Genomic DNA, 70,684 nt, shown 5'->3' with positions numbered 1-70,684 from the left:
TTACCAGAGCAGTACTGATTTTTAGAGTGATGAATTTGTTAGACAAAATAAATATGCAAATATGATGATGCTCACCCAGACTTCATCTTCTTATTGTTGTCGTCTCGTTTTAGACTTAAATCAGTGGCTTACTTTGATCATTTGACAGATATAATCAGCGGTCGCTGGTCTGTACTACAAATATTAAAATTTGGGCTGACAGTTAAAATTCATAACGAACGTGGCATGTGAACACAGTCATAAGTTTGTCACATGGTGCTCAATGTAACTGCCAATATTAATGATTTGTATACCGTATTTTCACGACCATAAGACGCACTGTGCTAAAAGGCGCAGTCTCAGTTATGTGTGCCATTACTGTATTTAACACACACATAAGGCGCACTGGATCATAGGGCGCATACAAGTACCGTATGCGTATTTAAAAATAAAGCGGGAGCAAACCTGAGTTCGGTACCTTACTCACATTTTTATTACCAGTAATCGTCATCATCAACAACACACAAGCATACAAGTGTGCGTATTTAAAAATAAAGCAGGAGCAAAACAAAGTTTGGTACTCACATTTTTATCATCAATCAAACCCATCGAAGTCCTCATCCTCTGTGTCTGAATTGAACAGCTGCGCTAAATCTTCATCAAACATGCCAGGTTCACTTTCTTCACTGTCAGAGTCACTTTCCGTGCCGTGCGGCTCCTCGGAAATGATGCCGGCTTTTGCGAAAGCTCGAACAACAGTGCCAGCAGACATGTTAGCCCAAGCATCTACAATCCATTGGCAAATTGTGGCGTAACTCGCCCGGCGCTGGTTTCCACTCTTGGTTAAACTGTGGTCTCCATCGGTCATCCATCGCTGGATGTGTTTGTCGCCGATGTGTTTGCTGCAGTAGGAGCGGAAGATGGCCAGCTTTTCCTTATAATCCGCTGGAAGTTGCTGCGCTACCGTAGTCCTGGTCCGGAGGGAAAAATGGCACCGTTTCATAAAAAGTGAAAGTGAAACTGCTTTTAGCCGAATGGTGACCGTCGAAACGCTTCTCCCGCTCGTTCTTTGCTCGATGATCGCCTTATGTCCGCGGAAACTCAGCTGCGTTTTCTTGACCTGCCGGAGCTTGTTTTCCAGCTTCCTCCACTTGCGAACCATCGATTCATTAATCTTAAATTCTCTCGCCGCTGCTCGATTTCCATGTTCCTCCGCGTAGCTGATGGCCTTCAGTTTAAACTGTGCTTCGTAAGCGTGTCTCTTTGCCATTTTCAGGGTTGTTAAAACAACGATGTCCTGCATAACGCACATACCTGTTCTTTTATACAGGTATGTGCAATAAAGTCAACGCACACACTTCACCCTTTAGCGTTCTCATGGTGTTCTCTACTACGTCCTCCTTACAACACACAGGGCGCACTGCGCTATAGGGCGCGCCGCACTTTTTGAAGAAAATCTAAGACTTTTAAGTGCGCCTTATGGTTGTGAAAATACGGTACCCTATAAGGATGTTGACATTTCCATTACCCTGGGGAATGTTAATGAATTCATCTAGGAGAAGATTGGGAACATACGTTTAAGTATGGTGATAGCAGCAGCCCAGGTTCAGCTTGAATGCTGAGATCAGGGCACCTGAAGTGTTTTAACCTTTATGATGACCTCTGTCAGGGCTGAGGGGGAGACGTGTGTGGAGTTCAAGGCCATGCTGATAGCGGTGGGGCTCCACGTCCTGCTGTTGATGTTCGAGGTGCTGGTGTGCGATCGGGTAGCGAGAGGAAACTACTTCTGGCTTCTCGTCTTCATGCCACTCTTCTTTGTGTCACCCGTTTCCGTAGCAGCGTGCGTCTGGGGGTTTAGACACGACCGCTCTCTTGAGGTAAGGCGTCTGATTTTTATGAGGAAACTCAGAAACTATGATCGTAAAATATCACAAAACTACACTTTTCCAGCTGTTTGTCAAGATTCAGTGTCAAAAGATACAACAGTGAGGGGTTTGTATTTTTGTTATCCTCAAATGTTTTATTCATCAATCTTTAGTCAGAGTCGTTTGAATTAAAGCCTGATCCGTGTCTGAAGTCTTCTGCATACTGTTCTTGCATTATCAGACTCAACTCAGGCAAAGTTGCACTTTTTTAAACATCGTGTATGAAAAAGCAAGAAATGGTCTTAAGGGTAGTGCTTTCTGTGAGTTGAAGGTGTTCGTGACGTGTGAAGGTCTTGGCCAGCTGTGAAGCGTTTGTATGTTCTCCCAATGCCGGCGTAACTCTTGGTCTCCAACAACACTGGTTGTTTTTGTTGCATCTTCTGCATGGCTTTAAATCCCACTGAGAGTGTTCATATGTAGGATGCGTGTAACAGAATAGGCAGTTTAATCAAAGTACAGTCCTGAACTTCTGTCCTGATTGTTTCTCCCTGTCTTCCTCTCCTCAGCTGGAGGTGTTGTGTTCAGTAAATATTCTGCAGTTCATCTTCATCGCTCTGAAGCTGGACAAGATCATCAACTGGCCTTGGCTGGTGAGGCACACAAAACATGCCACTTATTGTGCTTCCATTGTGACCACAATCTGTGCTGGTCCTGAAGCCCTCTTTGAACTTGCTTTAATGACACCCTGCCTGTGTTTGTGTGCTGCAGGTGGTGTGTGTCCCACTGTGGATCCTCATGTCCTTCCTGTGCCTTGTTGTCCTTTACTACATCATCTGGTCAGTCCTCTTTCTCCGCTCCATCGACATCATCGCCGAGCAGCGGCGAACTCACATCACCATGGCGATCAGCTGGATGACTATCGTCGTACCGCTTCTCACATTTGAGGTGAGGCGTGAAGTCTGCATCATCTCGTGTTGTTTAAAATGGCTAGCTGTTTGGTCTCCAATGTAAAGGCCAAGACTCAGCAGTCCATCTGCATCTTAAGGATAAAGGACACTCTTTCAAGGATGCCAACGTTCACATTTTGGACAGAGAGGACAGATGGTTTGAAAGAGGAGTGAAAGAAGCCATCTATGTGCACTGTGAGCGACCATCTTTGAACAGAGGCGGTGGTTTACGACACCAACTCTCTGCCATCTATAATCCAGTTTTGAGATCCCTTCCCAGACGCCTTAACGCCCACTCACATCCTGGGCCATCTGACCTCAGGAAGGTGGGGCCAGGTTTCACAATGAGCTCACCCGAAACCCTGGCTGATTGTGACCCACACCCGTTTTCACATCTAGGCTTATGTGATTAGGTAGAGGATCATTAGGGGGTCCTTTTGTCCCTCTCGGGGGGGAAACTCCCACTAGGTTTATATTTGATCCCAGAACTGAAAAAGCTTCTCTGATGAGAGGTGAAACGTCTTCAAGCAACTTAAAGAAGTCCAGACGCTTTTCTTTGTAAGCTCCTTAGACTGTTACAGTCTTTGGCTCATGCTCGTCTTCTTTCTTTTCATCTTTCTTGTTTTTAATAAATACAAACTAAAATATATTGTAAAGCGAGCTGGAGAGAATGGCGGATAAAAAGCCTTGCAAACTAAGGCACAGTTGAACAGTCTAAAGTGGGCTGTGAACCACGCTCAGCGCAGGCACTTAGACCATAAAGACAGACGCTCCTGTGGTGTCTGGTTGGTAGAGTCAAAAATCGCTGCACACATGCATGTTTTTTCCTCCCAGCAGCAGGATGTCTGATAACATTCACATGTCTTTACAGATCCTTCTGGTGCACAAGCTAGACGGTCACAACAGCCTGAGCTACGTGTGCGTGTTCGTCCCTCTGTGGCTCTCCCTGCTCACACTCATGGCCACCACCTTCGGCCAAAAGGGAGGAAACCACTGTGAGTATCTGCAGCTGGACTTGTGGTCCCTGCTGCTGCTGTTGTTTCAGAAATCCCACAACTTTCCCTTAATATAGCTTCATTAAAACTTTTATCTTTCGATGTTTGTCATTTCTCGGACTCCAGCAAATAATGTTCTATGAAGCTGCTGGTTCTGTAAATCATTTGGTCTGTAAAATGTGAGGAAAAATAAATGAAAAGATTATATTTTGACTTTTTGATTGACCTGAGAGTAAATGAGAGGGTAAATTTCCTTTTAATTATTTATGTGGTCATATTTTAATAATATTAAACTTTGTCTGCAAATCAAAAGCTTTTCATTGTTTCTCTCTTCTGCTCCGTCCTTATTTCCGATCAGGGTGGTTCGGCATCCGGAAGGACTTCTGCCACTTTCTGCTGGAGCTCCTTCCCTTCCTGCGAGAGTACGGCAACGTGTCCTATGACCTTCAACGTAGTGAGGACCCCGAGGCGGCCGAGGATCTGCCCGTCCCTGAACCGCCGCCAAAGATTGCCCCCATGTTCCACAAGAAGACCGGCGTGGTGATCACGCAGAGCCCCGGGAAATACTTCGTCCCGCCACCCAAACTCTGCATCGACATGCCGGACTAATGGCGGGTCAAAGCATGAGCAGTCGTGGGTGCCGAACTAAAAAAGCCAAAACCGCTTCAGAGACTGTTTCTTTTGTTTTGTTTTAAATCCACTCTCCACTGAAGGATTTTGGTCCCCCCCACCCTGAACTGTGCATCAGCATGCCCAGCACGGGCAATCCACCTGAACTAAAACGGCGATGGATCCAAGATCCCCGCTGTCCTCCTGACTTGCTGCCTTTAAAGGGTGAAATCATGGAACCCACGAAGGGACAGCTTTGTTTTTCACCTCTCGCTGGAGCCACAGTGTTGTTGCTGACTCCCAGTTGTATCTGTGGTGAGGAAACATCCAAGACTCTATTGGATCTAAACTTCAGGGTGACATGATGCTGACATCAGTGAGAACTGGATGCGTGTAGACTTTAAATGTTCGCTCTGAACTGCTGTAGATCTTTGCTTTATGTTCAGAGGATGTTAAAAACAAAATCAACACTTTTTGGGTTTGTGACGGGGACCATTGGAGAGGCTCCATACAGGGATCAATGTAACCCTGTCCTTTCAATTCTCTCTTCATCATTTAGGTGTTTAAAAAAAAAAAAAAAAAAAAGGGTGTGGGGCTCAGAGGAAAAGTTTCTATCTTTTTTGTTCAGGGCTGCCTTGGAGCAATACTTGTGTGTCAGTGCATTGAAGCAGCTGTTGGGCTGCTTTCTGATTGCACATTTGGAGAAAAGATTCACAGGGCTTATATGTAGGGCTGTGCAAAACTACACGATCCCCAATACTCTGCCCCAAACATGCAAGTTGTTTAAACGAATTAGTTTGGCTAAGAGGGAACTTCTTCTCAGCCACCCCAAACGGGAGGAAAGAGTAAAGTTTTGTTTTCCAAAGCGTTCGTGCACTCTGCAAGCATTGCTTTAAGACTACCCTTGAAGGAAAAAAAGCATCTTTTCTTTAAAAAGAAAAGGAAATAGCACTTTGTTACTATGTTCCAGGAGGAACCCAGTTTGACTCGTTGGATTTTTCTATTCCTGTTTAGTTTTTGTTTTTGTAAATAACACAACTTGTCAAGTTAGGGACCATAGCGCTGACGAGAGTGGGTGGGGGTAAAAAAGTAAACGTCAATCATGCACTCCTGATTTTTGATTGAGGATGGTAGAAAAGATTGCACAGCCAATCTTATGAATGTAATCTGTGTGACTGCAATTTTAAGGTGATGTAGCATCCTTAACATTAAACTGACGGCTTGGGTTTTTGATTGAAGAAGTAAGGAGTTGAGCAGAGTTTAGAAGCTAACACATATCTGCATTAAGTCTAACCGTGAAAATAAAAATCTTGACCTGTTCAGGAGATAAAGACAGCGAGCCCTCCCCTCTTCTTTTTTTTTTTTTTTTTAAACTCTCCCTTCTATGCTGCCATTAGTTTCTTCTCGTCATTGCTGGGGGATTGTCAGGTGTCACTAAACATACCGGGTTTTTGTTGTCTGTATATTTATTTCAGAATTAAACTGAGAAAGTAATCCAGCCCTGAATTATTCTTCACTGTGATCGTGCCACAAACAGTTCCCGTGCTGCGCTCTGGTCTAACAGTGCTTCAGTCGGCATGCAGCAGTCTGTCTCTGCCTCTTGGATCACTGGTTGACTTCTTTCTGTAAAGTGGGTGAATGTCAGAGATCGATTCTATGGGTCTGACACTGAAATATGATATTCAATGTTTTCTGGGATTAAACTCCATCGTCACGAGACAGAGCGATGTCACATCATGTTTTGTTTTTGGGCCGGAGGTCCATGGAAAAAAAAAAAAAGAGTAGTATCTTTAGGATCTTCACCAGCAGCCCATCACAAAATACATTTGTCCTTATTTCTTTAGTCGACTCTATTAAAAATGGTAAAGAGGACACAGTTTACCAGGAATAAAAGTATTCTTGCACCAACATGCTGACTCCCAAGCTGATTCCCTTAGTTGACGTAGCATGTGTCAGCATTGGTGTGTCCTTAAAAAAATTTGAGAAAACTTGGTAAGTGAAGGACCAAAGAAGCAACAGGCCTAAAAAAACTATAGAGTTGATGAGCGGTATCCGTAGTTACGTCCTTAAGAAATTCAATCATTTAATTTCATTTAAATAGCGCGAATTCAAAGCAACAAGGTAAAGACGATAAGGAAAAAAAGACCTCATCGCCCATATTAGACAGCTGTAGAAAAATTTGAGTTTTAATAGTTTAATTTCACCAGCAGCGAGTAAACTCATCGATAAAACCTGTGGCCGTGTAGCAATCTAATACTTACCATGCTCAGAAATGCAGTTTTCAAATCAAGGTTAAACTTTGGCTCTTCATGTTTGATGTGTTAAAAGCTCTTATCAGGTAATAGCAGCTCCTGAAGACCTCCTGGGTACAAGGCTCCACTCCCATAAGTGTGCACGAATGAGCAGTAACGCTGGACAAGCTGGAAAGGTGCAAGCTGGCTTACAGCTTTAAGACTTCAGCGTCTGGGCACTGGATTTGGATTCTGACTAGAAAAAGTTATTTAAAATAAACTTTATTTGTGCACTAATGGGCCGTGTGAACTTCTTCAAACAGGAATCTTTTATTAATATCAAAATATAGCAGTGTCTTGACTTTTATATACACTTTTACATAATCATACTCAAAATGATGCTGTTCAAGTAAAGGAGGACCTAAAAGTTAATGACTGTATAATTGTTGAGTATACTTTGGGACCACCTCCAGGGCCGCCTTCATGTCAGAGCTCCTTGTGTACAGTAGAGGTGATAAACTGTTCTGCTCAAAGCTGGACCCAGGTTCCTGAAAAACAAGCCAACAGGAGAAAGCATGAAGCATTCACACACACACACACACACACACTCAAGGTACTGTAGTGGTTTGTGGTGGTCAAAATATCAACACTGGAAGTTCATGACATTGATTAAACCTCTCTTGTAATTCTTCCATCGCTACCTTTCTCTCCACAGCCATGCTAATCCAGTTGCGTATTAATATTCTCTCCAGTGTGTCCACCATGAACAAGTCCAACTTATTGCCGGCAATCTGAACAAAGCTCTTATCACACTTGTACAAGGATCAGAAAGTCAGATATTCTATACTTGTACCGTGAGAGGTCAAATGTCTTCTCCACGTCTGCAAACCAGATGCAGACTGGCTCTGAATTTAAGCCACATTATTTTTCTTGAAGCTGAGGTTGAACTAGTTGATCCAGCACCCTGCCACAGACCTTCCATCAAAGCTGATCTTCCTCAACACACCCTCCGGTCCCCTTTCTTCAAAAAGGGGGAACGCCACTCCAGTCAAAGGGCACTTTGTATCACATCCACTATACCACAGCATGGGCAGGAAGCTTCTTTCCCTTCCTGACGTGTCTGTCAGAATCACTTCAAGACTGACAAAAAGTTTTATTCCATTGCCTTTCCAAACTCCTTCCACAGCCATATTTCTGCCTACGAGCCCCTTCCTCAGACCTGGCATCTCTGGTCACACTCAAATACTACAAACACCACTGGAAGAAGCCAGGAAAAAATGTGAAACTGTATTTACAAACCTTTTGAGCTTCCCGTATCGGATCGAGGAGAGGAGTTTCTCTTTCTCTGCTTCACTTGTGCACTGTTCATATGCTGTCAGAAGACTGAAAATGACAGAAAAGACAAAGATTTAATAAATAATCCTTCATATCTTACATTAGTATGGAGACACAGCGTGACTGCTCTGACATATTTAGTTATTTTGTTCTGGGGCCATGCTATTCAGTCAGCATCTAATGACCTACTGCCATACTGATTTTTTTTAAACATCAGGTGCAGATCTTTTAAATATTCCTGCAATCAGATCCACATATCCTGAGGGTGCCTTCAGTTAGTGTGTTTTTTTGGAACAAGCTGCCTGCTGATCAGAGAGCAATTAAATCTGTGCCGATTACAGATGTGCACAATACACTCCAGACAAAGAAGAAGAAAAACAAGCCACACACTAAACGATATGATATGAAAATGCATTAATGCAAAAGACGTATTATTAAAATGTGGCAACTACCTCAACAAAAATTTAAACTTGAAATGATAACAAAACAATAGATCATCCATCCGTCCACCCGTTCTGAGCCCTTCCCAAATGACTGAACTCCTCACCCCATCTCTAAGAGAAAGCCCAGCCACCCTTTGGAGAAAGCTCATTTCTGCCGCTTGTATCCATGATTTCGTTCTTTTACGTTCAAAATAACTAATAACAAACAAATTAACAGAATTCTCCACAACAGCTCCACCTGGTGGCAGACGACCACACTGGCCATCATTTAAAATGTTAACGGATTAAAGCTGCTTGTTGATTTGATTGTACACTTCTTTATGACGCACAGGAGGAAATAGCCCTAATCTAACAGGCAGCAACAATAGATAAGGAACTGTAACTATTGGAGATCATAATCCCTCCTTGTCTTTATTTTCGTCTCTCTCTTGGCTGTTAACTTAAGATAAGCAAATCAGGAACCCCGGTGAGCTGTGGAGTATGCAGTATGCTGTACTACCAGCTACCTGTGTGGCGTGCTGTAGTGTTCCAGTATAGCAGCTGCTTTGTCTCCAGACAATCCGCTGATCTGCATCAGCTGTCTGGCAAACACTTCTCTCACCGTCTGACACTACAGGGGAAGAAAGAGTGAAGCCAGGATTAGAGACGATCACCAAGACAACCAGTTTAATTCAGGCTTTTGAAGCAGATTCACACCTTGTTTTTGACTGCACCGTGGTTGAACTCTGCAAAAGACATAAGGGAGCAGGAGGGGAGCCCTCTCTCCTCTTCGTCACTGCCTCCATCGCCCTCCAGCTCTCTGGAGCGACAGATCAGCGTTCGGTTCTGAAAAAGGTTTAAACAGGAAAAAAGCAAAAGTTACAGTTAAGAAAGATTTAAGGCTGATTTTATGTTATGTTAACAGTAAAATGATCCTTATGGCTCAATTAACAAGTGTTGTCATGCAGTAGAGACGTGTGCACAGGTGGAAACTGGTGCTGCCTAATCTCAATGTGACAGCATATATTCAGATGTAAATCTTACCAACATCGACACAGTGGGAAACGAGGATGAAACAGTTGCAAGGTTTCATGCACCTTTTGACTGTGGTTGACTGCACCACAGAGGTGGTCCCCTTGCCATCCACAACTGGTCAGGATCCACCGCACCACTGCAGATGACCCACAAGCTAACAGGATGTGCGAGCAGTTTCACAGGTCGCTTAAGGCTGTGCTCCATGCTTCTCTAACAGATGGCAACTGGGTTGGACCACCTCCAGTGGGCTTTTGCTGGGGCTGCGCTCTGCAGTTAAGGAGGATCTTGGTGCCCCCACCCCAGTGCTTTGATTCAAGTGGACTTGCTTCGTGCTCCTGGTCTGGTGCACCTTTGCCCAAAAGACTTCAGAAACTTTAAAAAGTTTGTTTTCGTCAGGCATGATGCCCATAGGACACCATGCGTCTGAGACTCGACATAGGGAGACTATATGTGTTGATACACTTAAACCCGCACACATTATTGCGGACAATCAAGTAGTGACAGCCCAGGTCCCCCGCCGCAGCCGCCCACCTTCCACAGGGTTAAGGGTTTTCCCCCTAAGAGCGCCGCTCAACCGACAGAGCTCGAGTTTTCTTCAGCCTTTCCTGACCGCCCACACCAGCCTCATTCTCAGGACAGAGCTTCCTCTACCAGTTCTCTGCCTCCCAGGTTCAGCCGTTTGCTTAAGCCCAGGGTCCTGGACTAATAGGAGACCCCACTGGGTGTTGGGAGGGGGAAGCACCACTAGGTGGCTCCACTCACACCCAGTGTGTTAGAGTTTTCACGCCTTGAGTGTTCAGCTGTGTGAAGCCCAGATTAAAATATTGGGCTCTCTCATGTCGCCCTTACATAACTCCACAATGTAAAATTGGAACATGTATCTTTTTGTGTTTACCTGGTACAGTTTAGTCAGGAATCGTGTCATGATGGTGAGGTACGCCGCCGACTCCCTCACATCCTGCACTCTCTTCACAAAGAAACCGTCAACCACCTAACACACACACACACACACACACACACACACACACACACACACACACACACACACACACACACACACACACTATGTAAATACCATACACATTAAACATGGTTAATTTTTAGTTAAAAGTCGAGGTTAGAAAATAACTATGTTGTGTGTTTTGTGTGTTTATTTGTTATGGCGCTGGTCATTAATAGCTCAGAGCCAGACGAGCAATGCTGTGATTACATCTAATCATGATACGAATGGTAAAAGAAAATTAATGAAACTCAAATATCGGCAAGGAAACAAAAATTAGACAAAATATAAATCTACTGTCACTGGTCGCCTCACTAGCTACACCTGCTCGACTGGTCTGACGCGTCTCAATTTCTGCTGCAACTTTCTGATGGAAAGATAAAAATTTAAAGTAAACAACAGGAAAGCATGGATCTTTCTCGCCAAAGTTTCGGGCTGATGATGTAAGGGTGTGGGGATATTTTCTTGGCACAATTTCGGCTCCTTAGTATGGTAGAGATGCTACACAGGTGCCACAGCGTACCATCTTCTGATGGCTGCGTCCAGCAGGACACCACAACATTTGTTTCAGTTTGAGAGTGACCCATGTGGCCCCACGTGTGCACTCTACCTGTGTGTTGACTATGGCCTGCTGCAGTGTAGTTTCAGGTAAGCTCAGGTGAGAAGCAGCTGATCCACACTCCTCCACTAAATAGATGGGCTTATGAAGACCGCACCTCTTCAGTCGGAACTGACGGAGGGAAGAAAACAGACGAATGAACAAAAGCAGGAGGTGCTGCAGGCCGACGCGAGACGAGGAACAAGCACCGGGTTCTGATGATGTCACTACTTTATGTTTTCCAGTTCATACTCATATAAATTGAACTCAGTTTGGGTTCATCTTGCTTGTAAAAAGCACAAATCATCACCTGTAATTTTGAAGGCGGCGTGCCACCTCACCGATTAATAACTGTATTGGATAAAACCGGGCTGCACACCGACCTTCTGTTCCCTGAAGCGTCCGTCGATGATGCTGCCGCACAGGTCGTCCATCCTCTTCCTCTCCACTATGTAGTCAAGGACCAGCTCCCTGCCTACAGGCGCTCGCAACTGACCTGAGACAGAACAATCCTCCCTGTAAGTTAAACAGGCGTGGCGCGGGATCCCTCCCATCAAACATCAACACTCCCACTCTCTCCTCCTGTATGTGTTACCTGCAACAGGTGCCACCTTTTCCCGAGCCACCCACAGGAAGTCCCCGACGTTTAGTTTCCTGATGTCAAAGTTGACTCCATTTCTCTGAAGCTCTTTCACCAGCTCCTGCTTACGATGGTGACTCCCACTACATAACAAATAAATACATACACAATTCAATTTTATTTATTGAGGTGCTTCACATGGTAAGATAAAGATCCTACAATAATACGGTGAAAACCCAACAATCAGACGATCCCCTATGAGAAACCACATGGCGACAGTGGGAAGAAGAACTCCCTTTTAACAGGAAGAAACCTCGAGGACTGAATGGAGCACAACATGGTTGTAAGAGCAGTTATCGCATGAGAACACAGTAACAACAGTTAGGTCAGTAAATGTGAATGACTGTGATAAATACTGCTGATATTAATACACATTTTTATACGTACACGGCTTTTAATATATTTAAATTCATCAGTAACATCAGTAGCGTGTTTCTTACATGTTAGAAGGCAGATCTCTTACCCAGTGGTCTCGATGAAGTCAACACAGAGCATAATTTCATACGTTCCGGGTAGGAGACATTCTGCGTTCGGCTTTCTGCTTGTCGTCATCGTCGTCTGTGAATCCTGTGGTTTCCCCGATGAACGCACGTCGTCCACGTCGCAGCTAACCTCAGTGACGGTGGGTTGTCTCTCTGCAGGGCTGTGAAAAGAAGAGGAATGCTTTATTCAAAGAGGGAAATAAAACAGGAAAAAAATAAGGAGATGAGGATTCAATCTTTTAGTTTCCACTCACTGTATTCTGTTCTCCTCCTTCTCTTCTTCATCTTCATCACTACCAGTGAGGTCTACGACGGGATCATCTTCCTCAGTCGCCTCTAACTCACTCCTAACCGCCTCTCTGTCCCCGTCTGTGTTCGTCTGCTCTGCGGATGCCAGTCGCTCGGCCAAAGTCAGACCTCCTTCTGTCAGAGAATACCTGAAAGAAGCACAAAGGCAAAGAAAAAATACTGCATGGTGGATTACATCTTTGTGGTCGTTGGCAGAGTTTAAATAAAGTAGAGCTGAAACAGCAACAACTGTTAAGTTTTAGCAGCAAGTGTGACAACAAAAAGCAGCTAAGAAGCATCTTTGTCAAATACAGCAGAAGAGAGAGACTAGAAATTATTTGATTTGTTAACAGTCTGATTACTAAGTTGATCCTAATTTCAGTCAAAATTACACCGATTCTTTTTCTTCTTACCAAAGCAGATCATCTGCTTCCACCTCACCCTATCATCCTCCTCCAAAACCCTCTGCAGGTCCTCCTACACTACATCCATGAAGCACCTCTGTGGCCACCTTTCCTCCTGCCTGCCAGCTCCACATTCAGCATCTACTATCCATCTCAGCCCCACCTCTTTGTCTTCAAGCCTGAGACTTCAGCCTGTCCCTCTGATGCATTCATTCTAATCCTGTCCAAATAAGTCAAAAGCTTAATTTCTAAAAAACACATTTTACTACCTAAATTAGCTGCACTTAAAACACTCAATACGAAAATAAGCCGACTTCTACAAGACTAAAAGAAAAGACGTGAGGTTACAGTAAAAGCACTGACATGCTTCAAGCAGCCGTACCTTGCAGGATTGTGAGTCTTTATCACCAGGTTCTTCTGGATCAGAGTGCTGACTGAGCTCCAGGCGGTGTACTTACTGCCTAAATCAGGCTGCAGACAGAGAAAATGAAGGATGGACACTTCACAAGAAGACGGCGTGCATGCAGACGGATGAAGAACACATGAGATCGAAGTGAAAGCACTCACCACAGTGAACGATTTGTCACAGAGATGCTGAGCTTCTGCCTGCAGCTCCATCTTAAACATGTAACCTTTACTACCAGGGACCTAGACAGAAAGCACACGGCGGTAATGAAACACCGGTTTAACACTGACTGATGCTGCAGTAGTTGGAAGAAAGACGAAAAATCTACCTGAGTTTCTTTGTAAAGAGTCAGCAGCACAGCATAGCCCCCGGATCTCTTCTGGGGGACATACTCCCTCTTCTTCTTCCTCCCTCCATCTCCTCCTCCATCCTTTCCTTGATCACCTGCAGCATTTTTCTATGAGGAAAAAATAGTTACACACTGTAATGACAATGGAAACATCCCCTCATACTGCAAATATCTGGCTGAGGTTTTTTTGTTGTCGTTTCTGATGCTTCTACTTTTACTGTAATCACAAAACGCATTTATTGGTGTGAAGGAAAATATTTATTTCCATGAATCTCCTCTTTGTTTCCAACTTTACCTTTTTGGATGGAGCCAGGATGATGTTATTGTCTGATCGGCCAGGAGGGGGCGCTCCTTTGGGGAGAGCGTGTATAGAAGCGTCAGCACCTGGAGCAGAGGAACAGGTGAAGACACGGGAGCTGGGTAAACTGGTTGGTTTGTGATACGTGATTTTCACAGAGTAAATATCATTTAGAGGTCACTCGACAAGGCTCACATGTCTCTGCAATGGTCTGACCAAAGAACACGTTACCTGTTCCACTGATTATTTTTTTATTTATCTTTTTTGTTAACAACTCCCTAGTTTTACTAATCTCAGAATCTCTTTACAGAGTCCCACCATGATACCTTCTTTGTTTAGTGAGATGCTGTATAGTGAGAAATAAAAGAGGATTGCTTCAGTTTGCCATGTATTCTTTCAGCTCAATATATGTTGATGTTTGTTTGTTTTACAGGGTAAAACATACCTGACATTAATGATAATGTTACAAAACTGCTTTCAGTGATCAGGGGTTAAGCGTCCATTAAAAGCTCACTTCCTCTACTTTAAACAGACTAAATATTTGTTCCTTTAATGTTTTATGATTTGATGCAAAACTACAGACATTGAACACAACATAAGTTTATTGAGAGGTCAACAATTACATGAATACAAACTTCCAGATTTGCAAAGCAAACTTTGCAATGATGCATTTTTTGTATGATTTTCTACAGTTTTGCTCTTAATTCTACTTTTTAATCACAAGCTCATTTTGTTTGATTGCCTGATCATTGAGGACATACAAAAGCCAGTATGATCAGGCTCCATTATATCTGAAAAGAGCACTTCTCTCTCAGACTGCCGGCTTACTTGTGGTTCCTAGGATAGGATTTAAAAGTAGAATGGGAGGCAGAGCCTTCAGCTTTCAGACCCCTCTTCTAATTAGACAGACACCCTATCTAATTATTAGTTTAGGTTTAAAACCTTCCTGTTTGATAAAGCAAATAGTTAGGGCTCGATCAGGTGACCCTGAATCGTCCTTTAATAGTGCTTCTAAAAACTTCTAAAGAAAGGCTACTCTGGGACTTCCCATGATGCACTGAGCCTTTTTTCTCCACTCCTCTCTTTTCACTTCTGATGTTTTTAAATGCCACAACTGCATTTCTGAAACTTTTGTCTCGTCTCCCTCATAGTTAGTCCTTGGTCTCTTTGTGTTGCTAATGTCAGATGGCTGCCCTTTCCTGACCCTGGTTCTGTCGGAGGTTTCTTCCTGTTAAAAGGGAGCTCTTCTTGACCACAGCTGCCAAGTGCTTGCTCATAGGGTATTGCCTGATTGTTCCTCCCTATCACTTTTAAGGTGCATTGAAGCGGCGGCTGTTGTTAATTGATGCTGTATAAAGAACTGAATTGAAACAGTGAAGAAAAGTAACACACAAGTACACATACAGTGAAATCTAGTCTAGTTCTGTGTTGTAAACATATTAGCGTGTGTTTTGGATCATCTTATCCACCCATGCGTTTGCTTCTTACCGTTCTCTCTATAATACCGTTGCAGCTTTTCATCCAGTATCTTACAGATGCCGTCTCCGAAGTTTTGGAGGATCTTTGCCTCTTTGGCGTTCTTGAGCGGCAGTGGATATTTATTCAGTGAGTTGATGGCCTTAAAAAAGACAGCAGCACACAAAAATAAATAGAAATTAGCCATTTCTGCTTCCCTGGTGATTTATATCCCTTTTAATTCCACATTGTCCATCAAAAACGGAAAGCTTGTAGACACATGGAAGGATTTTATTTGTTATATTTGTCCACAGTGGTGGTTTGTGCACCTCACAGCAAGAAGGTTTATGGTTTGAACTTGCCAGCCAGTTAGAGCCTCTTTATATGTCGTCTGTGCCTGCATGCTTCTCTCTGGGTACTCCAGCATCCTCCCACAGTCCATGCATGCATTTCAGATTAACTGGTGTTTCTAAATTGACCTTGGGTGTGCCTGTGTCTGTGTGTTAGCCCTGTGGTGGACTGTCGGCCCAGGATGTACCCAGTGATAGCTGAGGTAAGCTTCCACCCAGAAGCCAACTAGGATCCCTCTTGCTTTAAGGCGAGAGTGCTAACCCCTGCTAACCGCTACATCCTCTGTACCTTGTGGTAGGTGTATTGGATCTTTAGTCCTTTCTCCTTCGCCTCGTCCCGGAGCTCGGTGAGCCACTTGAGGAACAGCGGGTTCGGGCACGAGGGCAGGGCGCGTTTCCGACCCAACCGGACCGGCTCGGTGGCGGGCATCCCTCGGGATCTGTCGGGAAAAGCAGGAATCGATTTAGCCTGTGTAAGATAAAGTCAACCCCAAATAAAGTTTTTCAAACAAGCTACGGGAGCTCTGCGGGTTCAAAGACGTGTGTACAGACAGTTAGATCAGACAGAAATGTAAAGAGAAGTTGTGTGGATGTCCTATAATGCTGATTACCTTTCACTTGTTGACTAGGAACGGCTACTGGCGCCTTGTATTCAAAGACACAGCCCACTTCCTTGTTGACATATGTCACGTGACACAAAAGGGACGGAAGCCCCAAAGGTTCCTAATGTGACGAGTGGCCTCTAGCGGCAAAGGAGGCAATAATAGTATAATAGTGATATAATAAACCTGTAATCTGAAAAAACTTATTTTAAAATCCATCCTTATATTTAATAACTAAAGGCAACACAGAGACATTTTTTACCTTTATAAAAATATGATACTAATTTAAAAAGAAAAAGAAAAAAGAATTGCTGGTCTCCAGCTGTCTGAAATGGTTTGTGGACTCCTTTGTTTCAGAATTATCCAGATGTATTCAGTGGATGCATGTTTCCACAGAGCCTTCCAGCATACATCACACGCCAAATAATTTGATGTTGTCTTACTGAAATATGTAAAGCTCTCCTTTGAAAAAGATGTGTAGACGTTAGCACATATACTCAAAAATGTGCAGCACTTCAGACGGGTGCACTTATGTACTGTCGTACCATCAGAGATGCTTTTGAATTGTTCACTGATAACAGGTCACATGATCTGTCTCTTCTTTAGCTGGGATGATGTCATGATTCCCAGAAAAGATTTTCAGATTTTGATTAATTAGACCACAGCAGTTTTCAGAGAATGCTGCAGTGTTTCAGCATCTTGGTTTTTGTTGTCCTTTGAAGAGGTAGATGTATGAAGATGTCTATGAGACTTTTCAACCAGAGTGTTCAACAATTCTGGAGAATGAGAGAATACCTACAGAGTGCATGAGAAGTGTAATGGTACCTATTTTTATAGCACAGGGTGATGTGCCGAGCTGTATTAACTACAGAAGGATAAAGTTGATGAGTCATACCATGAAACTGGGGGAAAGAGTTGTTAAGCAAGGCTAAGAAGCGAGTGACGATCAGTGAGCAACAGTATGGCTTCATGCTGAGAAAGAGCACCACCGATGTGATACCTGCTTTGAAAGTATTGATGGATACGTATAGAAAAGGTTGGAAGGAGCTTCACTGTGTCTTTGTAGATTTACAGAAAACATATGATGGGGTATCAAGAGACGAACTGTGGCACTGCATGAGGAAATCAGGAGTGGCAGAGAAGTATGTGAGGGTGGTGCAGGACATGCATGAGGACAGCAAGACAGATGGGTTCAAGGTGGGGGTGGGATTACTACTTTCTTGCAGTGGGGATGGAGTGGCTGACAGGTGAGGTAGGAGTGTCATCTGATGATGTTTGCAGAGTACATTGTGACATGCAGTGAGAGTCGGGAGCAGGTGGAAGAGAGGCTGGAGAGGTGGAGGTATAAACTGGATAGAAGGGGAGTGAAAGTCAGTAGAAGCAAGACTTAATACATTCGTTTGAATGAGAGGGAGACAGGTGTAACAGTGAAGCTGGTGGAAAGGTTAAGACGCAAGCAGCAGGTTAAAGTTTGGTGTTACAGAGGAGGATGTTATGGATTGGGCGAAATGGAGGCAGATCATCGACTGTAGTGGCCTTTAAAGCCAAAAGAATACTTAAAAGGGACATTTAACTTAGATCAATGGATTCAGCACTGAACTGTTTTCACTGACAATAGTTTTTAGAAGTCTTTCTGAGGCTTTGTAGTGATTTCCGCTGCTGAATAATATCTGTTTGTAATTGTTTTTAATGTAGTTCCACCTGTTGGCTCAAAGGACATAACCATTTATGACTGGTTTTCAGCCTCGCACAGATTTCAACTTTGCTAAACTAAACTAACCTCTAAGCTCACACTCATGTTTGAAGAGTGCCTGGCGAACATTGAGAGGCTCTTCTTACATCCCAAATAACTTCTGACACCAATACAAACAGAAGTGGTAGAAACAAATTTCCTAAAACCACAATGTCAACCATGTGGAGTTACTACAAGTCAGTAGCATTAATCTTCAGGTCAACACAAATATCTTTACACTTTAATGTACCTAAACAATTCAACAGTCTTAGAAAGCACATAAAAAGATAGATACAGGAAAATGTCAATAGTGCTGCTATGTGGAACATTATTCATTAACAATGTGTGAAAAGGGAAGGTGTGAACAACTGTATGACTCTCAAACTTCTGTTTCAGTTAACTTTCAAGACCGTTATCTTGTCGTCACCTGAGTCTTTTTACACATATCCTGAGGCTGAAAGCAGTCTCCTGGAATCCTCCAACAAGACCGGACAGAGATCAGGAATCCGACCTCACCCTCCCAACCACAGCCTCTACCTCTCTCTAGCACACACACAGCCAAACACTTGGGAAAGGTAGCATAATTAGCGACTAGCAGCAACAAAACAAGGCGGTGGTGTGAAATGAAATGCTGTTGCTGAAGCATTTGCGGTGTATTGGAACGGGTTGGTCTGGGTGGACTGAAAGGCAGAATAATAAAGCTATTTGAGGATTTATACAGGAAGCTCAAGAAAATCCACCAATGAGACTTAATATTGGCTTTACTGCTTCATATTTGAGTGGATATAATGATACTGAACACACAGCCCTATGTAGAAATATGGACTTAAAGATTTAACAGTCAATTGTACCAAGAACTCAGCAGCAGTAATAGCAACTAAAGCTGTGGTCAGAAATGTACATCCAATCATCATGGGCCCAAACTTTGTGGTGATTTTGGGCTTTTAATGATTTTTTTTAACTGTTCTTTTTCCAGGGTGGAATGATTTTACAGCATAAAGCATATTAAATGACTTTGAAAAACAAGAACTGGGTGCACAAGTTGCAATCTGCTTTGAATTTTCTCTAATCGACACAGATCAAAACACCCCCACTTATATCTGGTTAAATGTCCCTTAGCAAGTTATGCGTCAACCAGAAGCTTTTGATAGCCATCATCAACCCACATAGCAAAATTGGTATGGTCCGGATCTGGTTTGCCAGATTTGGCCCACACATGGGCCAGCACAAGGCCAGTTGCAGACACACTGGTAGTCCTGTGCTGGCCCGTGTGTGGATTACCTCTGGCAAACCTGATCTGGGCCACCAAAGGGCCGTCATTCTTTGCAGTATGTGTGTCAGCCTAATGTGTACCTTAATCAAGCCATGTAATAACAACATGTGCCAGAACATAATAGTGCAAAAGCAACATAACAAAACTCTGTTCAGACAGTGAATGGACTGAATCTTACACAGCGCTTTTCTACTCTCCCAGATTACTCAAAGTGCTCTATACAACATGCCACCTTCACCCAATCACACCACGCTTTCTCTAAGCTGAGTGCTTCCTAACTATATTCACACTCTTGATATGCAGACTGGAAGAGCCAGGAATCGAACCACTAACCTTCCAATCAGTAGGTGACCTGCTCTACCTCCTGAGCTACAGCCACCCACTGGTAAACCTGAGCAAACTCTCACTAGGTTTTGGATTAAGTGTACACTCACAAACCTGTCAAACCTGCATTTGAAACGTTGGCTACCATAGCAGTATAGTATTGCAACATGGCATTTGGGTCTTCTAACTAAAATAGGAAAATAGGAACATAAATAGTGCCATCATTGCCAGACCTGGCCCACATCTGGCTGACATACACCCTGCCATGACACCGGTCAGTCAGAAGTGCTAGCTTGATGCCAGATCTGGGCAAGACCTGTTTTCTATGAGCCTGGGCCACATACACCAAACCACAATTGGGCTAGGTGTGGCTGCCATCACATAGACAGTGCCATCTATGCCAGGCCTGACCCTTATCTGGATGACATACGTCTTATCATGCCAGAAGTCAGTCAGCAGTGCCGGCTTGATACCAGATCCGGGCCAGACCTGCTTGCTATGTGGGAAGCTTCTGTCATAATACTAACTTGATATTTGATCACTTTTCTTGGCAGAATTGATAAGTTTCCTGGGACAGACCCAGCTTTTGAAGTGAAGTCCACATATTTTCAGTAGGGTTGAGGTCGGGCTTAATATTAGCTTAAATTTATCCATTCCAAAACCAGTTTTGATCTGTGTTTGGGATCATTGTCCTGTTGGAATACCCAACTGTGTCCACGGTTCACCCATGTATGTACCAGTACAACTAGCAGCAAAACAGCCCCAGATCATGATGCTACCACCATGCTTCACAGCTGGTACAGTGTTCTTAGGTTTACAGCCTCACCTTTATACCTATAAACATACCTGTTATTCAGCGAGGGCAAAGAGCTCCATATTTGTCTCGTCTGAACATAAAACTTTGTTCTTCTTCCAGATCTCGGAAAAATGAACTGATGATTTCTAAATCTGCATTTGTTCAGAAACGACTACAAGAGATTTTCCCAATGTGTGTAAATCTACAATTCTTCTTCTTAGATCCTCATTTGGTTCTTTAGACGTTCCCATTGTTATGAGCATTGGTCAGTCAGCTGACAAAGCTGACAAAGAGAAACTACCAGTAGTAGTCAAACATGATTATTGGAGAGGAGTTAACACACCTTGGCCTTGTCAAACTTAAAGACAATGTAGAACATTCGGCACTATATCTATTAAATATTTAAATGATTGTATTTATACTCTGGACCTTGTGTGGATTGGAGAAAATCCAAAATGCGTTCAAGCTTCTCCCCACGATTCATGTTCCTTTAGAGTAATTAGATTACATGTACAATCCTTCCGCCCTGGAAAAAGAGCAGTTCAAAGGAATCATTAAAACTGCTAAATTACCATGATGTTCAATCCTGACGGATGTAAACCATGAAGAACAGTTTTATTTTATTTAGACCGAGCAGGATTTTTTTTTTTTTTTTTTTAGACCGAGCAGGATTTTTAAATGGGCACTAATGTGCTCATTTCCAGCTTCATATTTTCATTTGAGAAAAGTAGCTATGACTGATTTAGTGTCCCCTCATGTCTTCATACAGTTTTGCATATGCTGATAAGGATTTATGTAGGCTATAGTGGTAACATATTTTTGTGAGGTATGCTCCTGTTTTTAACAACGTGATTTAATTTCTTATTTTGTCCTCGTGTTCTGTATGTAAAGCAACATACCTTTTGCCCCTGGCAGGTTTCCCCTCAGGGCCAATAAAGATGCTTTACTTTCTTACTTTATTTACTTTTACTTCATCACGGCTGCTTTTCAATATATTTTACATATATTTCCTGTACTAAACATTTTCAAGGGCACTGCTTTCAAACTCACAGACACCTCAAGGACCTCATTACTATGTAACTGTACTTTTGTCTCAGGAGTCCCTTCCTTTGGCAGTACCAGCAGGCAGCTACTTATAAGTCACTTAGTTAACCTCAAATCCTCGTTTAGCTTGCATCTGCAGTGTGGCTTACTGTAAAGGACAAACTGTGACCAAACAAATCCTCGTAATATATTAGTCCCTTTAATGGATAAATGTTTGTTTGTTTGTTTTTTTTAAAAGCACATTTTCATAGTTTCTTGCTGTACATATAAACCCACTGGTAATATTCACATGAAAACAAATATGTAAAAATATTCTATCTATGATAGCGATTCTCATGCAGATCAAAATGCCACATGTAAATGCACAGATGAGCCAAAACATTAGGACCGGTCTTCTCGTAAATCAGGTTGCTGGAATTTGGTGAAACCCCTGACACCTGCAGTCTTTGAAACGACCGGCAGGTTGCAAAACAAGCCTGAATGCACGGAAGTCTATGAAAACACAAAAAAACATTTCTCATTTTTCTGAGATCTTAGTAAACACTTTCAATTATTCTTCAACATAGCATTTTATGAACACAGTAAAAAAAAAAAAAAAAAAAAGGGGGCCATGTCCATCTTTGCTATACAGTCTATGGGAAAGGCCTGATACACGACCACCTAAACGGCACCGTGTTTTTGTGAGTACTCCTGATCAGCAGAGGAGAGTACCAGCGGTGTGTGTTGCAACAAGTTTGATCTGCAGCAACTCCAAAACACGGTTTCCTATATTTAAAAGTTCTGATGTTGCGCTACTCGAGCACTTTACTCAAGACAAAGTAGAGTACCCCAACAGCTTTTTGTAAAAGTCAAACTTAATCTTCTTTAATGCATTATTCCACTGAGTTATTTACAGTAGATGCCCAAATCCAAACACACACACACACACACACACACACACACACACACACACACACACACACACACACACACACACACACACACAAACGTAGATATGCACACCTATACAGTGCAATCAGTAGCTTTCTTTCTCCCATGGCTATGCATCTTGGCTCAAACAGTCACCTCTGCACTCAACACAGTCCTTCATCGATGCCCCCTGAGTTAATTTCTGAGTATCTTCTGTATCTTCTCCCTTTACTGCTCGGCCGATCCAGTGGTATCATCGCTTTCAGCTCCCTGCGGAGAACCGGGAATGGATCCTCCGACCGACCCGCCGTCTCTTTCTCCCACTCTTCTCGCGGCCTTGCTCTTCAGCAGGGCGCTGTCAGGGTGAAGTGAGTGGAGATGGATGAGCAGCGCATCCTGAGTTGCCGCCGTGTGGCCGCACTCCTCGCACACGTACAGCTTGTTGCGTCGCTCCTTGTAGGCGTACTTCAGGGTGACGCTGTGGATCTTCTTCATGTGGGACTCCAGAGAGCAGCGCTGGGTGAAGGCCTTGTCGCAGAAGTTGCACTTGTATGGACGGACGCCTGTGTGGAAAATGAAAGGAACATCATCCGTTACCTCTGTGTACGTGTGGAGGTCTGAATATGCCAAAAATAATATAATATATACTTGCACTTTTAAAAATTATTCACTTATTAGGTCATTTTAAAAATTTTAATTGTGTACGTTTTGTACACTTGTTTTATGGTCTAAACACACAAAGTGAGTGGCTACCTGTATGTGTGCGCACATGTCTTTTGAGGTCGAAGGTGTCGTTGAAGCCTTTGCCGCAGAAGCTACACAGGTGTCTCTTTGTCTCGTTGTGACACTTGATGTGTCTGTTCAACATCCGCTGGTACTGGAAAGTCTTCTGGCAAACCTGTAAATGAAGCAACAACACGACAATCAGGTCAGGGCACTTCCACACTTCGCCGACCTTCAGCCACCTTTCGTTTTTCTTGTGGACAAACATTAGCCAAGTTTACAGTCAGTGTTTATCTTTGTGTGAGGCATTCTGTGCAAACTGCACCTATGTAACACGTCTCTAACCACGTCTTATCTTATATATGTAATTAATATATAATAACACAATTTATAGGGTTTTTTAATGCAGTGGGTGTTTGAGATAAAATTAGGTTGCATTTGGCAGCTATGATGGCAGTGTTTCTACACATCATTTAGTTTTACAAAAGTAATAAAGCTGAAATGTGTATTTCAGGTTCTACGATCATAACGCACAAAAAAAAAAAAAAAAAAAAAAAAAAAAAAAGGGAAACGAACCTGGCACACGAACGCTCCCATCGACCCACTTTCACTTTGACCCGTGGATCTGGTCACCATTGGGACCGGCTCTGGGGGGGGTGGGGTCGGTGCAGGAGGAAGTGCAGCTAATGGTTGCGGAGTGGGAATGAGAGGAAGAGCCAGAGCAAGGGGAGCTGGATCTGGGGGTAACTCGCCTGTAGTTACCTGAGATGGGAAAGAAAGACATGATTCACAATGCCATCCATAAATAATAATAAATCAGTCTAAGACCTTGTACAGTAACACAAAATTCTACCTTGTAAACTCAATCAAAAATATTTTGACACGTTGTGCTGTGCTCTGTCCCTCTCAGTTCTTACCTTTATTTTGGCTCGGAAGTACGTGGAGCTGGCCTGCGGCCTCCTCTTGATCTCTGATCTCCCCTCTGGTAAACCCGCCGGGCTCTGGGGTCTGCCGAGCACCGTGCTGGAGGGCAGTTCTGGGTGAGTTTGTGTGTCAATGGTAGAGTGTTTGGTGAGGCAGAGGGGCGTGGTCATCTGAGTTGTCTCAGCGGGGCTGGCCTCCACCTCCATCGTCAGGATGGACAGAGGAAAGACGGAGACTGCAGAGAGGAGAGAAAGAGAAAGAGGAAGTGTCATGTGTCATGTCTGAATTTCCTTCTTTGACACCTCCAAAATTTCCTGAGGGAAAAATCCGGTGATTCAGCTTCCAAATGATCCCCTGTGTATGGATGTTACATTACTACAGCGGCCTTTTAGCAGCACTGACCTGAAATTAGCAATAAAGCCGAGGAGAAACTTCAGATTCTTCTTGGCTTCATAATTCTCCTCAGATTATCTTTTGTCTCTTTTATTGTGTCATTTCATTATTGATATGTTACTTACATTAACATTAATTGTAGCCTATTAAAGACATACAGACAGCAGTTAAATTTAATTCCACTTGCCTTTGATTGTATATTTTATTCTTTTATACAGAAAGTCTCTTAAATGTTAATAATTCGAAATAAAACCTCACATAGAAGCTCACATTGTGTGCTTCTACTAAACTTTTACTAAGTTACAAAGAAAAACAGGCAAATGCATTTTTGCATGGACAATAACCCAAAAAGTCTTAATCTGAAATTTTTATTTTTTTCTACCACTGTTGCAAAACACAACTTATAAGCTTAACTAAAGGTTAAAAAAGACAAGAAATGTCTTTAAAAGGGGTCAGAGGGTGAGAGAGTCACGTATGAGGACAAATTCAATCCAATGTACAGAATTTCACAACAAGCGGTCGGCTTGCACTGCTTTATATTTCCACAGCTAAATAGGAGTGTGTACTTGTGTTTGTGTGTGTGGGTGTGCACAGGTTTTTTTCCTATTGTTTAGTACAACTTCTGCACCCTCACCACACACACACACACACACACACACACACACACACACACACACACACACACACACAGATTACCATTACTTGTTTGACCAGACAGTCTTGCAGCACCAGCTTTTTACCTTCCTCAAACAATCCACCTCCGCAGGGGTGTGTGTGAGTGTGTGTGTGCATACACTGAACCAACTGCATGTATGATTTGTGCAAAACACAACAAAACGTCACTGAAAGAACCAGAGACAAGCCATTCAACTGACAGTAAAACACAGAGAGGCGTGCAGGTGTGCAGGGGTGTGTGTTACTCAAAGGCAGGCGTGGCTGAGCTCAGCCGAGACAACGAATCAGTTGAATGTGCCGTCGGGCCTCAATCAGATAAAACCCAAATGTAAATGCAAATGAAGTGAGCTATATGAAGAGAAGACATAAAGCCAGTCTGTGAAGCAGCCGGATTAACGGAACGCTGAGAGAAACAGTGACAGCTCTATGCAACATCAACGCCACAACTGGTGAAGACATATCACTCTTCGAGCCTCTGTGGGTCTCCGGGTTGGGTTTACAGTGACGGCTCAAACAGGCCAACGGCTCAAAATAAACCCGGTGAAAGACTTGAGCATTATTTGGTTAAACAAACGCATTCAGTGCTGTAGTACTAACCTCCCTGCTCTCCCTACGATTCTGATTAAAATAGATCAAGCTAAGGCACACACTGAGATCATTCCACACAAGAAGAGACTCCTCCAATCATGTATTCAAAACCAGCTCTGCAGGTTATTTGTACAAACAGCTGAATTTCAGTATGTGCATTGAAAGGTGACAGTTAGATGAGAGGGCAACTTGGTGAAACTCATAGTTGAAAGTCGGATTTATTTATAGAAGAAACATTTGTGAAACACATTGGACATCAGACCATCAGTAAGATGCCTCACTGAGCATTTTCTAGTGTTTTAAACCCTCAGTCACAAATGTCTAGAGCAGGAGTGGGGAACTCCAGACCTCGAGGGCTGGTGTCCTGCAGGTTTTAGATATCACCCCGGGTCAACACACCTGAATCAAACGATTAGTTCATTACCAGGCCTCAAGGAGAACTCCAAGACATGTTGAGGAGGTAATTTAGCCATTTAAATCAGCTGAGTTGGATCAAGGATACAGCGAAAACCTGCAGGACACCGGCTTTTGAGGCCTGGAATTCCCCACCCCTGGCCTAGAGACAGGTGGCGTGTGATCCCCAGCAACCACAGGTCGCTGTGGCAATCCCCCGACTGGTAGGAGACTGGTTACTGGAGGTAACTGGCTCTTGCCAGATAAAAATCAGTCGTAAAGACGTTGCTGCACCAACAACCTCTTTGATTGCTTTGGTGACCAACAAGTCTCTACTAGTCTGGAAACACTTGTCAACTAACGCCGAGAAACCTGTAAAACTTGAAAAAGTGCAGCGCAAGCTAGAAACGAAGAGTGGTCACCTTCAGAGTAAATGCTGCGGCCTCTGTTTGCTACCAACATGTGTCAAAGGCAGAACTTTTTTACTTGAAGAGAATTTTCTTCATTTCCAGTTTGTTACAGTCTTCATAGTTTCACTACTACTCTGTGAGCAGTTGGCAAGTGTTTGCAGACAAGTTGGCATCTTACATGCAAACTACAGGCATGCTGCTAGAGACCTTTGGGAATACAAATTTTTCCTTGGTGAACTCTAGTTGCCAGGTTGTGGCCAACTGGTGACCAGGATGTTGATAACAAGTTATTTCCCAGCAACCACTTGCAACCAGTGTGGGAATACTAATTATTCAGTAGTTCCAAAGGGCTGTCAGGCTGATCTGCCAGCCTGTGTGACTGAGGGCTTAGAGGAATTTAAGAAAAAAATGAAATGTCGCTGGACATAATCACTGTCTATAGCAAGTGATCAATCCAGCTGTGGAATATTCACGACTTTGTCAGTGAATGAAATGGTTAATGGACTTATTTTGATGTTTTTGGTGTATAAACAGCATTTTGAAAAATGCTCTTGTTGAAAAAAATTGAACAATAAACTCTTAAAAGTTTAAAGAGTTTATATTTACAATCATTTACAAAGGTAGTGAAGCCTCACATTTCAAAGAAAGAAGTGGCAATGATCTAAGTTTATTGCTTATAGATCCTTATAAAGTCAGTAATGATTAACAAACTTATTGGCCAATCATTTTCCTATAAATGAGGTTTAATGATAAAAGTTCTTAGAGAGACTTTATGACTTTTAAAATGAGAGATCTTTTGTTTTTAAGTCACTACATGTCTGTACCATGACTGTATCCTCGCTTCAGTGCCTGAAAGACTCGCATCTTCAACATTAGCATTTCACATTTCATGAACAAATCTGTTAATCAAATTATCTCCATGAGGAACTTGATCTCCACATTTAGTTTCATCTGCAGTTTAAAACTTTTTGAACCTGTTTCTGGTGTGTGACACAAAACGTGTGCTATCTGCCACCGAGAGCCTAATCCTATGATTAAAAGCCGCTGAGATGATCAGAAATTTTCACTGTACTTCTTTACCACGTTTTCAAATCCTTCTTAATTACTCCTGAGTGCTGATAGTTTCTGTGGTGATTGCTGCTGGCTGGACATTTAATCTCATCTTGTATTGTTTGTTCACCTCTCCTGCCCCCCTGACCAATGAATGAGGTGTGTGTGTGTGTGTGTGTGTGTGTGTGTGTGTGTGTGTGTGTGGTAGTTAAAGGGCAACGTGGAGGGTTAAAACAACTCAAGGCTTCTACTCCATGAGCAAGTAAAGGAGGAGGAGTGGTGCTGCTTTAAATGCTCTGTAATATTTTTCTTTTATTCATTTAACATCGCTCAGCTGGTAGAAAGAGTCAACAATCAGTAGATAACTTGATCAAACAGAGGGTGTGTGTGTGTGTGTGTGTGTGTGTGTGTGTGTGTGTGTGTGTGTGTGTGTGTGTTTGCTTAAGGCGTATTGCCTGCAGCAGCAGGCTGTCCATAGGGTCCGTTACATTTCCTTCCATCCAATAAACATTAACCTTGACATTGAGCAGATAGTGGAAACTATTGGTGCAATGCAACAAACCCCCCAAACAAAACAAGACATCAGCTCCTCCTGGACTGCTCTGAGATTCTGGGGAACACGTTTAGTCGTTTTTCGCAACATCTTTCTTGTGTGTGCATACATGAGCCCGTCTGTGTAAAGGTGAAACTAACGTCTGCTAAAACTACAGAATGAAGTCAACACGACAACAACAAAACTTTTGTGTTATAATATAACCTCAAAAAGAAGAATATTATTTAGCTTTATAGATAAAAGCTAAGTTATATACATTTGGAAAGTAATAATTAGATTATATGTGACCTCTGAGTGTAACAGAAAAATAAGGCATAATGATACATAGACTTATTCAAAAACTAAGTATGCTATAAGCTAATTTTTACGGTTTATTATAATTAATAATTAATAATATTATTATTAGAGAAAAGCGGCGTGTAGGAGAAGATTTTTTCATTTCCATTTTTCATTCTTTTCCCCTCTTTTTCAGTTTTACTTCAGTTTTCTTACTTTTTAAATTTCTTTCAAAATGTAAAACACTTAAATGACCTTTCGATATATTTTCAATTACAACTTTTATTTAATTAAAAAGGGATGTTTCGTCTACTGCGCTTGAAATCAACGCTGTATGGGTTTGATGAGTTTCATGGCGGATACTGATGAGATGCAAGTTGATTTTCTCCAGTGAACCATCTGGTCCTTACATCTGGGCCCAAACACTTTTAAGCATCTATTTATGTATATTGAAGATTTGTTTCTTTTCTCTGCCACCAGTATAAGGAGGGAATAAACTTTTATTTCAAACACTGGTACCGACCGGCGCACAAGTTCAGAATCAGCGCATAGGCAGCAAATACCTGCGCATGTTAACAGCGGTACTCAGTAGTATTTTAATTTATGTAAAAGTTAAGAAGAAAGTATACCTACTTGGCAGTGATGCTGAAACACCAGCAGTCTTTGCAAGGGCAGTTATTATGACGTACTGTCTAAATTAGCTTTCGTTTCAATAGCCACTGGGAGATTAAAATTGCGAAATATCTTTAATTTCTATTTAGGAATATGTTTTTTTCTCTGTTGCCTTTTTCACACGCAGCGGTTCAATGTGTGTCTGGAAGATGGAGGAGGGATGATACAGACTCGAAACAAAGGTTGATTTCAGACTGATGAAAACACACACACACACACACACACACACACACACACACACACACACACACACACACACACACACACACACACACAAAAGTGTCCAAAGCCATGGCATGTGGCGTGTCACAGAATTATTCAACACGCAGATTACTGAAGACAATTATCACATCTGAGTGTGTCAGCTTGTTATTAGGTTTTTGTGCGTGCGTCTCTCATACACGCCGGGCAGGTACATCAAGTAACGGCACATACCAGAAGATTTAGCTGAGACCGTTGCTGGGCTTGGCAAAGCGTTAACAGTACGCGGCACAATTACGCACTGACGTTCAGGTTTCATCTTAAGGTTTTTCCTGGAAAACTAGTTGCTGAAACTTTCTGCGACGTTTCTTTGGCTCGTGGATGTTGAGAAATAACCTGAATAAAGACATTACACGGCAGATTCCTTTTGTGTGTGAGTGGGGAAGGGGAAGGTGGAAATAACTGCAGAGAGAAATCATGTTTGCTCTTCTCACGAAAGCTTCACATAAGGCCTGAATCAAACCCAAAATGCCTGCGCGCTTTTATTTAGGTGGTTACATCCTATGTGAGCGTGAGTTTTTCCTCTTTTCCTTTTTTTCTTTTTATCGATCTTGTTTGGCTAAAAACCGTTTGAAGCGTATCCTGGTTCAGTTCATCCAAGTGTTCCGGTTGCAAACACCCCAAGAGGATGTAAAAGTCAATGATTAAAAGTTAACGGTGATGGGATGAGGACAGAAAAAGGACACACACACACAGGGAGAGAGAGACAGAGAGAGAGAGAGGGAACGAAAGAGGGGGGAGGGAAAAGAGAGAAAGGAGAGCGAGAGAGACGTTTAGGGTGTAGTCCGTTACTTGTTATCTGATACCGGCGGGGTCTTACAATAAAAACTCCGCCGATGGCAACAATGGGGATTGTTTTCACGAAAACTGGGGGGATGCGGAGGGGGCAGAAGGAGTCATTTGGGACCTCAACGTGTCATTTAAATGTAAAGTGACGCATTCAAAGAATCAAACTTGGACACCCAGCTCAGTGAAAAAGTATGAAAATCATTGTGCAGGTCAGGAAAGCTGATGTGTTTAGTTTCTTTAAAAAAAAAAAAAAGTAAGTCCAACACGTGTAGATACAATAAAAACAAAAAACAAACAAACGAAAAATTAAAGGTGTAAAACATCATCTCATCGTTTAAAACTAAGAAAATGAAGAGATTTGAATTCAAGTGTTTATTAATTGGACTGTGCTGAATGACTAATCAGAAGCCGATTAATAGGTCGTTATTTGTGCTTCATAAGTCAGGCCGGTGCTATGCTGTACAAGGAAGAACAATCAGGGGTTGAAGGTCGATATGAAAAAACAAAAAACAAACACCGGGCCTTTGCGATCGCTTATAGGCCACAACACTGGAGTTGGTGTAAGAACACATTAGTCCTGTCACTGTTTGCTTTTGTGACACTGTGCTCAAATTGTTTATATGTGAATCATCAAAAACACGAAAAACGAGGAATGGTTTTTAACATTTTCATTAAAATGAAATAAGTTTAACATAAAAGGTTATCTAAAGTAAGAAGAGCACAGCTCTGACACCCCACAAAACAGGAACTACTTTCTCCGAGCACGGCGGGCCGCTGCTGTTTCCCGTTATTCCGTGGCCCCGTTACAATCACCGCCGGACACCCCTTCCCCCGCCACCTGTCACATCGGTATACCCGCTGGATTGCAAACCGCGCAAACAAACAAATAACAAAAATCCACAAATCCGTGCGTAAAGGCGCCCGAAAACGAGCCCGTACACGCTATCGCCAACATTTCTTTTGCTTTTTAAACAACAACAAAAATGGCTCATCACGGCAGTGGACTCACCTGGGATGTAGACGTCCCCTCGTTCATGATCGGGGAGTTCACTCCAGTTCCGCTTTCCCGGCGAAACGTTCGCCTTTTTAACCAGAAAGGCCCTCGGCATGCTCAGTCAACACAAAGTCCCTTTGAGAGAAAGCGATGTGCAGGGAAAGCCGCTGTGGCGACGTAAAGTCACGTTAAAAGTGACCAAAAAAAAAGCAGGAAACCGAGAGGAAAAACTGGAAGGTCGGTCCCCTCTTCTCCTTCTTCCTCCTCTTCGCACCTTTCTTCTCGTTTCGCAAGCCTCGTCCCGCTTTTTCACCTCCTTCCAGCACACCTTTCCTCTCTACCAGATTTGTTTTCGAGCTCTAAACAAAAGTCTTTTCGGCGTCGGGACAGGTGAGTCCGCTCAGGTGAGCTACCAGGTCAGGTACAGACAGATATCGCCCACAGCGCCCTGAAATAACGGGAGTGTGGCGTCACTAGGTGAGGGAGCGGGGCTGGGAGGGAGAAAAAAACGCAGATATTCCTGGTCGCACGCACACACACATACACAAGTGTCGATAGAGGTGGGTCAGAGAGCTGCACAGGTACTCATTTAAAAGCAGGAAACAGGCAGCAGCGCGCATGCGCGGGAGAAATAACGGTGACAACAAGCCGGAGAGAGCCTAGGTTAGGCCTCTACCTGCTGAACCGGTTTACCCCTCCTTTTATTCTCTGTCTCGGCCTTTCCTATCCTCTTTCTCCACCTCTTCTCCATTCCGCTTTAAGGTGTGGGAACGGTGAAAATGACGAGAAGAAAGAGTGAAAGATTGAGAGTGTGTGTGGAAGTGTGTGTGTGAAGGAGTGAAGGGCAGTTATACAAGAAACTGTAGACACAAAGAGACAGAGGCACAGTTTAACTGTGCAGATGCACAAACACAGCAGTCAGAATAAAGAGACTAATGGAGGAGTTCGTTATTTCTTTATCACTGTCACAGTCACACTTATTTAGCAGATATTTGTAGAACATATAGACAAATATCTGCTAAATATGAGAGTCTAATGCTCATCTTACTATCTTTTTTTGTCGGAGTACTTAAAAGATGAAAAATCTTCACAGTCAGGAACATTTTAATGTTTCGAGACGTGACAAAAAACCAGTTTATCATGAATCACTGAAACAGAAACGAACATTCGTCTGAATCTCAGGCGAAACGAAGTGAACCTATGAGAGGTATAACCATGGATCTGCTGTAATAAGTGAAAACAACAGTCAAGTTTGAGTGTGCATGTTGCAGATTGATCTCTGAGGATGCTCAGCTGTGTGTGAAGTTTTCAGTTTATTTTAAATGTGTCCTGAGTGATTAGATCAGAGTCAGGGAGCTGAAATAGACCCCTCCCACACCCCCCAATTCACCATTGTGTCTATCAAGTGTCTCCGAGATGTCTAAACTGGCTACACAATTCATTACTGTTTAAGTTGATTACTTTAGAAGGTCATAGGTCTCCATGTGCATTGATCTGCTGCCAGGAAGGTGCCGACTTCATTCAGATAGGCCCAACAAAGGAAAACAAACTGCAATTGAGATTTTGCAGGACAAAGTTATTTGTGAATTTGAATAAAAGCCACCATGCTTTGCTTTGTTCACATGCAATATTTTCCTGTTTATTCCTTGTTGTAGACGTATCATCAGACCAGGTGTAGATTACACACTCACACAAACAGGACCGTGTAGGTCAGTCCTTTTATGTCATCTAGTGTGTCATAATAAAGGAAAACCTACACTGCAGCTGGGAAGACTCGGTACTGTTGCATCAGAAAGACTCGTGTGTTGTGATGTTTGTTTTAGTCTTCCTCTGTGGTTTCCTCACTGCTGTACGGTTGATCAGTATGAACAGAGAGCTCTCTACCAGCTGTTGAGTGTTTTCCTTCAATTAACTGTGTACATATTGTGTAAATGATGCTATCGCCGTAGCTAGGTGTAACTGGGAAATGGAGTCAACAGCCTGTACCAAGCGGACAGCACAGCAATTTATTGTTGACACTAGGACACAGAAAACATATCAAATGTTTAGACTGAGAAAATATTACCTTGTTTAGAATTTCATGACAGGTAAAAGTCTCAAAAAACCTGGGACAGGGTTTTGTTTACCGCTGTGTAGCATCCCCTCTTTTTTTATAACAGCCTGTGATGGTCTGAGAACTGAGGAGAGCAGCTGCCGGGGGAGGAATTTTGCCTCAGTCTTGTCTGATAGATGAGTTTAACAGTCTTTGTTGTCATATTTTTCATTTCATGATACTCTAAATGGTGAAAGGTCTGGACACCAGGCAGGTCAGTTCACCACCTGGACTCTTCTACTATGAAGCCATGCTGCTGTAATAGATGCAGTATGTGGTTTAGTACCGTCTTGTTGAAGTATTCAAGGCCTTCCTTAAAAAAGATGTAATCTGGATGAGGACATGTAAAACCTATAGATACCTTTCAGCATTAACAGCGCCTTTCCAGATGTGAAAGTTACTGATTCAGTGGGCACTGACATGCCTACGTACCAGCAGAGATAGGCCTGTTGAAAACGTTGCTGAAAGCATCTTGATGCATACTCAATCATCCAGCTGAGACTGAAGCAGTCACTTGGATGAGTGACGAAACGTTTCTTCCATTGAAAACGCTACGTCCAGATGACCAGAATTAACCTGTTGGGACGTGCTGAAAACAAGCCCAGCAGCCAGTCTCCTCTTTAATCTGGTCTTCCAAAAAGAATTTCAGACTTTGACCCATCTGACCACAGAACAGTTGCTTCAATCTTTTCTTTTCTTTTTTACTAAGCTTTGTTTCAGAGATGATGGCAGCATTTTTGGATCATGCTCACATATGGCTTCTTCTTTGGATGATGGAGCTTTTACTTGTGTTAAAGTGTCCATGTAGTCATTTCCAGGCAGTGCTGTGAAAACCGGAATATCCCTCCAGTGTGAACATCTAGTGTTGATTTGTAGCCAGAGTCTTGGAAACTTTTGATGATATTAAACATGATTGGCATTGTACACTGAGTAACTCATTCCTGACATCACGCACACTGAGAAAAACAAAGACACGATGACTGATGGAGGGAGCAGCATGTAGTCCGTCCTGTCTGACAATCATAAAAATGATGCCCAGACAGTTATTATTATTAAAACACGCAAAAACATTTTGCAGTCCGAGCAGATAAACAGTAAATTCTACTGTGAACAGTCTTGATATTCAAACCTTAAAAAATGCTCTGGAATATGTAGTGTGTGGTCCTATATTTCTGTTATTTTGTCCTCTCCATTTACTGTTAATCAGCTGATGCAGGCTTGCAGCTCCCTTTTAAATAACTCTTCTCTTTGGTTGCACAGGTGTGCTGGCTGGTTGTGACATTATAAAAGGCTTCCTGTGCAGGCCTGATCAGATCACTCACATGTATTTGCATAATATATTGAACACCAGGACCTCATGTAATGATGTTATAATTTGTGTTTCTGTGTAATGAAAGAGACGTGACAGCAAACTTGCCACAGCCAGTTTTTGATGTGTGTCGGAACTTTGTTTTGTGCCCCGATTGCCAAAATTTTGCAACAACTTTGGCAAAACAATTAAAAAAGAATCAAAATGACACATCACGAAGGTGCTGGGTGAAGGTTAGGGACATCAGCGGTGACCTCTCGGGGTTTAAAGAGTCTCTTCTCTCCACGCTGCCTTTAAATACAACAGGAAACTCCAGTACAGCGAGATTCACGTCTTACCTGTCTGTTCTTCTCATGACTAATAGCAAAAGAAATGCTTCTCAAGACAACTAGTACGCAAAGTATTTATTTGGCTGTAACAGGAGACACGCTATAATGCCATGTAACTGCATTGTCTGTGTGGGTGTGTGGGCGGCACGTTGTCATTTGAGATCATGGGCGTTTAAATTGTTATGATCTGAGGATAATTTTAATGGATAACAAATATTTACTACGTTTAATGCCAAATAGATTTTCACAACCAATGGACAAAACAATTAACCTGTGAAAACACTTTAAAGGCTCAACGCAGTGGAAAACCACTGACCTGGCAACCCTGTTTATGTTTTGTGTTTTTTCCCTGTTTAATAATCATGCAGACATCAACATATCCACAGCAGCAGTGTGACAGTGACGTCATGGCCGCTGATCTAGTGCAGTACATCTCACATACGGCCCACTTTGATCTTAAGTGGGCCGAAACTACAAAATTGCCCTTTCTGTCAGTGTAAAGATGTGTAACTACACGTTTAACCCCCTTCAATATAAAGAGCAGTGCAATATCAACAGTATTCCTCAGTTTTTCTACTCAATAAAGAAATGCTGCCATACTAAATGAAAGAAATCTGTCAGCACAAATAAATAAATCCGTAAAATTACAGACCAAAGCTCCCGTAGCTCACTGAACAGAAAATGCCCTGTCCCCCTGTGGACCCACTGTAAAATAGAATATAGTGAACGAAACAGGAACCTTTCTGTGATTTGATTGTTTTTGTTTATCTGTTACTTAATTAATTTGTTGTAGTATGAATGGTAGTGGGGGAGTTTTTTAGAAAGTAGGAAATGCTGTAAAACCTTTAAAGTACAGTTAAAAGTCCAAAATCTGTGCCCTCGTTTCAAAGCTGTTCAGTTGGCCAGATTGGGGTCTTTGTCAGGCTAATTCTGGCCCCCGGGCCTTGTGTTTGACACCACTGATCTAGTACATTATCACTAATAAAGGGACAAACCTCAGCCTTTAGGTATGCAAATTTGCAAGTGTGCCCCCCACCTTTCCATCCCTGCTGTGTGTTTACAGCCCCCTCTTGGTTTCTCACTGTTCCCTCATCTTTGGAGTTTAAGTAGTCTAACACACCCACTCAGACCCACCCTAGTCTCTTAATGGCTGCTTGAAAAAACTGAAACCTAAAGGCAATACACAGAAACACAGAAACTGCTGATCTGGACCCTCCATCCATCTCAGATTTAACCATTTATCCAAAGCCATTGAGTAACCGCGGTTCAGTTAAATGCATGCATGTCTTTAGACTGTGGGAGGAAGTTGGAGCACTCACAGAGAAATGGCAGGAGGAAAAGATGTAGACCTTGGAGGACATTCATGGATATTACAGAGAACGTTAAACTTTTATGCAGTGTTTTAAACTTTAATGGATTACTAAGTATTTCTAATCCGAATGACAGTGACTGTTATCAAGGGCACGCTCCGTTTTGCGTAACTATTTTCAAATCCCTGTAGAACTGCAGCCACATAAGCTAGCGCAATAAATTTTTTTGCATATGAAACTGGAGGAGTTGCACTTACATCTTATGCCATCAGTTTGTCACAGTTTCCTTTCACATATAGCTTTGCAAAAATTGCATAAAAAGCACTTATAGCAATAACAACATAATATTCCAGAAACAGGCTTTGCCGATCTGATCAGCTCTTCATAAAAAGTCTGGAATAGATGTCAGTGCTTACTATCGCATGTCCGCCATTACTTGCCAGAAACCGGAAATGATGTCATTTTTCTTTTTAAACCTTCAGGACCTTGTAAGCCTACACTCGTGTTTTTAGAAGTCATGTTCAACTTTATGCTTTTCTGTATCGTTTCTGGGATGCTTAGAACTTAAATTGCACTGCTGGAAATAGTTTTATTTTGATGCATATGATGTTTTTCTTGCATTTTGCATTATAATATTTATTTTTGTTTTTCCTGCAGTGTATAAAAATTGGTGTATCTCAAAAATAAAACTACGAAGACACCCAAAATAAATTTCCTGTGGTTGGAAACTATTTTGTGCACCTTTTTTGTATTTACAGTTTTGAGAGATAAACCTCTTACATTTCTCTAACTAGAAATATATGTATAAAAACAAAACAAAAACGATTTTCATTTTTTTTGTAGTTTATTGCACTTTTTTGCAATTTATGTAGTTCCTATGGACTTAATGCATACATCTTATTAAAATCTGGGCTATAACGGTTGTATTGATGTATAACAACTTGAAATGCTCCCAAAAATGGCTCTACAGCATGTAAAAATATAAGATAACCTTGGCAGACTCTAATCTGACCTGTTCTTGAGTGTAACCAGTGGTTTGCACCTTGTTGTAAAGCCTCTGTATTTACATTCATGAATGTGTCTCTTGATTGTAGACGTTGACAGTGATAATCCTACCTCAGCGGTCCCCAACCCCCGGGCCATGGAGCGGTCGGTGAGGCCTCATGGTACCGGGCTGCGCGAGTTGAGGCAAAATTGCCAAAAATATAGGTCACTCGCCAAAAACCAATGGACTATAAAATATGCTGGAAAATCATACAGCTTCAGTATAAATTAGTTGAAGGCTCAGTGATCGATTTAGTTCATTAAAAGCCTTTGAAAACCACATAAAGAATGTTGTTGCAATACCTGTCATAAATAAAAGGCTGCTGAACAATAAACATTACGGGAAGTGTTTGTACTGAACTGAAAGTAACAGTAACATACTGGCACTCGACATACTGAGCTGTGAATGAGCACCGAATGCTGCTTGACTGCATCTGGGCACAGATGCAGTTAAAAAGCAAATCACATTATCAGCACCTCTGAATCGCACAGATTTAAAAGCAACATTATACTTACAGTAAGTACCGGTAGTCTTTAAACCTGTGATGTCACTAAAGGTTTGGTCATTGGATGTAGAATAGGTCGCGATGTGACTGAAATGTAAAATCAGCTCATGAATTCCACGTCAAAGGACACAAACTGTGTTCCAAGAAGAGTCGCCTTTGATAGATGCAACCCTGGTTGTGTTTGTTTTGGATCATTTCCAACTATGCATCAGAGGAACTACCTGAGAAACCCTTTTTTGTCACATGTCACAAGCAGAAATCATTTTCATTTCCTGGTAGCTTACGTGTCTTTAAATGTAAGAATTTATTCAAAGCAAATATTTTAAGGCTTGTACGCACACATTTTGTTGTCATGTACAACTCAGTTACCCTCTTTGTTTACTACCAAGTGCCATTTTCACTCTTTTTTTTCCTTCTGCTGTCCACCTCTGCTGGGATGTCTTCCTCTCCTTTACCTTGCACGCCCTCCCTCTGACACGCAGTAAACAAAACCTTTCCCATCCAAAAATAAACCTATGCAAAACTTACGCAGTGTCTGAACAGAGGAGGAGAAATCAGACCCAGGTATGAAGAAGAAGAAGAAAAGGAGTGGTGCAGGATAAATGAATGAGCGGTATGTCGCCCGTGCTGTTGGAGGAGTTTTAGAAGATGGGTTGGGGTGGCTTCCCCTCTCTTCCTTTACTTTCATTCTTCATAACTGCCATCTACACTTGTGTAGACTACACTACACTTTGGTGCAACTTATCCCAATTTATCACCTGAAATCCCAGCGTTACTTTTCCTGGTTGCCCATTAACCTCAAACCAGCAAGACCAGAGGGATCAAAGCCAACTTTTACACCAGTTGGACCTGATCAACGGCCTTGTAATTTCTCGGTCCGCCTCCGCGTGAACATTAATTTGTTGAGTTTCCCCCTCACTGTGTGTTACCACACAACAGGCAGAGATTCCCATAAGTTTTGTTCTTCTGTGTAAACTATGAGTAAAAATATTAGATTGTTCGATTTGCTATCATTTGTGTCAGGACACCTCACAGTGTGCTTTTCCATACACGACTGACCTGATCTGGTAAGTTTAAAGGCCTCATGTGTTAAAACTGGTTAATGTGTAAGTTCAGCAGCTCTGAGTGGCAAAAATCGGAGAGCATGGAAATAAGATACAAATCAAAGTGTTAGTATGCTGATTTTCTTGCAGAAAATAGCCCGATCCCTCCCCTTTGCTTAGGTGCACCAAGCCCACATACCTGGCATCCATCTTTATGTGAGACTGCACAGCATTTTTATTATTTATGCCTCTTACTGAGAATGTATGTCACATTTTGGCTAACTTTACGTTTTACTATTGAACTCACATGCGTCTCAAAAGAGATGATTCACAAAAATACAGATGTGCATGCTCATAGAAACCCAAAGATGATGACCGGACAACAGCAGCTGAAGTAACAGTCAACAGTTGTAATACATGAATGTCAGAGGCTATTGAGGCTGTGGAGAAGTTTCAGCTAAGATGACCTGGGGAGCGTAATTCTTCATACAACTGATGCCAAACTTATAACCTGCACAGGGTCTTGTCTGACTTTTTTGGGATGTGCTGTGGAGTTTTCCCCATGGATCGGGGGGACCCTTTGACACTTTGGGATCTTTGTGATGTCCTTTGCCATACTGCCACACTGGGGTTTGTGCTTTGCCTATAACAAATTGTCTCTGTTTACGTGGGTGGTACTTTTCAAAGTGACATCCACATTATTGGCAGGAACAAAGTTTCCCAGCAGAGCTTTGTATTCTAACAAGATTTTAATCAATATGTTTTTTTTATTGTTGTGGCTGAGTAGGTGTCACAGAGTGAAAGTTAATCAGAGTGGACATATGAATTATGGAGGGACAACACTGGTTGTGTAATCCTAGATGTGTTACTGTGAAGGAGCGTTTCTGTGGGTTGAATGTTGAACTGCCACCTGTTTGGAATGCATCAATATGTCTTGCTGAGGGAATCTGTTATTCCTGTGGGTGTTTGAAGCCAGTTCGGCATCAGCTAATGCAGAAGTCATCCAAACGTCAGTGGCTGTGGATAATTAATGAGTCCCAACCGCTTAATGGACACACAGCTGAACGTGTTGTCTAACCCACGTTTTAGCTGAAAACCTGCGTTCTTTTAGGACCCAAGCTTCACATTGTGTCATATTTAGAATTTGATTTGTAGAGATTTTCTCCTTTCTATATTTTCTTTTTACCCGATCTCTCTTTTTTTTTTACTATAGTTTTGAACTTTTTTTTTGTGATAAGTGATGAGTTTTTTACAGCTCTGTGGAGGAATAATGGTCCACTCATATTTGCAGAATTGTTACAAATGTGGAGAAGTGTAAAAACACATATTGGGTGAAGAAAAGTGAATGTATAAGAAACATGGGAATCCCCAGCAGCCTAGACCTATGGCAGCATAACTAAGGGAGGATTCAGGGTCACCTGATCCAGCCCTAACTATATGCTGTCGCAAAAACGAAAGTTTAAAGCCTAATATTAAAAGTAGAGATAGTGTCTGTCTCCCATTCTACTTTTTAATACTGTAGGAACCACAAGGTAGCAGTCTGAGTGCCAAGTGCTCTAAAGGGGTGATATGGTTTTGAGAGGTCTTTAAGATAAGATGGGGCCTCATTATTCAAGTAAGTATGTATGTATGTAAAGATGTAAGATGTATGTAAGAGAACATTGATCCATCTTTTATTGTTGATCAGTTTTGAAATGTATGACATGAACACCTTCAAGCTTGTGTATCCCACCAGAAAGCATCTGAACAATGTTGGTTTAGCGTGTTAACATATCAGAGGATGATGGGAGTTAGTGTCCTTGGTTTTTCCTGTGTTTGCTCCCAAAAGGTGAGATGCTAAACTAAGACTTAAGATATCTGAACACGCCAATTGTAAGTTATCCCACTTATCTTCAGTCAGCTACAGCAAAAATATAAAATAATTATTAATATTTAAAAATACTCTCTCTGGTGTTTTATAGGTGGTGAATCCAATTTCAGGCTCATCACGGCCACTATTTTTACTGACCTACTTATTTTAATTTCTTTCTTTACTTTTAATCCTCTTTAATCGTCTTTGCCCGTCATATATTATTGCAGTAGGTCAGTTTGGGTACTTCATATTTATAGCCTTTGCTTCTTTTTTTTTTTTATATATAACCATAGGTAGGAGCACTGGTCAGGTAGCATACCTGTGTGTGTGTGTGTGTGTGTGTAGTTGTTGACAAGAAAAGCCTGCCGTGGCACAGCATATTTTTCCAAGTGTTGGGTGTAGCACCGGTGAAGTATATTTTGGTTTTTGACTGACAGATGCACAATGTTTCTCTTTAATCCTGAGAAGAAATGTAACAAAGGGCCTGCAGGAGAGATGAAACGAAATGAAAAGAAAAAAACAACGAGTTCGACAGCTACAAGGAAGAGGCACCGGCTACTGTCAGCACTTCTTAGATGCGTCATTTTTCATGTGGGATTTATGAACGTCTGTGTGGTGCTCTACAAAAACAAACTAAAACCGACCAATGGCTAAACTTAAACTGTAAGGGAGAGGAATTTACTTTAATCCTCATATTTTTGCAGTCTCCGTGACTCAGTAAAAGAAATCTTGTGTTGTGATATTTCTACTGGGAAGTAAAAGGTCAACAAGGTTGTCAGGCCATAAATCTTTAGATTATTAACTGATTATTAATTCATTTACTATATATCCATCAGTAAAGACTTGTAGTTCTTTGTATATCTGTAGTGTTTGTGTCAGTTGTGTCTTTTAAATGCTTTCAAATTCCCTTTTTGTTCATTTCCTTTTTCCTTTCTGCAGTGTGATGCATTGAATCAGAATCTCTATGGCGTATTTATTCAAACCTTTGCATTGATAAGCTTTTCCTCTGTTGTTCTTCTTTTTATTTCTGCCTCATAGAAAGAAAAAAACAAACTGCTTCAGCAATAAATTGTTCATTTTGAATATAATATAAATGTGCATGAAGGATTACTGAAGTCAGTCCAATTCAAACACTTCACACTGTTGAGGAAATTTTGACCAAAGAGACCAAAGACCAAAATACGGATTAAAGTCTACACTAGTGGTTACTCTATTAGACTCTGTCAACAAAGTCAACCAATCACATGAGCATCAGAGCCGGGAAGAAAACAGGCTGGGATTTTCTTACATAACTATCTCTAGGGTTTACAGCAAAAGTATCTGAATCTGAAAAAGAAAACGTGAGCATGCAGTATGCAGTGAGCATCTCTGAATGCTCTTCTGCACGGATTAGGAGGCAATAAATCAGCAGCAACTGTGTGACGCTGTTGTGTTAATATGGACCAAAATCTCTGAGAAGATTTTCCTCTGAGATGTTGTTAAAGCAATGCCATGAAAAAATTAGGTCAGTTCTGAAAGCCAAAATGGTCCAACCAAGTACTAGCAAGGTGTACCTAATGAAGTGGCCAGGAAGTGTATACTACAGTGTCCCAGTCTAAATCTTTAGGACTGCTCCAATAATAATCACAGTATTTCACTGGTACGCTGATAGACTCTGATAAACTAGAACATAACCAATTTCCTTCTTCTTCTCCTGTTGGAGCTGTTAGAGTAGATTTCACTGTTACATCACTGTTATATTAAAAACAACATTTCTCTGCATAATTAGCAACTGTCCTACATAATATAGGATCAAGTAGTTTTCTGCTAATAACACAAGACAGTCTGAAAATCTCAACAGTCATCACAACACTGTTTATTTTAATTACAAAAGGAAGGCTGTATAAACAATAACCTGGAAGAAACTATATTATTTGTGGACAGGTTGTTTCTAGATTATATGACTAACCACATACAAAAGGATAGTAGCCTTTATTACTGCAGCAGCACATGACTAAACATAATGACTTATATGTGCAAGGAAAAAGGGAAGGTCCAGAAATTCAGTCATTATCCAGGAAAACAGCAGATTTGCTCGTTGGTCCAAAAGCAAAAGGTGGCGCTGTTGAGCAAAAAAAAAGTGAATGCAGAGAAAAGTTGCTCAGTTGTGAATCACCAGAACTCATCAACATGACTTTCTTATTTCTGTGAATTTGTTGTGGGTGTTACTCCACAGCTAACCCAGATCAACAGATCCTCCGTCCACACAGTGTTTTCACTTCCTGCCTGAGCTAAAGTCTACACTATTTTATCCTTTGACTGTTTCTAATTAATCTACATAACTACACTGTGACAGGTCAGATGACGATGTACGAAAATTAACATTTGTGATAATTCAACATTTTAGAGACTGTTCAGGAGTCAACATTACAGAATGGTTTTGTTTGTGAGTCTTTCACACCAGACCATTTATTTATATTAATTATATTACAAAAGTTGATTTTATAATTAATAATCAGCATTTACATCAACTTGTATGCTTTTCCACATGAGACAGAAAGACTAAGTTCAGCGCGGTTTCCCTGAAATTACAGCAGGCCGTTCTCACTCCCGAGGCTTAACATCCCGACGATTTGGAGAACGATTCGCTGTGTTTACAGAAAGTTAGTAAAGGTCAACACTGCCACCTGCTGGCTAACCTGCAAATTATCGCATACATCTGTACATAAAATGTAAAAGCACAGCTTTAAAGTCCATCACTGGTCATTTTGGAAATTGAATCAACAAACTTCTTTATTTTTTTGACTGCACTTTCAACTGGTGTCAATATCCTACCATATCTATCTATCTATCTATCTATCTATCTATTGATCGATCGATCGATCGATCGATCGATCGATCGATCGATCGATAGATAGATAGATAGATAGATAGATAGATTATATACACACACACTTATAATTCAAATTAGTTTTACTGTGCTGTTTAAAACCTAAATCTAATGATGGAACTATGTCAACTATATCCCCCGTCAACATCAGCAAGTTTATTTATTTGATGATTTAAAAAGAATCACAAAATGATCAGTTCAATAAAATTAAAATCAGAAATGATTCATGAGATTTTCCAACAAAGCAGACGCCTCCGAGAAATGAAACTGCAAACAGAAAAAATACATTTTTAACAAAATCATGAGCAGTTTAGCCAAGCATAAAGCCTCAATGTGGGTGGAAGCGGCAAAATCCCGCATGAAGTCTAAACTTTACCAAGTAAAAACAAAAATATAAAAAACAACAAAAAAACCTTTGGTTATATATGAAGGTCTTTCCAGCACACACCATGTCATTTCTGGTCTTTGGGTTAGGCTAAAGTGTAACGGGCTAGTAGATGTAGCTAGCAGCAATCTTCTCAGCAGGAAAAGCAGCATATTAAAGAACTTTGAGAACTCCAGCCTTACTTTATCAAATTCAATCTTAAACACAGAAATGTTCTAGAGGAACTCAGGTCTGCAACAAAAGCTGCCTGAGCCTGTCCTGCCAATCATGGAGATGCACAGGGTCTACAATTGATTGCAAAGGGGACCACAGCAGTTAGCACTACAGCCTCACAACCAAAAGATCCAGTGTTCAAATTCACTCTAGGATCTTTCCTTGGGGAGTCTGCATGTTCACATATCTGTGTTCTCTCTCTGGGTACTCCTGAATACATGCATGGCTTTATGTAAGATGGTGATTCTAAACTGACTGTTGGTATGAACGTCTGTCTCTCTGATGACTTGGATAATTAGGAGAAAATGGACTGAATAACTCTGAGCCCTGCAAACCCCATTTGAGAACCAGTGCTATAAGGGGATATGAGCAGCATGATAACTGTGAAATGTTTTTCTCTTCCCACACTGACCTTTTTATTGTTCGCTTCTTGCATGTCTTCTGTCAAGGATTCAGAGGACCTATCTGTCAGTTCAATGCTTCGCTACAGCTCCTTATTGTTGCAAGTGCGTGGACAATAAGATTATGCGCACACAGCGACAGTCACCTTAAAAGTGCATGAAACAAGGTGCTGCAGTAATAAGGAGAGGTAGTAAGACACTGTAGTTAATGCTGGATGGACCTGGCCCATCCAGGTCATCATAGTTCTTCAGAACTCTAGAAAGCTCTCAGATGAGAGGTGAAACGTCTTCAAGAAACTTAAGTACAGAAACTTTTCTTTCCAAGCTCCTTAGATTTAATTATGTTTGATAGAAAATGTTGTCCAGCATAATATAGTGTAGCTTACATAGCTCCTGAGGTTATTGAGGGACTACAGATATGTTCTTGTCCGTCTTGGAACTAGACGTCAGCACACAGTCAAAGAAACCTTTCAAGACTGAGTGTTGAATACCTTACTATGTGACATTTGACTAATTTTACTTCCAGAAACTCATACATCATCATACATCAGTTTCTGTGAAGACGTGTGCGTGCCAACAAAGACCTTTTGCACATACAACAACAATAAACCATGGTTCACTCCTAAACTCCAACATCTTTGTAAGGCCAAGGAGGACGCCTACAGAAGTGGTGACAGGGCCCTGTACAAGCAAGCCAGGAACACACTGACCAAGGAGATCAAAGCAGCTAAAAGCATCTACTCCCAGAAGCTGGAAGAACGGCTCTCAGCCAACGACCCAGTGTCAGTGTGGAGGGGCCTGCAGGAAATCACCAGCTACAGACGCCCCCCACCCACTATTGAAGCAAACAAAGACCTGGCCAACGAGTTAAACACTTTCTACTGCAGGTTTGAGACGGACAGACTCCCACGCCCCACCCTCCCCTCCTCAGGGACATTGCTTCAGACATTGACCCCCAACACACCTTCCACCTCTCCCCCCTTCACCCTTCCCCTCCCCAATCCAGTCTCAACGACCACCCCCACCCTCCCCAATCCAGACCAAACGATCACCCCCACCCTCCCCAATCCAGACTCAACGACCACCACCACCCTCTCCAATCCAGACTCAACGACCTCCACCACACCTCTCACCCCCCTTTCCTCCTCCCTGAAACTCAGAATACACACCGAGGATGTGAGCCGACTATTCCAGAAACAGAAGCCCAGGAAAGCCCCCGGACCAGACGGCATCTCACCCTCCTGCCTAACCTGTGCTGAACAGCTGGCTCCCATCTTTACCCGCATCTTCAACAGATCCCTGGAGCTGTGTGAAGTTCCCTCCTGCTTCAAACGCTCCACCATCATCCCTGTTCCCAAAAAAACCCACCATCACAGGACTGAATGACTACAGACCTGTCGCCTTGACGTCTGTGGTCATGAAATCCTTCGAACGACTGGTGTTAGCCCATCTGAAAGACATTACAGGCCACCAGCTGGACCCTCTGCAGTTTGCCTACCGGGCAAACAGGTCGGTGGATGATGCAGTGAACATGGGGCTGCATTACATCCTGCAACACCTTGACCGCCCGGGAACGTATGCCAGGGTCCTGTTTGTGGACTTTAGTTCGACTTTTAACACCACTGTGCCTGAACTTCTCTCCTCCAAACTCTCCCAGCTCAGCGTGTCACCAGCTACCTGTCAGTGGATCACCAGCTTCCTGACAGACAGGAAGCAGCAAGTGAGGCTGGGGGAGATCACCTCTGAAACTCGGTCCCTCAGTATTGGTGCCCCTCAAGGATGTGTCCTCTCACCACTGTTCTCCCTCTACACTAACGACTGCACCTCCAAGAACTTGGCTGTTAAACTCCTAAAGTTTGCAGATGACACCACTGTCATTGGCCTCATTCAAGATGGTGATGAGTCTGCATACCGGCAGGAAGTTGAGCGGCTGGTACTCTGGTGCAGTCAGCACAATCTGGAGCTGAACACTCTTAAGACTGTAGAGATGACAGTGGACTTCAGGAGACATCCCTCAACTCTGCTCCCCCTTACCATATCAGACAGCCCTGTGTCGACTGTGAAGATCTTCAAGTTCCTGGGTACAACCATCTCCCAGGACCTGAAGTGGGAGACCAACATCAACTCCATCCTCAAAAAGACCCAGCAGAGGATGTACTTCCTGAGACAACTGGGGAAGTACAGTCTTCCACAGGAGCTGCTGATCCAGTTCTACACTGCGGTCATTGAGTCTGTCCTGTGCTCCTCCATCACAGTCTGGTATGGTGCAGCCACTAAACAGGACAGGAGCAGACTGCAGTGGACTGTACGGGCAGCAGAAAGGATCATCGGCGCCCCCCTGCCCTCCATCCAGGATCTGTACCTCTCAAGAACCAGGAAACGGGCAGGGAAAATCATCACAGACCCCTCACACCCTGCACACAGACTTTTTGATCTGCTGCCCTCTGGCAGATGGTGTAGAAGCCTGCAGACCAGGACCACCCGACAAAGGAACAGTTTCTTTCCCCTCGCCATCTCCCTTCTTAACAGTTGACCTGTCACACTGCTCCCACTGCCAGACTGCAGCTGCACCTTATGTACATTTTGTAGTATTCATTCCACTTCTGTATTTTATGTATATAAGTTTAGATTTGTTATTTATAGTTGGTTTACACAGCTTTGTGTATGTATGTGTAATGTGTGTATATAGACACGTGTGTGTGTGTGTGTGTGTGTGTGTGTGTGTGTGATTTATATTGCTGTGCTTGAGAGCCACCATCTACCGGAACCAAATTCCCTGTATGTGTCTGCACATATACTTGGCCAATAAACACGATTCTGATTTTAGCACCTCACCTTCTTTTCTACATCATGTGGTACCATGGTGATGTTCTCTGATAAGATGTGAATGTGTTTCGTAGTACAGAAACTCAGAATAAAACCCAGATTCTGCTCCATAGTCTAGGCCTCTGGTGTCCTTGCAGTAAAATGAGTGATCCTTCCTGTTTATACTTCACTTTATGTGATCATATGCAAACACAGCCTTTCTTAACATTTGATTTAATTTTTAAAATTCAAAACACTGCTGACATTCCTCTTGCTCGACACAGGTAAAGTTTCTTGCTTAGAGATGGTAATAAAAAATTACATATCAGGATGTAATAAACTTTTCTGGCCCTTACCAGATCTTAAAATTAGGTAAATGCAACATCAGATGAACAAAAACATGACATATTACAACATGACATTGTTTGTTTAATAAAACTAAACCAAAATGCAAAAACAATGTGTAAAAAAAAAAACCCCAAATGTTCTACAAGCTATGAATCAGTAGCTTGTAGAACCACCTTCAGCAGGAATGACTACGTATGCACTTTAGCAGCCTCAGATCACTGTAGAGGAATTTTAGCTCACTGTTCTTTACACAGTTAAAGGGTTCAGAGCTGGACTTTAACTCTCTGCAACACAAGACCCAGTTTCAGTAAAGACCGACAGATGGCCTCACATTTGAATAGTTTGGTACACAGAGGTGGTCATGGTCGACTCAGTGACCACACCACCGTGTCTGACAGCTGATTGGTGTTTCTGCTGATGCTGTGCTCGTTTTCTCCAAACATGGTGCTGTGCATTATAGCTAAACATCTCCACCTTGGCCGGGTCAGAAGTCTTGTTCAGATACACTTTAATCAACCTAAGCCATGCTGTCACATTGTTTTTAGAAGCAGAAGAGACTTTCTGCTAGCAACCCTTCCAAACAAGCCATACTCGTCAAGTCTTTTTCTGTTTTTTGTTTGTTTGTTTTTTTGCACTCTTTGAACATCGCACAGTCCGACCTTGGGATCATGAGACGTCAACTTCTGGGAAGCGTGTGGCATTGTGTTAACTCACAGGTGAGAGCTCTGGACCTTAAAAATGGTCAAACCTCTGCTTTTATAGAGGTCCACACACATGCTGATGATAAATTAATCAAATGAATTTGACTAGCAGGTGCTGCTAACCTCCTGCATTTTGGCTTAGCTTCTGTTAAATTGGGACAAAGTGTAGTAGGCCGTGTGTTTTTACACATCCAAAGTTGCCTTTCCCCATTTTTAACAACTGGTGAGGACCAGATGATTATTTTATTATGTCCTGATATAAAAAAAAAAAAAAAACCCTTAGAATTGAATGAGGATCTGCTTTTTTACCATTACTACAAACCCGTCTCTTGACATTTCTAACATATACATGACTAATTTTAATTATTTTGATTTCTTCCATTTATCAAAATTAATCTGCCATTAGAAGTTCTTACAAATTCTGTGGTCCTACTGAGGTTTTGCCATTGGTTTCTGCAGGAGAATGTACTCAGCAAAATCCCACACAGCTCCTGATCCCCTAGAAAGGGGGCAGATGTACTTTGCAGCCTTTGAGGCCAACTCTGGAGCATCCCCGGGTACTGCACTCAAACCTGCCAGCTTCAGCAATTTCTCATCTGCTTGATCAAAACCTGATGGGGGAAACAGAAAAACATAGTGAGGCTAAACTGAAATGATAACTCTCAAGAAATAAGAGTGCAGTTGTTTTACCCATGAATGCCACATGTTTCCAGTCCAGACTCTTGTTCTTCATGACCTCTTGCAAATCGTTCAGCGGCTTCTTTCCCACCTCCATGACCTGGCACCCTGTCCTTTTTTGAAGTTTGGCAGCCAAAGACTGGGCCACAGCGTCATCACTGGAGGTCAACAGAATGACCTTGTGAAACAAGACAGAGGGCAGTTTGTGGGCAATGTTATACATGACGGGTCAGTTTACTCAATTCTGTTCAGACAGCTGATGAAAAAAAAAAAGCCAACCTCCACTTGTTTTTCCTGCAGCATGTGAATAGCAGATGTGTTTCTGGTATTACTAGACAGAGCGTTGATTCCTTCTGCTAAACATGCAGAAACATTGCAGAACAGCAGGCGGACTACCTTACCGGGGTACCCGTACCTGATTGAGGAAGCACAGATTAAATGAGAAAAAGGAGTCGATAGTTGATTAAAAGCAGACTGAGAGGCGCTTCTCACCTGAGAACCCTCTGTTCTGCAACAGGCCAGTCGATGTCTCCATCTATGTCCACACTGAACTCCGGCAGCATCTCATAGTAGATCGACTTACCGCCCTAGAGAGGTGAAAATGCAAGGGTGAGAAAAATATGCAGTTACCTGAATGAAAGATGGTGTAGTTTCATGCACTGGTACTTGAGGCACAGTTTTGCCCCATTACCTGCAACTGTCCCGTCTTAATGAGATCTTTTGTGGTGAAGTAAAACGAGCCATTCTCACACAGCTCTCCGGGCCAGTCCTGACGCCGCGGCCGGTTGGCTGGGTCCAGATTTATAGCCTCAGTTTTTTCATCAGCTAGGAGGAAAGAGGCTCAATTACATAAATTGAAGGATTAAAAGCATATGACTGAATAGAGTTTCAAAAATCAAACATAGTGGAAACTCAGGCTATCATTGTAGCAGCCGTGTAACTAAATTTGGAAAGAGGAAAAACATAAAATGAACCTAATAACAGAGTTATCAGTTGTTATCAATTTGATAGTGAGTGCTCATTTTCTGTATTTCATGTATCCAGAATTTTAAAAGCCAAGGCAAAACCTTCATCACTCAGGACTAGGATCTTCATCTCGCCGATCTTTCCATTTTTAGTTTCACCTTCAGGTAATCAATTCTTTCCTCTATTGGTGAAGTGGTACTAGCTACAACATGAGCCCAAAGCATTCCCGATCCGTACTTGTGTACATAGGTTTTCCACGAAAATGAGAACAGCATGTTGCCACTCCTCAGTCCGCCAGTCTTCCTGAAAGCCTTTTGCAGTTACACCAGGAGTTCAGATTTCTACTGAAGAACAACAAGCAACTCTAAAAAGATTTCTTGATCTTCCAGACATCAACTAATGCAACATTTATAGTCCTGCATTGCTATAAGTCTTTGACTAGACAGTGAGGTTGACTGTGCGCATTTAGGGATTCCTCATATTTGAGGCCAAGCCCCTCTAAGACAGTAAACCACTTTAGCATGTAAAGTTGGGCCTGTTGTGACAGACAACCTACACACAATACCACCATAACAACTGATATCTAATTAATTAATTGATGTCACTCTAATATCTAAAATTCAAAGGATGTGAGTGATCAGTTTGTTCAGACAGGAGAATATTCCAGTTGCATTGGTAGGATTCGTTTCATCCCAGTTAATAAGTTACTAAGGTGGAGGTCCACTGGCACATTCAAAGTAGGTCCACACTGACAAAAAAAAGAAAAAAGATTTTGCAGAACTGACAGACTGCAAGTTGTAAAGATATGCACATAGATCTATTTAGCAAAACAACAAATAAAACATCAACGAACCAAGACTGTCTAAAATTACGTCAAATAGGCTGTTGTAATGTCATTTACAGATACAATATAATGTCAATATTATTCACTCACTTATCCAAATAATTGAATTCAGGTGTATAAAATCAAACACCTACTATTACACCTACAGGATGCTACCTGTGCAGCAAGTCCAGTTGTGAAATTTCCTTGCTATTAAATATTTCACAGTCAGCTGTTTGTGGTTTTATATCCAAGTGGAAGCAACTGAAAGACAGCAACTCGCCTACAAAGTGGTAGGCCACATAAAATCACAGAGCAGGCTCAGCTAATGGTGAGGCACACAGTGTGCAGAGGCTGCCAATCGCTTCAGACCTCCAAACCTAACATGGCCTGTAGACTAGCTCAAGAACAATGCATGCTATGAACAACTGTCTGTGAACTCAGCATGCACATAACAGTCAAACATGTGTTAACTTACATAATTCATCTACCTCCTTCCACCGAAACTGGTGTCTCCTGACCACTGAAAAGACGGAGTCATAGCCGTCCTCTGTGATCTTTTTTAAGGCCTCCTTCACATCAAACGGGTGGAGGCACGGGGATGTAGCCTGGATGTTGCAAACTATATCCACCTCTGTGAAAACAAAAGCCAAAGAATTTTCAACTGTGTGGCAGAAGAATGATGCTCGTGAAACAACAGCGTAAAAACTGATTCTTTGACACGTCAGCAGTTTTGCGTGATGGGAGGGGCAGCTGTGGGTTGCAGGTGTACCTACCATTATGGTATTCGAGGAACTCTTGGATAGTTTCTAATGATGAAGTAGAGTCTCTGGAGACTTCAGGACTCCTCTGGTGCACCTGAGCACCCCATGCCTCAGCAACTTTCTTAATCTCGGCATGGTCCGTTGATACCCACACACTGTGAAAGAAAAGACGTGTTGCTGTTGTTTTTATTGCATTTCACAGAGGCATGTTGCAACAACAAGAAAGTTGTAGAGAGCCCTCTGGTGAAAAAACTACACAATATAAACACTCATAGCATGGTTGAAGGGTGCTTCTCTTCTTCACGTTTCATTTTTATTTATCGGACACTATAAAGGCCCATACTGACAGATGGACAAATTGATAACAGTGGGCAAACATATCCACCAACAAATAAGTCGGCTGAGTAACCCCATCACTCAGACCGCTCACACATGGACTCTATACACACACATAGTCCTTTGCGCTACTTCTAAGCACTTTGTTCTCCAATTTCTCCCTTTCTCTTCTTTTATAAATCCCTCTTGATTGTGTATATGACGAATCTGTGGATGCAACACGGAGAGTGGAATATGTAAACAAATCTAACCAGTAATAATAACCCGTAAAAAACAGTTAGCCTGGAACACCGACTCAGAGTAGATTGATGAGCCATTCGTTAATACTTAAAGAGCCACCTATAAGAAACAGGGAAATGCGCAGTAGGGTACAATGATCATCCCATGTGGATCTAATTTGAACTGGTGGTTCCACAGGGACATGGAGGAGTCTCGAGTCCAGCAGACACAGAGATATGAGCTCCTTGCAGCTCTAATTTAGTTTGAAATCACCGTCACACATTTGCAACGTACCTATCAAACACTTCGGAGTCCACAGCAGCCCTCAGCACCCATCCCATGAGGGGGACACCGGCTAAGGGCTTGATGTTTTTAAGCGGAATGCCTTTGCTTCCCCCCCGTGCCAAAATGAGAGCAGCTACATGTCTCTTCTGGTTCTTGTTGGAAGAAGCAGCTACTTGTCTCTTCTTCTGTTTCATGTCGGAAGAAGCAGCTCCGTCCGCATCGTTGTCATCGTGTCTTCGCTTAGCGGACATTAAAGCGGTTCTTGTGGTTAAAAACAGACTTTTGGGGCAAAAGGGAGGAAATGAAGCTGCTGGAAACAAATTCTTCTTCTTCTTTATAGGGTTTACTGGCGGTTAGCAAACAGCAAAATGGTGCATTACCGCCACCAACTGGCGTGGAGTGTGGACCGAAATGACAGAGAAATAAATAAAAAAAAATCCTCCCAAACAAACGAGTCTGCCTTAAAAACGAAAATATGGCCTGCTAGCTTTCACTCACTGAGTTCTTGCGAAATAAATCAACCAAGTCCAGTTTTACTTTAATATCGTCAAGCTTTTTGATCAGTTGTCTTCTTTCATCATCATGCTTCTGACACTGCAATAAAACATGCAGTCACGCTTCGCTGTAAAGGTCTCGGTCGTTGTGTCTTTGGGCGAGACACTTCACCCGTTGCCTACTGGTGGTGGTCAGAGGGCCCGGTGGCGCCAGTGTCCGGCAGCCTCGCCTCTGTCAGTGCAGCTGTGGCTACAATGTAGCTTTCCATCACCAGTGTGTGAATGTGTGTGTGAATGGGTGGATGACTGGATGTGTAAAGCGCTTTGGGGTCCTTAGGGACTAGTAAAGCGCTATATAAATACAGACCATTTACCATTTACCATATTACAGTCCCATTTTCCTGTATGGCTCTTTCCTCTTAAAAATAACCTGCTGCCCAAATCTAAGTTGTGATTTAACTGTCTCATCTCTGCTGTTTTCCTTTGGATTTTGTAAAACCATCTTCCTTTTCTTTCTTCGTACCATTGCTTTTGCCACCTTTCCTTCATTTTCTGCTTTATTATGCCCTTTTTCATTGTCCCGCTGACACCGATAACCACATCCTCTGAAAGACTTTTTGTGGCTTTCATACGCTTTAACTCCACAGTGTGCTGGTACCCAAAAAAGGTCTCCTTAAGCCAAATCAAGTGTTTTGTGAATTTCTATCAGGATGTCTGCTCTGCTGTCTGAATTACAGCACTGTAAACCAGTTAATGATGAACTTGACTCTAGGCATATCACTGCTCTTTATGGCCTTGTGTCTTCTCTATTGAGTAGGTAAAAGGTATTGAAAGCATTTCTCCTGTGTATACTGATGCCCCAACCAGAGGCCGATATACTGGGGTGGTGTGTGGCACCCAGGTTTTGCATATGACAATATTGCTTATTAATATAAGCTAGCACTAAGACTTTGAGCTTAGCTACAATTAATGCAGAATATGAATTCAAAAACTGCATATGTTGCATTATGTTACTGTCTCCCATTTAAAAAAAAAAAAATGGTTCAGCGCATAGTCTGAAACTGCATTATTTCTATATTTATTTATTAATCAACATCACTGGCAATTTAGATTACAACAGAGGTGCTTGATTGCTAAACTCTGGAAAAGCCATGAAGGTGTGAGTTATTAACCTAATAAATCATGAAAAAAAGAAAGAGGTTTGTTCATGACAGTGCAGATTTTTGACATTTTTTTGTAAATTTAAGCATGAAAAAAAAGATTATTTCTGTGTATGTGTATACTTGCTGTACTTGATGTATTTTAACCAATGATATAGTACACAAAGAATATAACACCTGCATATGTGTAAAGAAATGGCTTTGATTTTGTCACCCTAAGAAACTTTCTCTAGATCCGCCACTGACCCCAACACTGATCCTTTTCCTGCTTTGGCATGAAAACCATGCGCAACAAATGCCATTGCAGCTGGGTTTGTTGGCTTTGGTGCATCTGTATATATTTGGACATAACTGTAAAACTGACCCATGCATGCAAGTTTAAAATGATACTCACTGTCCACACAGAGCTCTTTATCCCTCCTTTCTCTTCCCAGCAGGGTTTAAGCACATCTTGTGTTGGATGATCTTGTCCGTGTCTCCTGGCATTTCTCCGTCTACCTGTAACCCTACTGCTGGGTTGTTTTAAAATCCAGGAAGCATGTCAAAGCAGTCATCCCCAGTGTGCACGCGCCTTCTAGTGGTCCGCGAAGGTACTGCAGGTGGCCCGCAGTAAAGACAGAAACGATTGCATATTTATATACATGTATTCATTTATATAAAAATCGACTTAAAGCTGCTTTCTGATGTTACATTCCTCTCACCTGAATTTCCCTTACACGGTAGTTTGTTTGGGGGATGACACACTGGCCTTATTAAATCCCCTCAGTCAGTTTGCAGATAGGAGCTTTAGTTTGTATCAATTTTGATACATCTGGTATTTTTGGTGCAATTTATTGCTTCAAAATTGAATATGGAATTAATCCAGGTTTTTGAAGAAAAAAATCCATACAAAAATCATGCCAATTGCAAAAGTCGCCATCAAGGACTGCTCTGCCCCCACTGCTGTGCTACATAGGTCTGAACACCCTCAGCGAGATAACTGAAAAGAGTGGCTACACATACCGATTATGGAATGGAGCAGTCTTGAGCCACATCCTCTCTGACATTAAGATGTATGCCAGGAGGGAATGAGTTACTGATTGACTGATCCACACCACTAGTATGGATGCCTACCCTTACATGTGAGAAATGTGTTCACCTGAAGCATGATTGCATGCTCCCTCCCTTCAGTGGTGGTGGGGATGAATAGAATAAAATCATTCTATTTTATACTATTTTCATATTCATCTTTGGAGGACACAAGGCCCTGCGTTGGCTAAGCATTTGACCTTGTTAGTGCCCAAGTTCAAAGCTAACCTTGAAAAAAATTTCAAGAAATTGTAAAGAGTAATACAACATCAAGGTGATGCCATAACTACCTGAAATTATCATATTTTAATTGAAACAGGCGGATGTCAACATGTTGTAATGAAAACATCCCAAAACATCCAAGTATTAGTTTAGCTCTTGCCCTTCAAGGGCAGTTGTGCTCTCTGGGTGCTCTTGTTGTTATAGTCATTATGTAATATTCCCTCACACCCCTCCTTCAGGCTACATGCATTTCTTTGTAGTAGATCATTAATTTATCCCTTTTATCACAAAGCCATCGGACACTTGCTGAACAGGACTTGCAGACAACACCATTCATCCATGCCAAAAATTAAATATTGACTCAAACATCCTAGTCAAAGGCACACACCTGCAGTGCAAACAGAATTTAGAAAGGCACCACTGCTGCTCTGTGTGGTTTTCCTCTCATAGCAGCTGGACAGAGGGAAATAAAGCGAAAAGCCTCTGTTTGAATCCAGTGTATACAGAAATATGAATCTATTTAGATTTTTAAAAGAGACAACCCCATTTCCTTTCATTGATCAGGATATTACATCTGATTTTTAAAAAAAACGTGTACTTCATTGTCTCATGGAGTGTTTTTACTAATCTTTCTGGAAGCAGCCCTATAGAGACTCCAGCAGGTTTGATTTTCAACCATATCTCCAAATACACACAACCTCAGAGAGACTTTCTTATAGATTAGTAATTTACACCTCACACCTCACATTGTTAGGTGCATCTTTTCATTTACTCGTTAACCCAAATATCTAATGAGCTAGTCACATGGCATAAGTGGTCAACGCAGCCTGTTTAGATTCAAACCCAGCATCAAAATGAGGAAGAAAGGGAACTTTGAACTTGACATGGTTAGTGGTGTGAGTATGTCAAAAGATTACAGAGGATGGTCTGAAAAGAGAACATTTCCAAAATTGAGGAATTGTTGAGGTCAGAGGAGAGGGGCCTGATTGCTTTGAGCTGACAGGAAAGCAGCAGTAACTCGAATAACCACTCATTTGGTGCAGAAGAGCATCTCTGGTCTGGTCAACAGCAGCAGAAGACCACACCAAGTGCCACTCCTGTCAGTTAAAAACAGGAAACTCGGGCTACAATTGATACAACCTCATCAAAGCTGGACAATAGAAGACTGGAAAAACTTTGCCTGGTCTGGTGAGTCTCAATTTCTGCTGATACATTTGAATGGTAGGGACAGAATTTGGCATAAACAAAATCAAAGTATGGATCCATCCTAGCTTTTATCGATAGCTCAGGCTGGTAATGATGGTGTAATGATGTTGATAGATATTTCATGGCACCCTTCAGGTCTCTTAGTACCAATTGAGCAGCATTTAAACACCACAGCCTACATGAGAATTGATTGCTGACCATGTCCATCACATTTGTTCCACAGTCACCAGATCTCAGTCCACTAGAGCACCTTCGGGATGTGATGGATCAAGACAGTCTCATTGTGGATGTGCAGCCGATAAATCTGCAATAACTGTCAGCTGCTGTCATGTCAAGTGCCACAAAGAAGCTCCAACCTGGCAAGGGTGTGCCTAATAAAGTGGCTGGTAAATGACATTTGCGGATGCACCTGCAGTCGTCAGGCAACTTGCACAAAAAATGAACGATAAACAGCACAATTGTCACTTTTGCTGTTTCAGTATTGGTTCTTCATGCAGAAACAACCGAATGTTGATGATCTGTCATATTTAAAAATCACATCAGGGAAGCTGGATAGAAAGACAAATAGCTCTCTTTCCCAAAATAACTGGGAACTGTAGTTTTTACCAAAAAGGACTTCAAGTGCCTTTTACTTAATGAGTGCTTTAAAGAATATTTGCCACTATAAGGCTTTGGATAGCCGACAATAGGCTAAGTGTTTTCAATTTCTGTGCATTTTGGGATTAAAATTAAATTAGAGCTAAAAAAAAAAAAAGGATTTGCCATTACGTCAGCATTTGTTAAGAATTTAGTTTCTGTATTCAATCATCGTTTCTGGTGTCTCCGGTGTCTCCAGTTTATTTTTAAAAATGTTTGCTGGTAACTTGCTTTGTTTTTCTTCCTCACCTTTGTTCTCCTTCCTTCATCATTATCCGTTTCACCCAGCCAGAGTACCGTAATTGTCGGGCTATAAGCCGCTACTTTTTGCACAAGCTTTGAACCCTGCGGCTTTTAGTCAGGTGCGGCTTTTCTATGGATTTTCCATGATTTTTGTCATATCGTAAGACGATTTGTTTTGTTTGTTCCGCTGTTGTACGGCACTACGTTGCCTGGCGGAAGGATCGGGGTTCAAGAGTGGTATGTTAGTCACATGTCCGTCCGCCAGGCAACGTAGTGCCGTACGAAGTAGCGCGAAAAACAAACTTCAAAGTAGCGCTACGCATTCAGCGGGAGTCGTGGATGACGAGCGGCGATAAACTTGCGAAAAGCAAGTTATGCCCAACTCCACCGGTGGATTCTGACAGCGTGGAAAAGTGCGAAAACATCCACGATCACCAACGGATTTTGAAGGGCTGGACTGCTGCATGATGGAGAGGAGGACACCGCCACGGCCCTTCTGAGGGTGTTCGACTCTGACACTGACAACGAGGATTTCTTTGGTTTTGAAAGTGACAACGAAGGAAAGAAGCTGAGAGTGGATAACGAAGCCATCCTGAGCCTGTTCGTATCCGACACTGGAGAAGAGGACTTTGGTGGTTTTAGTGCGCAGGAAGAAGAGAAAGATGGTGGTGAATGACTGACTTTTCTTCTTGTTAAAGCCGTGTCACTGCACCTGAGCCTAAAAGGTAGTCCGAATCTATTTTCTGGTGTGCTGTAGGTTACTGTTATGTACTACATGTGCAAATATGTACCCATAACTTGTTTTTCAAAATATTAATAAAAGGGGTGTGTCTCCAAACAGCCATCTCTTTCCTGACAATTCCCTTTGTGCATATTCTCTTACATATGATGAGTCAACATTGAAACACCTGCGGCTTTTAGTCAGGTGCGGCTAATGTATGTACAAAACAGGATTTTCCCCTGATTTTAGCTTGTGCGGCTAATATTCAGGTGCGCTTTGTAGTCCGGGAAATACGGTAGTTTCACTTAAACTTCTTTGCACTTTCCAGTCAGTCCTGTGTGTGTGCAATTTTGTTCCTCCGGCTCCTCCCTGTGAGTTTATCCTGTGCTCAGTTGTCTGCATGCCACAGGGACGAGTTTGTCCATTTAAAGCTCTCAATGAATTGATGACGGTTTAACTTATGAGGAGATGAGAAGGAATTATTGGTTAGATCAAAAGGTTAAATCCTTGCCAGATGGCTCCAAGTTTAATGCCATTTACGCACATCCTTAAAGGAAAGTAGTAAGGCCTTTTAAGGGAACTGAAGACTTCTTTATAGGATTATGACACCTCTTGTAAAAATAAACGCAGTAAGAATCATTAAAATAAAATTTAGACATTTAGGGTTTTTAAAAAAATATGATTAAATAAAGTATTGGACCTCCTTACAACTGTATAGTTTACAAGGTTAGGTGTCTGTGAAATATGAATCTGGGTATCCAAATGAAAATCAGTGAGCCTGAAGGTTTTTAACTCCCTGCATAACTCTGGAGAGTAAACTCTGTGAGTTTGATGTGTGCTGAAGGGGAAAACACTCTTAATAGTAAAGAAACATCTCAGTAGAGGTGGGCCCAGAGATGTACTGATAAAGCAGGCTGATCTAGTTAAGCACAAAGATTAAAAATGTGCTGGAGGGGGTTTGGCAAGCAGAGAATCAACCCAGCGTGTAGGACTTGCAAACAGACAAAAACTTAAAATGACAGCTTTTATTTTCTTAGCAAAAGGCAAAGAAAACAAAAGCAAACACAATAACAGAGCAGACCAGACCAACAGACAATGAGGGTGGACATGACAAAGAGATATAAACACAGTAGGAGAGTAGGGCAGAATGGACACACCTTGGAGCACAGCTGAACAGATGCTAACTGACAAGACAGGGATAGTAAAAAGGAACATCAACACCAGACAGGCACGGGACCTGACTGGGGAGACAGACTTCGAATCATAAAAAGAGATTAGACTAGAGAGTAAACAGACCGCAAAAAGTTTATATAATTCATGATCAGGGAAAATAACAACATACTAATATTACCAAGACTGAACATAAGATACTAACTCTAAATTACTGGACCCAGGACCATGAAAGAAAACAATAAGCTGCTACACAATAACAATGGACACAATCATTGTACATTTGCTAAAATACCCACCCATTGATTTCAGATAATACACAAACGTATTGCATTCGTACATTCACAACTAATATCATCGGTGTGTCTCAGTTTGCATAGTTCTGTTAGTTCACTTTGACTTGTGTGTGACAGAAAGATGATCTTTGGCACAGTGTTACTAGAGACAGGTCACTATATCCAACATCATATTCCTGCATTGGGAGCCTCATTGTCAGCATGCTGGACGGGCACAGAGGCCTCCTCATTACCAGTGTCAGTTAGAATGTGTCTTTATTCTCACTGTAATGTTTAACGTGTGCAACTTAATATAGTGCAAAGATCTCAACAGTGCAAAGATCACTCACAGCGGTCATAAAAAAACCCCAAAGAAACTATAAGCTACATAATATATAAAAACAGAAAAAAATTACAACAGCTATTCCCAACCCATTTGTGCACAGAGCAGATTCAAATAGATGCTGCTGTGTTTAATGCTCGTACATTGATGCCCCATTAAAGAAGATTCAAGTCATGTAAATAATAAGCTCTTTATGGAGGACAAAACAATCTCAGAGAGACTTGTTCTTCCTGAGGACCCCCAGGAAGTATAGTCTCTGCTATGTCTGCTGTGATGTTTACACTCCAGGTTAGATCCTCTTTGATGTAAAGTCCCTGAAACCAGAGGTCTGTGACCCTCTCCACAGTCCCCCGGTGATATTTAAAGGCTTATTGTCTTGTTTTTTTCTTCCTGAAGTCAGTGATCAGTTCTTTTTTCTTGGATGTATTCAGGAGCAGGTTGTTATCTCTGCATTGCTGACACATTTAAAGCCGTTTAAACATTTTGTAGCCTTCATTTTTTCATTCATCCATTCATTTTAAGAGATTTACTAACAGACAATAACAAATAAATGTCATTGACCTGACTTAGGAGGTGTGGAAATCCTGATTATCTGGTTGTACAGGTGGAATTGGTGACATTTTTCAGTCAGGTGTGTTTGTGACAAGTAGATGAATACTTTAGAGATGAGTCGGCGCAGGCAAGTGGAGACACAAAAAAAGCAGGATTTATTCCTGTCAGTTAATTATTTGTGCATCCTTATCTTCTTTGGGACTAAGACGTAAAGAGGGGAATCAAGGATATGCAGTCTATGAAATGAGAGAGGGCATGGAAATGACACACGGCAAAAAGGGCAAAGCAGTGGCAAGGCAACACTCAAGGCACAGGGACGGTTTGACAGTTAGTTCTGTCTTTAAAGGCATGACCTTTGATGCAAATGAACAAACCTGATTTGCAACTTTTATATGCAAAGATTTTCATTGTATAAACTTCTAATAAAACAAGACAAAAGCATCTGCACTAAGAAATTCTAGCAATGACAGTTTGGCACTTACAATATCTTGAAATAAACTCCATGCACATTTAAGCCTGTTTGTTTTTCAGTGGGCATTTTAGATGCAGGTGATTTGGTCCCAGGCTGCTCCAGTCTGCATGCCAAATGTTCTTGGATACTAAGATAAGATACTAACCCCATGTTTCCCATGTTCTAGACCTGAAAACTTTGATCTTTGGTTTCATTCTATAATACTGACCTTATTTTTCTATGAAGGCTTGAACTTTGAGAGTTTTTAAAGAAGAAAGAAAAGTGTGAAAATGTTCATACCTGTCTGAGAAAAGTGTATAAAGTGTGTACTGTGGGGTTTTTCAGACTTACAACATCTATAATAATTGTAAAAAATAAAGCTGGCTACTTCGCGGATTTCACCTATCATGGGTTATTCGTGGGCCGGCAATAAGTCGGACTCAACCAGAAACGAGATCATGTCTGTCACCGATTCTGTTTGTAATTTTTGAGGACAGAATTTCAAGGCATAGCCAAGTGCTGGAAGGCTTTCACCACTTTCAGATTTGGCAGTGGAAGGCACTGCCAAATCTGAGGCCATGGTCCTCAGCTGGAAAAGGGTGGAGACCAAAATTGACCCGTGCCAGAATTTCTTTTGGCAGAGAAATTGTCCGATGTTCAAAATAACATTAGCAAATGCCATGAAGTGTTGAGTTTTTGTGATGACCTAAATTGTCTTTGTCCAACTACATTCCTGTTAAGAAAATGGATAATGATGACAGTACCCAAACTTGTTTTGTTAACTTGAAATATTTTATTAATTTAAAAATAATTATAAAATAATCATAATCCAGTCAAATTAAAACCAGAGAATGATTTAAAAGACATTTAACCAAAACAAGCACAGGAGAAAAGCAATGCAAAATCTTTGAATAACAGAATTAAAAATGGAAAGAATACACCTTTACACATACACCTTACCCCACCTTACCCCCCCCTCACAAACACTGTTAAATTCTTATTTTTAAAGAATACGTTTGCTTTCTTACCCTATTCTAGAATAATCTAGAGTATACTACAGTGAGGAGAAACCTAGCTAAGCATATAGCCTGCAAAAAGAGGAAAGTGACAGAATCCAGCTAGCTTCACCTCCAAACCTTACCAAGAAACCATCAAACTTCAGTTTTATTTAAGGCATTGCCCTTATGTTTGAAGCAGGGCAGCAGGGGATATCAGCGGCATAAACAACAGATGCATGATAACTGTGACATGTTTTTGAGTGGAGAGGTGATAGAGGACTTCATTTCTTTTTCACATCGACCTTGTAATTATTTGGATTTTTGCATGACTTCTTCCCAGGACTTGGAGGCACTATCTGCCAGTTTCGAAAAAGAAAAACATAACAGTGACGCCATCTGTAGATTTGTGATTACAGAGAGAGCTTAGACAGTAGCTTCAGAGTTGACCCCAAACATTGCTTTCTAGTACAGTCCTCCAGTGTCCTTGTAGTAAATGTGACAGTTCAGTGCAGCCTTGCTAGTGCTAGCTTAACGCGTTATGTTTACATTTGGTGCTTTACTTTGTGTGATGGAATTCAACCCTAACCTAAATTAACATCTGATTTAACGTATGAAATTCAAAGAGTTGTCAAAATTTCTTCTTTTATTCCATGTGCAAGAATCCTATTCATAGTGTGTGTGTGCGTGCGTGTGTGGGGAGGGGGGGACAAAAACCTTCACTGCATGAGGTCCGGGTGCAAGTTTCTTTGCTTTAACCCAGCTACTGCCAAGTCGGACATGAATGCCAGGGAATATTTTTGACCAGGTTTATTAAATCAACCGGAAAAAACCTTCTATTAGTGTTAAAAATGAAGACAATTTTGAGAACCTAAGAGGTCAAGTACATTGCTTAGCCATAGTGAAAAAAAAGACATTTTTGGTGCAACAAGTTTGTTGTTTGGACCTTTAGTGGGAACAGTTCCCTTGTAGTTTATTTTTTAAAACAAAAGTGTTTTATAATGTGTTAATGTGTTTTGTGTTTATGTACAGACCACATGACTTTTTTGATGTCCTGATATATAAAACCTTAGATTGAAAGAGGGTGGGCTACTGTAAATCTGGCCTCAATATTTCTAACATGCATGTGCATCGTTTTGTTTTAGTACTCTCAACCTTTTCCATGTAGACTTCTTTTAAGATTAGAAGTTGTGGCGGTCGATGCGGTCGTACTCCCTCTGAGATTTTGCCATTTGCTTCTGCAGCAGAATGTGCTCGGTGAAATCCCTCACAGCTCCCGATCCCCCAGCACAATGGCAGATGTACTTTGCAGCCTTTTTAGCCACAGCTGGAGCATCGCCGGGTACTGCACTCAGCCCTGCCAGGTTCAGGCATTTCACATCTGCTTGATCAAAACCTGAGAGGGGAACAGAAGATCATTAGTCCCTATAATAATTTACTTAAACAAGCTGCAGAGATTGGCTGCACAAACACAAACAGTCAGACATCTTTAATTGTTAATTTGTTGCCAGACACTATTCAGATTTTATTAAAACAGCACTTTAACATAAATGTTAAATACACCACTTTTTAAAGCAGTAGCCTCAACATGTTTCCAATTCCTGCCAATTAAACTGTTAACAAATAAAAATACAGTTTTACCCATGAACGCCACATCCTTCCATTCCAGCTTCTTCTTCTCAACGATTGATTGCAAATCATTCAGCGGCTCCTGTCCCACCTTCTCAACCTTGCACATTATCCTATCTTCAAGTTTTTGAAGCAAAGCTGGGTCAATGGGGTCTTTCTCTGTGGTCAACAGTATGACCTGGTGAAGCGAGACAGAGTGCAGTTTTGTGAGCGACGTTCCACAAGATGGGCCAGTTTACGTAATTCTGTTCAGACAGCTGAAAAAAAAATCCAACCTCAACTTGTTCTTCCTGCAGCATCCGAAGCCCAGTTGTGTCTCTGGTGTTGACAGACACCATTGCCTCTCCCGACACAGACATAAAGATCTTTCCATCAGTTAAACAGCCGGAAATGTTGCAGAACATTAGGCGGACCACCTCTGGTGTGTCCTTACCGAAGTAACCGTACCTGATTGGAGAAACATAGGCTGGATCAGGAAAGGGAATGGATAGTTGATTAAAAGCTGACTGGTAGACATTATTTTCGGCACTTCTCACCTGAGAACCCTCTGTTCTGCCACAGGCCAGTCGATGTCCACGTCTATATCTACGCTGTACTCCGGCAGCATCTCATAGTAGGTTAACTTACCGCCCTACAGAGGTGAAAACACAAGCATGACTTAGATGTATTGTTACACAAAGGGTTTGGAAAAGCCGTGGAGCTGTCACAGTCCAATTTGGTCCTTTGGTTTATTATAGATTTTTTTCCGCTTGTTGGGTACCAGCCAGATCTCTGTCCTTATGTTTTGGGTTTTGTTTTGTGCCAGATTCTTCTCCTAAATACATCAAACTACACAACAATTAAAAAGAGAAATACGCAAGACTCTGAGTATCAAATGAAATTGAACCCAATATCAGTTTGTTACAGCCCTAGCAGGGCCTCCTCCTGAAGGTGCCTGTGTGGGCGTGTCCCACTACCTCTTCTGCCTGAGGTGCCACCTTTCCCTTTTACACAGCTGACTCCCGTCAGTAATCAGGGAGATTTAAGCCCAGGGAAAGGTGAGCTCTGGGCCAGAGTGCGGTTACAGCTAGTGAGCTGAGTGTTAGTAGCTAGTGAGCTGAGTGTTAGTAGCTATTGAGCTGAGTGTTAGTAGCTAGTGAGCTGAGTGTTAGTAGCTAGTGAGCTGAGTGTTAGTAGCTAGTGAGCTGAGTGTTAGTAGCTAGTGAGCTGAGTGTTTGTAGCTAGTGAGCTGAGTGTTTGTAGCTAGTGAGCTGAGTGTTTGTAGCTAGTGAGCTGAGTGTTTGTAGCTAGTGAGCTGTGTTAGTGTTTTTGGTGGTTTTCAGCTAGTGAGCTGCTCTTTCTTTTTGGCTTACGTTTTACTTTATTGACCACGCCTGAGTTTTGTTTGTTTTCTTAAACAGTGGTTTGTCCGTCTCTTTTAGTTGAGTTTGAAAGGGAACTTTAATAAAACTCTTTGATTTAACCCTTTTGCCTCCTTGACTCCTTTTTCTAACCCGGTCACTTTTTGTTACTCCCCCCTCATCGCCTAGACCCCTCAGGGGAACGTAACACAGTTTCAGTAAGAATCCCACAAAAATAGAACACAACTAACTAAACTTTCAACACAGGAAATCCAGCTCAGAAAGTCTGTTTTTTCTTTACTTCCTCCCAAAGTTAAGTTAAGCTTCTTATTCAATGAAACTTTTTTCTATAAAAATAACATTGTTCCTGTTTTAAGCAGACTTTTTTCCTGCAGTCCAAGGACTCCTTTTCATAATAAAGAGTTTGGAGATTTCAAAAGCTTGCAGACAGCATGCCGAGATATTTTTACAGCAATAGGGATTGAACAATCTCTTCGACAACTTAGCTGATGAAATCTGATCCATTTGTCATCAATCTCATCTGCTGCTGTCTTATAGGTGTGTGTTTAATGTTGGTGCCAACCAGGAATAAAAAAAGGCACGGTTTAACTGTTGGGCATTGGGGCTGTTTTTTCAGTCATTATAAAGTCATTATAGTAATTTTAAACCATATATGCACCACCACCATCATCACCACCACCTTTACCTGCAAGTGTCCTTCCTTTTCAATGATCTCTTTTTTGGCGAAGTAAAATGAGCCATTCTCACACAGCTCCCCTGGCCAGTCCTGACGTCGCGGCCGTTTGGCTGGCTCCAGATTGAATGGCACTGTTTGCTCACCAGCTAGAAAGAAGCAGGATCCATTAATAACAATGCAAACTCCTCTTTCCATTAAGTAGTTATTTACACAGAGAAGCTGTCTGCTTCTTGACATAGTAACCAGTGTGTGAGTGAACTGAGTTTTTAAAAAGACATTGAAGGGAAATTCATGCCATCATAGTAGGTGGGTGACCAAATCTGTGAGAAATGTGTTAAATTCTGTAGCTTTGTTTGTTTGTATGTCTTTTATCATATACATGTTAAGAGTTGTATTGATCTGTTCATAAAACTAATGAAAAAAGGAAACACGAGTGTGCAGGATGAAGAAGGATGGAAAGGAAATTCCAGTAAAAGGAACAACAGTCACGATCTATACCTCCAACAACCAGTTTATGAGTTAACCTTTAAACTGGTTGTAAACCTGGAGGTAGGTGTGTAATCAAGTGCACTGACAGGTTGTGTGCATGTGGGTAATTACAAACACAACTTAGAAATACATGCATGTGCCAAAGTGAAATGACTTTATGCCAAGTAAAACAGGATGCATGGTTCAAAATGTCTTATTGGTGACAAGTAAGCAAGTGAAAAGGAATTAACAACTTAGGACTTAAAGTTTGATTTTATGATTCACCGCATCAGGATATATTAGCACTCCGTATGGTGACAGTAGGAACTTAAGAGTCTTTTAGTTCTTGTCTGAGGAGATTCACTGTTGCTGCAAAAAACCCTTCACTTCTGAGAGATTCTGGGTCTTTCATGCCTCTTTTAAAATACAAAAGTGTGGGACTAGTCAGGTAGATTTTTAAATGTTAGCTGTTATTAGTTTTGTTTTATTAATGCACAGCAGCAGTTTAATGTTCAAAGTTACAATGCCACCAGCCACTACCTGGAGCTGCGCACCTGACGGATGGCTGCACTCCTCTTTGGCACTCTGTGTGAATGCAAGATATAAATGAAGAAAAGTGGAAAATGAACTAGTGACAGCCGTGATAACCGGCAATGTTTTGGATTATTATTAGTATAACTATGGAGAGTGAACAAGATTGAAAAGATCAGTGTCTTGTTATGTTATTTGTTTAAGCTATCAACATACTGGGAAATGATGTAAGTACCTGACTTTTGTTTTGTTACATGAATCTGCTGCATCTGATTTAGGTTGGTAAGAAATGTCAGGCACAGTGTGCAGTGACTTAATTATTGGTACCTCTTTTAACTCAGCCAAAAAGTTGTAGGGCACATATAATCACAGAGCAGGGTCAGCAGATACTGAGGCACTATGTGAGGAGTGAATTAGAGAGAAGATTGTGAGGCAGGTCTTCTCATCATACATCACTGTCTGACCTTGCAAATGTGCCCCAGGAAGAATCATTAAAAAAAAATTCCCATATAACTTCTAAATTTTGTGGAAAGCCTTCCCAGAAGAGTTGAAGCCATTATAGTTGCAAAACGTCAGCAGAGATCATATTAAACCCTATGGATTAAGAATGGGACGTTCATATGCATGTAAGGTTAGACAAGCAAATACTTTTGGCAGTATATTGCATTTTGTAAACACTCTCTGCAGGGAGACGAGTAATCCATGAATGCCTAACAACTGCCTCTGTGCTTCCCCCGGGTGGAAAACAAGCACAAGTGTGAGTAAGTATCAAAACTGAAAGCTGCTTGCATGCAGATCAATAATTATCAGATGAAGAGAGCTGATAAGCTTGGAAATTTAGTACTGTAATAGCTCAAATAACCAGTTCTCAACTTGGGACCAGTTCTCCAATCCCATTTTTAGAAACACCAAGCAGTTAAAAAAAACAAGTATAAAAAAGAAAGACTGTCACTGTAAGGATTCATTGTTTGTCCAGTGAAGCACCTGTTGGATTTTGTTTATCGCAGTTAATAATTACTAAGGTGCAGGTGCAAAGATCGTCTATTTAATGGCTGCTCCTCCCTGTCATTTGAATCCTTTAACATACCAGCAAGAAATCTGACCTTTTTGTGAAAATTGAGAAAGTGAGTGTAAAAACACAACACACAGGTCTATTTGGAAGAGAAGACAAACAAGATGAAAAGGATAACCACACCCTCTAAAAATAGTTTAAATACTTTCCTTTAGGCAGCTGAAATATAAGAAGCACTCCAAGAGCACAAACCTCATTCATTACATTAATTTTATGTTCTTTGTTGTTTTTAAATGCATTTTAAGAGGTTTGTAGTGCAATAAGAATCAGATAAAGGAGGCATTGATATGTTTAGTTATACAAACATGTAGGAGCACGTAATGGATAATAGATGAATAACTTGAGCTTATTATATAAAAATATACTACAGTATATTTCTAACTAACTAGGCAGCTCATTCTCTTTCTCTTCATAATACTTTCTGTAAGACAGTAACACATTTAGTAAAAGGTAAACGTGAGATCAGACGTCAAATGTGCAGACTTGCTCACTTACATCCTTTTTTAACCTCCTTCCAGCGAAACTGGTGTCTCCTGACCACTGCGAAGACTGAATCGTAACCGTGCACCGTGATCTTCTCCAAGGCCTCCTTCACATGGAACGGGTGGAGACACGGTGATGTAGCCTGGAAGTGGCAAACTATATCCACCTCTGTGAAAACAAAAGCAGAGTAATCTGCACTGTGTGGCAGCAGGGCAACGCTTTGAGACCATCTTAGAAACACGTTCCTACCTTTATGGTGCTCAAGAAACTCTTGGATGGTTTCTACTGATGAGGAAAAGTCTCTGGAGACTTTAGGACTCCTCCGGTGCACCTGAGCACCCCATGCCTTTGCAACTTCCTCAATTTTATCATGGTCCGTTGATACCCACACACTGTGAAAGTGAAGGTGCATAATCATTATTATTAATTGTAACCGTCTCTTTTCATAACACTACTAGACATTCTGTATTTTGTCCTCATAGCCAAAGATATAGTGATTAGAGATCGTCCAATGTAAGCGATTGAGAAAAACAATACTCTGATATATCGCCCGATATTTTTGTTTTTGGATATACAAAACAGTTAATTTCTCTACCAATTGTCATGTGTTATTTATTTTTTTAATTGTTTGTTTACTCCCGTTTTTGTTCGGATCAGTGTGTTTAAGTTGTGGTGTTGCAAGAGGGAAGTTGGAACTTTGAACAGTCAACACTCGTAATATAGTTGAAGGGTGTTTCTTCCGTCTCTTTTTTGCTTATTTAATTTTTATGTCGACATTTTTATATCGATATCGACTTTTGGTCTATGGATGTGATCCATTATAATTACACATGAAAGCTCACTGAAAAAAATTGGGGGAGGATCAGGAAATTTGCAAAATCAAATCTGTGTATCCACCTGTTGGGGCGGCTTAAGAGGGATTCTGGGCTTAATATTAATAAATGTGTCCAGTATAATTGTCGACAATGACACAGCCAGCTGTGATAATGATGGCAGAGAACTCTCACCTTATCAGAAAACAAGACATGACCTGCAAAAAGCTAACAAAACAAAATGAGAATTTGTGTCTGTAATTAACCACACGCACACAACCTGCCAGCCTCTTGGTGACACACGTACCTCCAAGCTTATCGGTAAACGAACAAACCAGTTGTAGGAAGACTAAATAACTGGTAATTGCTGTTCTTTTCGCTGGAATATAAATTATGCCCTAGCTCAGTGCGCATGCTCCATTTTTTTTATGAACGAATCTGATGTACGATAAAAACAAACAAACAAACAAGACGACAACAACAAATCTGCACTTATAGTAAGCAGATTTTTTGATGAATGATCTCATGTTGGTTAAACGATGGCTGCAGCGGCACTAAACTGTTAACGGATAATTAAACTGAGCTCACAGTGCAATAACTCATTGGCAGTTTGGACGTTTTAGGGTTTTGTTGCATAATTGTATGAATTGCTGTAACTCACAGTTTAAGTGTATGAGTAGTTATGTTTCAGCTGAGGGTGACTTTAATGGGAAGAGACAAATTCCAGATCGTAATAGTGTTTGTAACGTCAAAATAAGTTTGACAAAAATGTTAGAAAATGTTTCTCATAATGTGCAGGTTATGTCTGTGGAGTCACGCCGATGAAAAAAAGAAGTGGAATATAGATAAATGCGAGCAGTTTTCTTCCTTTGTGACTTTGTAAACTTTGTAAACATCCTAAAAGGACGCGTGGGACTCCTCCACGTCACACTGAAAGCTGAACACGCAGCTGCTCAGCAGTAGCGATCAGGGAGCAAACTGATGCATTATTCCCTGACTTTACTGATGTGCAAAATACTGGAGGCCGTTATGACATGTGGACAGAAGTAGGTTAATATAATATAATCAACTCTGATTTGATGTTTTCATAACGAAAAGACATTAAAGTTGGCTGCTGGTGCTCGTTCATCTGACCCTACAATAAAAGCTCTTGTCCTTCCTCACCTGTCAAACATTCCCGAGTCCACGGCGGCCCTCAGCACCCACCCGATGAGCGGGACCCCGGCCAGCATCTTGATGTTTTTCAGCGGGATCCCTTTGCTCCCCCCTCGAGCTAAAATTAAAGCTGCTATGTGACTCTTGGCATTTCGCGGCAGTTTGCTCGATGACTGACATTCGTCTAACGAGGTCTCATTGTTTCTCCGTGTAGCGGATGCCATAACGACGTCAAAGATCTACTCCTACTACGAAGCAAGGTCTGGGTTTATCCGAGTGACTTCCGTGGCCTACTATGAAGGTGGCTCACTTATTACCGACATAAATCGCTATGATAACCTGTGCAGTAGATCTACCTGCTCCGGAGCAGGTTAAGTAAAATATCAGAGAGCAACAGGTGTGAAAGCACCGCCCACCGACCAATCAGGTCTCCGGAACACAGCGTCATCATTAATGAAAGATTCCTCAGCCCTCTGCAGGGAGAGGAGGCGGATTTATAGTTTGTTCTATGCGCCTTATTATATGAGCTGAACCAGGACATACGCACTGTACCGACCTGTGTGTGTATTAATGTGGTGATTTGGAAAATGTATTAAATGTTATTTTCCTCGCTT

General features: G+C 41.7%; 5 protein-coding genes across 6 annotated transcripts in view; 1 reads left to right on the top strand and 4 right to left on the bottom strand.

Annotated features, from left to right (window-relative positions):
* tmem185a (transmembrane protein 185A) overlaps nt 1–5,732 on the top strand; it is a 7,608-nt gene extending 1,876 nt beyond the window's left edge. The window contains exons 3-7 of the mRNA XM_085350642.1: nt 1,649–1,856; nt 2,411–2,494; nt 2,613–2,789; nt 3,663–3,786; nt 4,145–5,732. Of these exons, the coding sequence (XP_085206768.1) occupies nt 1,649–1,856; nt 2,411–2,494; nt 2,613–2,789; nt 3,663–3,786; nt 4,145–4,395 (844 nt within the window). The 3' untranslated portion in view covers nt 4,396–5,732. The remainder of the gene's footprint in view (nt 1–1,648; nt 1,857–2,410; nt 2,495–2,612; nt 2,790–3,662; nt 3,787–4,144) is intronic.
* Nucleotides 5,733–7,107: 1,375 nt separating this feature from the next.
* mus81 (MUS81 structure-specific endonuclease subunit) lies at nt 7,108–16,363 on the bottom strand. Its single transcript, XM_085350641.1, has 17 exons — nt 16,300–16,363; nt 15,978–16,128; nt 15,372–15,501; nt 13,881–13,969; nt 13,565–13,693; nt 13,398–13,478; nt 13,213–13,301; nt 12,393–12,575; nt 12,120–12,299; nt 11,612–11,739; nt 11,400–11,512; nt 11,029–11,148; nt 10,314–10,409; nt 9,101–9,229; nt 8,911–9,014; nt 7,926–8,009; nt 7,108–7,174 (listed from the first exon to the last, which is right to left on the bottom strand). Exons 2-17 carry the CDS (start codon nt 16,116–16,118, stop codon nt 7,108–7,110), a joined length of 1,863 nt encoding a protein of 620 aa, XP_085206767.1. The 5' UTR covers nt 16,119–16,128; nt 16,300–16,363.
* A 6,233-nt stretch (nt 16,364–22,596) lies between these two features.
* On the bottom strand, nt 22,597–31,184 carry ovol1a (ovo-like zinc finger 1a). Its single transcript, XM_085350639.1, has 5 exons — nt 31,085–31,184; nt 24,009–24,250; nt 23,668–23,853; nt 23,122–23,266; nt 22,597–22,931 (listed from the first exon to the last, which is right to left on the bottom strand). Exons 1-5 carry the CDS (start codon nt 31,182–31,184, stop codon nt 22,597–22,599), a joined length of 1,008 nt encoding a protein of 335 aa, XP_085206765.1.
* Nucleotides 31,185–42,626: 11,442 nt separating this feature from the next.
* On the bottom strand, nt 42,627–52,668 carry LOC146635864 (N-acylneuraminate cytidylyltransferase-like). Of its 2 annotated transcripts, XM_085350638.1 has the most exons (9): nt 52,357–52,668; nt 51,520–51,662; nt 51,222–51,377; nt 49,646–49,779; nt 49,447–49,541; nt 49,234–49,369; nt 48,967–49,132; nt 48,693–48,887; nt 42,627–42,655 (listed from the first exon to the last, which is right to left on the bottom strand). In XM_085350638.1, exons 1-8 carry the CDS (start codon nt 52,596–52,598, stop codon nt 48,706–48,708), a joined length of 1,254 nt encoding a protein of 417 aa, XP_085206764.1. In that variant the 5' UTR covers nt 52,599–52,668; the 3' UTR covers nt 42,627–42,655; nt 48,693–48,705. The 2 variants fall into 2 exon arrangements, with proteins under 2 accessions (XP_085206764.1, XP_085206763.1); XM_085350637.1 differs by lacking the exon at nt 42,627–42,655 and having other exon boundaries at nt 47,702–48,887.
* A 10,396-nt stretch (nt 52,669–63,064) lies between these two features.
* Nucleotides 63,065–70,294, bottom strand: cmasa (cytidine monophosphate N-acetylneuraminic acid synthetase a). The gene is made up of 8 exons (XM_085350636.1): nt 70,080–70,294; nt 68,353–68,495; nt 68,116–68,271; nt 65,559–65,695; nt 64,049–64,143; nt 63,788–63,959; nt 63,525–63,690; nt 63,065–63,279 (listed from the first exon to the last, which is right to left on the bottom strand). Exons 1-8 carry the CDS (start codon nt 70,292–70,294, stop codon nt 63,065–63,067), a joined length of 1,299 nt encoding a protein of 432 aa, XP_085206762.1.
* Between the last annotated feature and the right edge of the window lie 390 nt (nt 70,295–70,684).

Source organism: Diplotaxodon limnothrissa, linkage group LG3 (assembly GCF_057381915.1).
Source record: "Diplotaxodon limnothrissa isolate DT_005_m linkage group LG3, D_limnothrissa_male_GT1.1, whole genome shotgun sequence".
In the NCBI taxonomy this organism is placed as follows: Eukaryota; Metazoa; Chordata; class Actinopteri; order Cichliformes; family Cichlidae; genus Diplotaxodon; species Diplotaxodon limnothrissa.
Note: the sequence above shows the minus strand (reverse complement) of the source record. Positions and strands in the feature narration are given on the sequence as shown.

What these genes read in the sequence shown, in the direction of transcription:
- mus81 (XM_085350641.1), bottom strand. Translation starts at nt 16,118, where the DNA reads ATGCCCGCCACCGAGCCGGTCCGGTTGGGTCGGAAACGCGCCCTGCCC. An exon ending in GACGCTTCAGGGAACAGAAG is followed by an intron (nt 11,149 to 11,399) that starts GTCGGTGTGCAG and finishes TCCCTCCGTCAG; the next exon opens with TTCCGACTGAAGAGGTGCGG. An exon ending in CGATACGGGAAGCTCAAAAG is followed by an intron (nt 7,175 to 7,925) that starts GTTTGTAAATAC and finishes CTTGTTTTTCAG; the next exon opens with GAACCTGGGTCCAGCTTTGA.
- ovol1a (XM_085350639.1), bottom strand. Translation starts at nt 31,184, where the DNA reads ATGCCGAGGGCCTTTCTGGTTAAAAAGGCGAACGTTTCGCCGGGAAAG. An exon ending in AGGGGACGTCTACATCCCAG is followed by an intron (nt 24,251 to 31,084) that starts GTGAGTCCACTG and finishes TCCTCTCTGCAG; the next exon opens with TCTCCGTCTTTCCTCTGTCC. An exon ending in ACATGTGCGCACACATACAG is followed by an intron (nt 22,932 to 23,121) that starts GTAGCCACTCAC and finishes TTTTCCACACAG; the next exon opens with GCGTCCGTCCATACAAGTGC.
- LOC146635864 (XM_085350638.1), bottom strand. Translation starts at nt 52,598, where the DNA reads ATGTCCGCTAAGCGAAGACACGATGACAACGATGCGGACGGAGCTGCT. An exon ending in GTTCCTCGAATACCATAATG is followed by an intron (nt 51,378 to 51,519) that starts GTAGGTACACCT and finishes TTGTTTTCACAG; the next exon opens with AGGTGGATATAGTTTGCAAC. An exon ending in GAAGGAGGTAGATGAATTAT is followed by an intron (nt 49,780 to 51,221) that starts GTAAGTTAACAC and finishes CTTTCCTCCTAG; the next exon opens with CTGATGAAAAAACTGAGGCT.
- cmasa (XM_085350636.1), bottom strand. Translation starts at nt 70,294, where the DNA reads ATGGCATCCGCTACACGGAGAAACAATGAGACCTCGTTAGACGAATGT. An exon ending in TGCAGGAAGAACAAGTTGAG is followed by an intron (nt 63,691 to 63,787) that starts GTTGGATTTTTT and finishes TCGCTTCACCAG; the next exon opens with GTCATACTGTTGACCACAGA. An exon ending in GAAGGATGTGGCGTTCATGG is followed by an intron (nt 63,280 to 63,524) that starts GTAAAACTGTAT and finishes TTCCCCTCTCAG; the next exon opens with GTTTTGATCAAGCAGATGTG.